Below are 72,089 nucleotides of genomic sequence, written 5' to 3'. Positions count from 1 at the left end.
AGGGATTGTCCTGAGAGGAAAGGATGAGTAAATTAGACCTGCACTCATTGGAATTCAGAAGAATGCGAGGTGATTTTCTTTAAACCTTGAAGATTCTACAGGGCTAGACAGTGCAGATGCTGAAAGGATGTTCCCCCTCATGGGGAAGCTAGAACTCAGGAGACCCTGCTTTAAAAATTAGATGATTGAGTATTTCCTCTGTCAAAGGGTGATGTGTATTTGGAATTATCTTCTCCAGAAAGCAATGGGGACTGGTCACTGAATATATTCAAGGCTGAGTTAAACAGCTTGGATAACAAATGGTATGTGGACAAGCAAAAAAGTGAAGTTAAGGCCACATCAGATTAGCAATGATCTTATTGAATGGCAGAATGTGCTCATTGGGCTAAATGGTCTACTTCTACTATTTATCCTCTCATTCTTGCTCTGCACCATGGCTGTGGTTTGGTGACTCTTGAATAGCCTGGAGAAGGAGGCAAGGGTGGAATTGTAAAGTCAAATGACAGTCAACCTTCTCAATGTAATAAATGGAGATTGTTATGCTTTCAAATTGCGAAATGTTGCGATTAAACTGAAATCATTTGTAGCTGCTTGTTCTTCAGGAAATAACTTTTATTTAAAGATTTTGACCATTTCGGAACCTGAAATGATAGGAATGCTGAGTTGTGAAGCTGCTTAGAAAACACTCCTGTCACAACAAAAAATCTCTAACTCTGTTTCAAAGTGTTTCATCCTCAGCATGTTCAGAAAGATCACGGGTCTGTTGATAAATGCTTCTGCCCTTACCTGCAGTGTTTAGTAAACGATGCCCATCAGTGAATTAAATTTTTTCCCACTGACATTGAATACCTTAATCCAAGACAATCTTCCTTTTGCTGTATCAGTTTCTCACTTGCTGGGAACGACAGAGCAATGCGTACTGAAATTTCATACAATTGTTGGCATTCTACAGTGCCAACCATGGTTCAGTGATAAGACTCTCGCATTGTTATTTAGAAAGTATTTAGAAAGTATTGGGTTCTGACGCCAATTCAAGGACTCGAGCTCAGAATCTAAGCTGGCAATACAGTGCAGTGCTGAAGGAGATCTGCATTGTCAGAGGTGGCATTTTTCAGGTGAGACATTACACTGAGGCCCCCACTTGTTTCTTAGATGGAGGTAATAGATCTCATGCACTATTTCAAAGAATAGAATGGGTGTAAAATACTTTGGGATGTCCTCAGGTTGAAATATGAAGACAATTCCTTAGATACGGGAGTGGTGCTCATGGACTGACGGACAACAGCAGCCCTGTTCAAAATGCAGAAAGGGACAACCTCAGTAACACGAGACCAGTCAGCCTAATGTCTGGTCAACTAACTTGGAAAAATAATAATCCAAAACAATGTTTTTTCATTCATTGAGTGTGAGAATCATTGGCAAGGCCAACATTTACTCCACATCTCTAATTGCCCTTGCTCGCCCATTATAGAGGGTAGTTAAGAGTTAACCACATTGCTGTGAATGCAGTCAGATGGGTAATGATGGCAAATTTATTTCCCTCATGGTCATTAGTGAACAAGATGGGTTAAACTTCCATTTGGAAAAATACAAGTTAATAAAGAACAGCCAGCATTGACTTGTCAAAAAATCGATGCTTGACTAACTTATTGAATTCTTTGATGATGTAATTAAAAAGGTAAAATGATTGTTGGAGGGGAAGTGGCAGTGTGGTCATCACATTGGCTAAGAGAGGGTGCACAGTACATATTAATGGCTCAGTACTTGGGCATATAAGACAGATATTAAAAGTTTGAAGATGATAAGAACCTTGAAAATGTATTAAACAATGAGGAGGGAAATAAATACCAGAGGAAGAGAAAGAGTTGAGATTTTTTGTGAATAAATTCTTAAAATTGACAGGACATCTTGTGGACAGCTTTATAAATAGAGATATAGGTCAGGGGTATTCGTCCCTGGGTGGGGAGTGCCGAGTCAGACGACGCGATTTAACCACCACTTTGTGCCTGGCACTAATCTGGGTGCACCAGTTAAATAGTCAAGATTTGCACTGGGAAACAGTTTGCAATCTAATTGGCCCAGTCCCGATGGCGAGTTCTGGATCACGCCTTAGTATTGCGAGTATATCATTGACTTCAATTTCCATCACATTAGCAAAACCTCCAGGACAAAGTCCTTTTCTTGTTTAAATGCTGAAGGTAACTTTCGCCCTTTGGCTGTGACCAGCCTCCAGCTGAAGACTATTGCGAAGAAGGAATTGGCATTGTTAGTTCTGGGAGCACGTCACACACAGCTGCAGGTTGTGTTTGCGACTTACTCATGCAAATGGCAGGAGGCTGCTGTTGCTGTTTCCTTCCTTTTCTGTAGCCGGAAAGATACCTGGGTCCAGGAACATTGGGCTCAGAGAGACATATGAGTCCAGAAGGCAATCCGGGTTGAAGCAAGAAGATGCTGCAAAACCTGGTGCTTTGAGAAAGTTAACATCGGTTAGCTCCTTAACATTTCCTTGACAGCTGGACAGTTCCTTGTGGTGATATACATCACTGTAAATACACACGAGGTTAATGTAGATACACTAGGACACTGTAAATACACAAGGGGTTAATGCAAATACGCGTAAACTAAATAAACATGAGAGGGAGCACCAGAGACATCATGACACACAGACATTCAACCAATAGGCCAGTAAGATAGGACACGACCAATGGGCATTCAAGGCACACCCAGAGGTGACACTACCACATGGGGCCTACCCATATAAAAGGACTGGGCACACATGCTCTTTCTCTTTCCATAGACAACACTCAGAGAGACAGGGGCAGGTCAGGGAAGCATCACACCCGCCGCATGGATTAGAGCAGACTGGTTAGTTAGATCGAGTTACTATAGTTAGATGAGCAAGAGAGTTGAACTCAAGTAGGAGAATTGTTAATGGTTCAATAAATGTGTTAAAGCTATCTCCAAGTCTGAACCTTCCTTTGTCAGAGTGTACATCAAGGAAGCAGCTTATGCTACATCAAGAAGCATAACACAACATTCCTGACAGTTGGATAGCTCCTGGACATCTGGGCACCTTTTTTACAGTTTCACAGTTCCAATGAGTTTGTGCACAAAAACTTTTAACTCTTCCAAATGGTGCTCCACCACTCCCTAAGGATGGCTTAACTCTCTCAAATGTGTCTCACCACCCTTTCTAAAGGGATACCTTCCCTTGCCTGGCTATCCCTAAGAATTCACAATGTCAGACATCCTCCTACTTGTTCTAATTTGCACTCTCCTAATTGCCAGGTTCAGGAGCAGGACTTAGAAACTATAGAAGTCCTGCTCCTGAACCTGGCATTTCCCAACTTCAAAGGGTGGGACTGGAATTAGACCTGGGTTTGCATGTGCACAATTCAGGGAGGTAGCTGGTCATTTAAATCTCTGGCTGTCTCCACTGAAGTGGGATTTTGGAAGAACAGGAGGGACATTCAAGGGCCTGTTCTGTGCTGTATTTCTCTATGAAAAATTTGCTCAGTTACTGTTAATAAACATCTACTGTTGTTAACCCTGGAGCTGTGAAGAAATTGTGGTATCCACAGTGCTACCGTGCTTCCCTTAAGAACAAATTAATCTACACTCCATCATTCTCCCCTAATCCATGTACCTACCCAATAGCCGCTTGAATGTCCCTAATGTTTCCGACTCAACTACTTTCACAAGCAGTGCATTCCATGCCCCCACTACTCTCTGGGTAAAGAACCTACCTCTGACATCCCCCCTATATCTTCCACCATTTCCCTTAAATTTATGTCCCCTTGTAATGGTTTGTTCTACCCGGGGAAAATTTTTCTGACTGTCTACTCTATCTATTCCCCTGATCATCTTATAAACCTCTATCAAATCGCCCCTCATCCATCTCCGCTCTAATGAGAAAAGGCCTAGCACCCTCAACCTTTCCTCATAAGGCCTACTCTCCATTCCAGACAACATCCTGGTAAATCTCCTTTGCACCTTTTCCAAAGCTTCCACCACACAGTACTCCAAATGTGGCCTGACCAAGGTTTTGTACAGCTGCATCATCACCTCACAGCTCTTAAATTCAATCCCTCTGCTAATGAACGCTAGCACACCATAGGCCTTCTTCACAGCTCTATCCAATCTTACATGCTGTGTCTCTGCCCACATTCTGGGAGAACTTCCCCACTCCCAACATGTGAACTGTTTTATGCCCTCATCATCCCAACATCAACGTGACCACCCAATCTACTGGCGCAATTCTCCGACCCGGCGGGGCGGGGGGTCCCGGCGTATCAGAGTGACGAGAACCACTCCGGCGTCGGGCTACCCCAAAGGTGCGGAATTCTCAGCACCTTTAGGGGCTAGGCCCACGTCGGGGTGGCTCCCACTCCGCCGGCCGGCTCCAACAGCCTTTGGCACCCCGCTGACCGGCGTCGGGGCTGGCCGAAAGACCTTCGCTGGTCGGAGTGTGTCCAGGCATGCGCCGGAGCGTCAGCGGCCACTTACGTCACCCTGGCGCATGCGCGGTTGAGGGGGTCTCTTCCGCCTCCGCCATGGTGGAGGCTGTGGCGATGGCGAAAAAGAGTGCCCCCTCGGCACAGGCACCAGAGGTGGTTTAAACCACGTCGGCGGGAGAGGCCTGACAACGGCGGGACTTCGGCCCATCGCGGGCCGGAGAATCACCGCGGGCGGCCCACCGACGGGCGCGGGGGCCCGCCAACCAGCGCGGCATGATTCCCGCCCCCACCGATTCCCGGGTGGTGGAGAATTCTGGCCACGGCAGGGGTGGGATTTACGAAGGCCCCGGGCGATTCCCCGACCCTGCGGGGGGTTGGAGAATTCCGCCCTACATCTTCCCCAATTAAGTTGGGACTGGTAGAACAATGTGTAGACTATTTACACATAAAAAATTAAACAGGGCTAACAATACAGCACGGTAGCATGGTGGTTAGCATAAATGCTTCACAGCTCCAGGGTCCCAGGTTCGATTCCCGGCTGAGTCACTGTCTGCGCGGAGTCTGCACGTCCTCCCCCTGTGTGCGTGGGTTTCCTCTGGGTGCTCTGGTTTCCTCCCACAGTCCAAAGATGTGCGGGTTAGGTGGATTGGCCATGATAAATTGCCCGTAGTGTCCTAAAAAAAGGAAGGGGGGGGGGGGGGTTGTTGGGTTATGGGCATAGGGTGGATACGTGGGTTTGAGTAGGGTGATCATTGCTCGGCACAACATGAAGGGCCTGTTCTGTGCTGTACTGTTCTATGTTCTAACTATTTACAAAGTGTAAAATACTGATTTGGCGACTACAGCATTGACCATCACATCTTCTTTCCATCTCCTTTTTAAAAACAAGGACCATCCGTAGATTAATTCATCACATAATCCTTGATGTTGGATTTGGTTGCTGATGCACCCTGAGCGTGTGAATATGTCAGCTGGCTGTGTTTGAAATGCCCTCAGGTTGGTGTTTTCAGTGTGGATGGCATCAGCTGTCCTTGCAGTATACCCAGTGTACCCAATGGCTGCTGGGTTTGCTCCATGGATTCTAGAGGAGCCTCTATTTCCAATGGTCTGAGAGCCTGGATTGCAGGCTGAATGCATGGGGTACAATGGTGGTTGAAGGTGGTTCAGATGCCTGCAGTAGGTGACGTCGGTTTTGTACATACTGACCACCATCCAAAACAGCCCATAGCTGTTTGGCTATGGGGCATGGTTATGTACTACTGCCAATTTGTCGTGGCCACCTGTGGTCTGGAACCTGACCATCTGACCAGGTTCTAGTGGACAAAGTCCGCAAGCATTTTGGTCATAATACCTCTTTCCATTTTGTTGCTGCTTGATGAGGGCACAACTCATTTTGTTTTCAATATTAAGCTGCAAGAGAGCCTTGGCAATGGCAATCATGGACCTGATGTGCCTGGAGAACATTTGCTGTGCTGAAGAGGGAAGACCCTGTCTGGGCACATTTCACAGGCTGAAGTGCAGCATAAAATGCTGTGTGATCCCGGGCAGATTTCTCAAATAGGTGCTTGGCTGAACGCACTGATCTTTCTGCCAGACCATTGGACTGTGGATGCAATGGACTACATGTGCTCAAAGTTCCATTTGTGTACAATGTCTTTGAACTCTCTGGAATCGAACTGATGAGCATTGTCTGTCATTACGCACTGAGGGATGCCGTGATTGGTGAAGTGTTTCCTGAGCTTGATTATGACTGTGTTGCTCTTCATGTCTGGCAAGTGGTCATTTTGAACAAACCAGAGTACGTCAATTGACGCGAGACACGATGAAGATCCAAACTGTGGCTTTAATCAGCCAGTTGTTAGCCCAGTGGTCGACGACAGAGAAAGGCCGACCGCCGGGAACTCTGGGTACTTACACCACGCCTCAGAGGCGGGGTCTACTTGCCTCTCGACCAATTGGTGAGCAGTCACATGACTAGTCCCAGCCAATCAGACGAGAGGCACATGGCCAGCAAGAGCCAATGGGAAACCAATGCTCTGCACCAATGGCAGTGCTCCCATTCATACCACCACATTCACCCCTTGTGGAGAAAGAAGGCGAGGGGGTGTAAGGGGAAGAGAGAGAGGGGGGGTCCAAGGACTGGTGGTATGAGCAGAGACAATCGAGAAGGTGTGGGCTCCCCACTGGCTCGTGGCAAAATAAACAATACATTTTTTAAAAATAATTTAGAGTACCCAATTAATATTTTCCAATTAGGGGGCAATATAGCATGGCCAATCCACCAAATATGCACATCTTTGGGTTGTGGGGGCGAAACCCACGCAAACACGGGGAGAATGTGCAAACTGCACACGGACAGTGACCCAGAGTCGGGATCAAACCTGGGATCTCAGCGCCATGAGGCAGCAGGGCTAACACTCCGTGCCACCGTGCTGCCCAAAATAAACAATACTACTACTACATTATGATGCAAATAAAGTCCCATGGTTGCATCAGATGGACACGATCAGCCTGTCAGGTGCCCGTGGTGTTCTGGTGGACCGTCGCAGTGGAGCCGGTGACGTCGGGCCGATGGTCGTCTTTGCATCCGGGAGTGTCGGTCATAGATGTGTCTCCGTACCCCGGGCCGGTGGTGGAGACGCTGTAATCGGGGGAGAGGGGGTATGTGCACTGGGTCGTGGGGGTGCGGGGGGCGCTGGGGGGAATTGGGGTTGGGGAGGGAGGTGTTGATATAAGAGGAGAAGGCTGCACGCCGGCGGGTACCAGATCCTGAAGTGAGACCGTATCCTGCCGACCGTTGGGATACTCCACGTACGCATACTGCGGGTTGGCGTGGAGTAACTGGACTCGCTCAACCAACGGGTCGGACTTGTGCACCCGCACATGCTTCCGGAGCAAGATGGGCCCGGGGGTGGCCAGCCAGGTCGGGAGAGGGGATCCTGAGGACGACTTCCTGGGGAAAACAAGAAGACGTTCATCAGGTGTTTGATTAGTGGTAATACAGAGGAGAGACCGGATTGAATGGAGGGCGTTGGGGATGACCTCTTGCCAACAGAGAATAGGGAGATCTCTGGACCTTAGGGCCAGCAGGATGGTCTTCCAAATGGTGCCATTCTCCCGCTTGACCTGACCGTTATCCCGGGGGTTATAACTGGTCGTCCTGCTAGAGGCTATGCCCCTGCTGAGCAGGAATTGACGCAGTTCATCACTCATAAAGGAGGACCCCCGGTCGCTGTGGATGTACGCGGGGTAACCGAACAGGGAGAAGATGGATAGGAGGGCCTTTATGACGGTTGTTGTGGTCATGTCGGGACAGGGAATGGCGAAAGGGAAGCGGGAGTACTCGTCAATAATACTCAAGAAATATGTGTTACGGTTGTTGGAGGTGAGGGGACCCTTTAAGTCTATACTGAGATGTTCAAAGGGGAAGGATGCCTTGATCAGATGCGCTTGTTCGGGGCGGTAGAAGTGCGGTTTGCACTCGGTGGAGACGTGGCAGTCCCTGGTGACGGTCATGACTTCCTCAACGGAGCAGGGCCAGTTGCGGGTCTTAATAAAGTGGTAAAAACGGGTGACCCCTGGATGGCAGAGGTCCGTGTGGAGGGAGCGGAGGCGGTTAATCTGCACGCTGGTGCAGGTATCGTGGGATAGGGCATCGGGAGGCTCGTTGAGCTTACCAGGACGATACAAGATATCATAGTTGTACGTGGACAACTCGATCCGCCACAGCAAGATCTTGTCGTTCTTGATCGTGCCCCTCTGTGCATTATCGAACATGAAAGCCACTAACCGTTGGTCTGTGAGGAGGGTCAACCTCCTGCCGGCCAGATAGTGCCTCCAGCTTCGACTATGGCCTGTGCTTCCTTTTCCACCGAGGAATGGCGGATTTCGGAAGCGTGGAGGGTTCGTGAGAAGAAGGCCACGGGTCTGCCCGCTTGGTTCAGGGTGGCCGCCAGAGCTACGTCAGACGCGTCACTCTCGACCTGGAATGGGAGGGACTCGTCGATAGCACGCATCGTGGCCTTTACGATGTCCGCTTTGATGCGGCTAAAGGCCTGGCGGACCTCCATCGACAGCGGAAAGGAGGTGGACTGGATGAGGGGGCGGGCTTTGTCGGCGTAGTTGGGGACCCACTGGGCGTAATAGGAGAAGAAGCCCAGGCAGCGTTTGAGGGATTTGGGGAGTTCCATCAGGGGGCGCATGCGTTCGGGGTCGCGGCCTATCACTCCGTTACGCACTACGTAGCCAAGGATGGCTAAATGGTCGGTGCTAAGCACACACTTACCTTATTGTAGGTTAAATTAAGGAGTCTCGCGGTTCGCAGGAATTTTTGTAGGTTGATGTCATGGTCCTGCTGGTCGGGGCCGCAGATGGTGACGTTATCGAGATACGGGAAGGTAGCCCGTAACCCGTGCTTGTCGACCATTCGGTCCATCTCCCGTTGGAAGACCGAGACCCCATTAGTGACACCGAATGGAACCCTGAGGAAGTAGTAGAAGCGCCCATCTGCCTCAAACGTGGTGTACTTGCGGTCACTCGTGCGGATGGGGAGCTGGTGGTAGGCAGACTTAAGATCCAGCATGGAAAAGACTTTGTATTTCGCGATCCTGTTAACCAGGTCGAAATTACGGGGGAGAGGATACGCGTCCAGCTGCGTAAACCTGTTGATGGTCTGACTGTAATCAATGACCATCCGGTTTTTCTCCCCATTCCGAACTACCAGCACTTGGGCTCGCCAGGGACTGTTGCTGGCCTCGATAACTCCTTCCTTAATGAGCCTTTGAACCTCGGACCCGATGAAGGTCCGGTCCTGGGCACTGTTTCGTCTGCTCCGAGTGGCGACAGGTTTACAATCTGAGGTGAGATTAGCAAACAAGGAAGGGGGGTCCACTTTGAGGGATGCGAGGCTGCAGACAGTAAGGGGGGGAATAGGGCCGCCGGATTGGAAGATCAAGCTCTGCAGGTTGCACTGGAAATCTAGGCCCAAGAGTGCCGGAGCGCATAGACGGGGGAGAATGAGGAGTTTGAATTTTTTGAAAACCCTCCCCTGGACCGTGAGGTCCGCTATGCAGCACCCGGTGATTTGGACAGAGTGCGAACCCAAGGCCAATTCGATCTTATGCTTAACTGGGTGGATGGGGAGCGCGCAGCATCTTACCGTGTAGGGGTGGACAAAACTTTCCGTGCTCCTGGAGTCCAGTAGGCATTTTGTTTTGTGTCCGTTGAGCTGGATCGTAGCCGTAGTCTTGGCGAGCGTGCGTGGTCGCGACTGGTCGAGTGTGATGGAAGCAAGTCATGGTGAGAGTTCCAGGTCATCCTCGGTGGTAGAGTAATCACTGGCAGGGCCTTCCGTATTGGCCCAAGATGGCGGCGCCCAGGACCTGCACGTGGAATCGGGGTCCCCAGATGGCAGCCCCGAGGACCCGCACGTGGAGCCGGGGCCCCAAAATGGCGGCACCCATGACCCACATGTGGCGTTTGGTGCCCAATATGGTGGCATCCATGGGAATCTCGTGGCGGCTGGGGGCAGTGTCAGTAGCATCTGCGGGCCGGTCATGGCAGCCGGGAGCGGGGGTCGGGAGGACCGTGGGCCCGTTGCGGGGCCCTAGGGGGCTCCTAGGGCGTAGTGGCCCTTCTTTCCCCAGCTCTTACACAGAGCGGAGCAGGCCAGGCAGCGCGGGCGGGGGTGTTTGGAGAGGCCACAAAAATAGCAGCGTGGCCCCGTTAGCTTGTCGGAGCATCCCGCTGCGCAGGCCTGGGGTGGGGGGTGGGGTCAACGAAGGATGGGGATGGCGCGTGCCATGAAGTCCAGGGGTTGCTGCTTGGCCCGGGGCGTATGCGCGGGCGTTCAGATCGGCGACCTCCAGGGAGATTGTGAGGGTCCGTGCCTCAGCTGGGCTGAGGGAATTCTTCTCCAGCAATCGTTGGCGGATAGAGGAGGATTGCATGCCGGCAACATAAGCGTCTCTAATTAAAAGTTCCATGTGCTCAGTCACCAAAACTTGGGGACAGGCGCACATTCTCCCTAGAGCTGTGAGGGCCTGGTAGAACTCGTCGAGTGACTCAGCAGGGAACTGTTGTCTAGTCGTCAGGAGATGCTGTGCGCATACTTCGTTGACCAGCCGGAGAAAATGTCCTTTGAGAATCTCCATAGCCGCGTCATACTCACTTTCGTACTCAATCATTGACTATACCGCCGTGTCCACGCACGAGTGGAGGATGTGAAGTTCTGCTCCTTAGTTGGCCTGCTGGCTGCAGTTGTCAGGTAACTGTTGAAACATGCCTGCCAATGTTTAAAGATTGCAGGTGCATTTGAAGCATGCGGGCTGGTGCGGAGGCAGTCAGACTTGATGCGTAGCTCCATTCCAAAATTCTAGCTGATTAAATTGATGTGCCATCAATTGGACGCGAGACACGATGAAGAATCAAACTGTGGCTTTAATCAGCTAGTTGTTAGCCCGGTGGTTGACTACAGAGAAAGGCCGACCGCCGGGAACTCTGGGTACTTATACCACGCCTTGGAGGTGGGGTCTACTTGCCTCTCGACCAATTGGTGAGCAGTCATATGACTAGTCCCAGCCAATCAGACGAGAGGCACTTGACCAGCCAGAGCCAATGGGAAACCTATGCTCTGCACCGATGGCAGTGCTCCCATTCATACCATCACATCAACTAGGACCAAGTGCTGTTTACTGTTCCAATTGAAGATATCAGTCGCTGTAAGTGACCATGGGAAATCTGAGACCTCATGTAGGTGCAGTGTGTCTTTGGTTTGAAGTGGCTTGAAGGCATTGCATGGTGCACATCTGGATACCTCCCTCTCCATGTCCACATACATTGAGGGGCAGCATAGGCATTCCTTTACCCTGTCTGTGGTTGCTTCCAATGCTGGGTATTCATGGTGGAGTTGCTGTGTACAGTATCTCTGCAGAGAGGTGGGAATGCTGAACAGCTGACCACACAGCATGATCCTGCCTTGTACAATTAGCTCCTCTCTCACAGAATCAAATGTGTACAGCTCATAGAGAAGTTCCTTTGAGGACTCAAGCCTGCCTTTCGCAATGACATTGTCAAGCTGCCAGCATGTGAGATTCGCCTGTAGGCTTCCTTCAATTCCTCGATTCAGTAAGAGGATAATACCTGTGTGGTCATGCTGTCAATGTCCTCCTCAGAATCTGACCGGTAGGGAGACTCTGGAAAGTTCATCAGCCAAGCACAGCTCCTTATCGCATTGGTAGATGACATTGAGAATGTAGCATTGCAACTTGAGCATCGTGTGCTGCAGTCATACAGACACAGTGTGAAGAAGTTTTTTCAGAGTAGTTACGAGTGGCTGATGATTGGTTTCAACACTCACAGGATGACCAGATAGAAATCATGGAATTTCTGACCAATAAAGATGAGGATAAGGAGTCCCTTCTCGATTTGGGCATAACAAGTCTCAGTATCAGTGAAGGCCCTTGATGTGAAGGTTAATGATCTGCAAACTGCACCAATTCCGTGCTGGGAGGCATCTGCTGATAGGAGTACAGGAGCTTGAATGTTGATCTATTGAATCACCAGAGGGGGCGAGAGTGCCTGTTTGAGCTGGTTAAATGCATCAGTATGATGTTCTCGCCAAGGCCATTCGACATCTTGGTGGGAGAGCTGATGAAGAGGTCTGGTGACTTCAGACTGCAGCAAGGAGTGAACTTGGAAAGAAACTTCATCATACCAACGAAAGGCTGAAAAGCGTACGTGTACTTGGGGATGGACATCTGTCGCATAACTGTTGTTTTGTCTCAATCGGCCCCAATCGGCCACGCGCCCGAAGGTCCGACCACCCCGATCTGTTAGGCACCCCAGCCACCTATTAGGCCCCCCCTTCCCGGTGTCCGAACCCCCCGCCCCCCACCAGGGCGACCGCGGACTTGAGAGCCAGGAAGCTGGTGAATAGTGGGTGGGGCCAAAAATGAGAACCACACTGGGCACCAAGCCATTTGCGATTCAACCAGGATCCTGCCATACTATGGTGAGGCATGCATAATTACCACTTGAGCCTGATTTCCGTACAATTAACGGCAGCCACTCCATATCCAATGGCCTCCCATGATTCAGCGGCTTCACCAGAAAGTAATTCCGCTGGAGCTGATTAGTGCTCCATTTTAAGATGTGAATCTGCCAGAAAGGCTGATGCGGGGAGCCGAGGAGGTGAGGACCCATCTTCGCCCACAGTCTGCAGGGGGTGAAATTCACGTAGGAGCTCCTTCGGTTGCCTCGGACCAGGATTGCACGACCTTCTTAACCGGATTCTTTACATTTCAGCTTGTATGCCGGTGTTGAAATTACTGCAAGATATGCACTGGAGTACTCTTTGATCAATCTTTATTGACTTGTGCACAAGGAGAACAACTCAGTGAGTCCAGCGAAGCAGAAACATCTATAGTTTTTTCAACCAACAGGTTTACAGTTGCAGTCTAATCCTTCATTTGCATGTCAACACACCAATAATATCACAGTTAAACTTTCATTTTATACCAATGGAAGGACAATAATTCTAGCCAATAGAAACTCCTCTATTTGCATACATATCTCCCCACCTGCACTTGGATGTTACTGTCGTTTACAGAAAACACATTCTTGATTTGGTTATCTCCATCATTCTGTCTCTGCAGACCCAAGTCATTCACTAAGAAACAGTTTACTATGGATTCCGCACCGGGAGAAGGAGCACCGCCTTATGGTCTGATTTTCCAAAGTGCGGTCGGGGGATGGATAGGTAAGCGCCTTTGATGTTTGATGTAGCAGTGATCAAAGATGTTGGGGTCACTGGTGGGGCAGGTGATGTGTTGGTGGAATTATTGCAGTACACTCTTGAGGTTGGCCTGGTTGAAGTCCCCGGCCGCGATAAACAAGGCCTCCGGGTGTTCTGTTTCACTGTTATTTATAACTATGTAAAATTCATTAAGCGCTTTCTTCACTTCTACCTGGGGTGGGATGTAGACCGCCGTGATGATGGCAGAAGTCAACCCTCGTATGGGTGGCACTTCACTGTCAGGTATTCCAGGTCTGGGTAGCAGTAGTTCGCCAGGGTCGCCAGGTCCAAGCACCAGGAGCAGTGATGAGGAGGCAAACCCCTCCATCCTTCGCTGTGCCCAATGATGCCATGCGGTCCATACGGTATATTGAGAATCCGTAATGTTGTATGGCACAATCCGTTGAGGCATGGGTGAGCCATGTCGCTGTGAAACAGAGTACACAGCAGTCACAGCAAGGGTGTCAATCAAGTGGGCTGCTTTTCCTGGATGGTGTCAAACTTCTTGAATGTTGTGGGAGCTGCACTCATCCAGGAAAGTGGAGAATATTCCATCACAATCCTGATTTGTGCCTTGAAGATGATGGACAGGTTTTGGGAGATGAGTTACTTGCCACTGGACTCCAAGACTCTGACCTACGTTTGGAACCACAGTAAATATATGACCAGTCCAGTTAAGTTTCTGATCAATAGTAACCCCCCAGAATGTTGATAGAGGGTGATTCAGTGATGGTAATTCCATTGAATTTCAAGGGGTGATGGTTCGATTCTCCATTATTGGAGATGGTCGTTGCTTGGCAGTTGTGTGGTGTAAATATAACTTTGACTTGTCAGCCCAAACATGAAGGGCAGTCACTCTCACCTCACCTCTGGAAATCAGGGGCGGAATTCTCCCTTACCCGGCGGGGTGGGGGGTCCCGGCGGGACAGAGTGGCGTGAACCACTCCGGCCTCGGCCCGCCCCAATGGTGCGGAATCCTCCGCACCTTTAGTGGCTAGGCCCGCCCCGGAGTGGTTAGCGCCCCGCCGGCTGGCGTAGAAGGCCTTTGGCGCCATGCCAGATGGGGCCAAAGGGACTCCAGCGGCTGGTGAGGGTCCGCACATGCATGGGAACGTCAGCGGCTGCTGACATCATCCCCCGCGTAGGGAGCGTCGGCCATGGCGGAGGCTGACATGGCCGGCGCATAGGAAAAGAGCGCCCCCATGGCACAGGCCCGCCCGCGGATCGGTGGGCCCCGATCGCGAACCAGGCCACTGTGGGGGCACCTCTTGAGGCCAGATCGCCCCTCCAGGACGCCAGAGCCTGCCTGCGCCGCCAGGTCATGCCGGTAAGGGACCTAGTCCAATTTACGCCAGCGGGACCAGCATAAAACCAGCGGGACTTTGGCCCGTCACGTGCTGGAGAGTCCCGGGGGGGTGGGGGCGGGGGGCACCGGCCGATTCCCGCCCCCGCCGGATCTCCGGTGTTGGAGATTCGGCAGGGGCGGGGGCGGGATTCACGCCGACCCCCGGTGATTCTCCGACCTGGCTGGGGGTCGGAGAATCCCGCCCCAGCCCTTTTGTCCATATTTGAACCAAGGTTGGGTGGTGCTGACAGAACCCAAACTGAATGTCAAGGAGGAGGTTATTGCTAAATAGCAGACTGATGTGGCAGTAATTGGCCAGCTTGCTTTTGTTCCGGTTTTTCAGTACAGACCATACATGGGCAATTTTCCACATTGCTGGGTAAATTCGGGTGTTGTAGCTGTTTTGGAATGGCTTAGCCCTTAAGGGCGAGGCACGTTTTTAAGCACAAGTCTTCAGTACTATTGCTGAAATATTGTCAGGTCCGCCTTTGAGTATCCAGGGCTTTCAGCAGTTTCTTGATATCATGTGGAGTTAGTCAAATTGGCTGCAGACTGCCAATTGTGGTGCTGGGGACTTCTGCAGGAGACCGAGATGGATCGTCCACTCGGAACTTCTAGCTTTAAGTTCCAACAAATGCTTCAACCTTGTCTTTTGCACTGACGTTTTGGTCTCCTCTATCATTGAGGATGGAGATATTTGTGGGGCCTCTTCCTCCAGTGAGTTATTTAACTGTTCACCACCATTCACAGCTGGATGTGGCAGGACTGCAGAGCTTAGATCTGACCCATTGGTTGTGGAATTTCTTAGCTTTTTAAGTTGCTGCTCATAATGTTTTGTGCACAAGTAGTCCTGTGTTGTAGCTTAACCAGGTTGACACTTCATTTTTCAGTATGTCTGGTGTTGCTGCTGGCAAGCCCTCCTGCACTCGTCATTGAACCAGGGTTTATATGTCTAGCCATGAGGTTACAGATTGTGGCTGACTACAATTTTGCTGCTGCCAGAGAGCATCATGATTGTCCAGACTTGAGTGGCTGGGTCTGTTCGAAGTCTATCCCATTTAGCACGGCGAAAGTGCAACACAACACGATGGAGGGTATCCTCAATGTGAAGATGGGACTTTGTCTCCAAAATACTGTGCCGTGGTCATTCCTACCAATACTGTCATGCACAGATGCATCTGTGACAGTAGACTAGTCAGGATGAAGTCACGTAGGTGACTTCACGTCAGGTATTCCAGGTCCGGGGAGTAGTCTTCCAATGGTTGTGTCGGTTCTCTCACCGCCTTCCACCGACTCAGTCCAGCAGCTATGTTCTTTCGGACTCAGTCAGCTCGGTCAGTAGTAGAACTATCAAGCCACTCACTGATGGACATTGGAGTTTCCCACCCAGAGTACCCTGCACCCTTGCCAGCCTCAGTCCTTCCTCAAGGCCATGGAGGATAACTGATTCATCAGTTGAGGGCGGGGGGGGTGCATATTTGGGAATCAGCAGGAGGTTTCCTTACCCATGATTGACCTGAAGCCCTGAGAGATCATTGGATCTGGAGTGGATGTTGAGGACTCTGAGGGCAACTCCCACCTGACTGTCACCACGTTTTGTGAGTTTGCCTTGCCGGTGAGACAGGATACTCTCAGGAATGATAATGGAAAATTGTCTGTGAGGTATGATTCAGTGAGTATAACTGCACCAGGCTGTTGTTTGATGAGTTTGTGAGTCAGCTCCCCCAGATGATAATGAAGAGAACTTTGCAGGGTTAAAATGGTTATGTGTGCTGTTATTGCTTTCCGTGCCTCAATCAATGCCAGTTCGCCTGTACGATTTCAATCCTTTTTGACATTTTCGTATTTTGATACAACTCGCTAGCCAAATTGCTAGGGGTCTGGTGTCAAATGTAGGCCAGACTAGGTGAGGTAAACAGTGAATAGGTTTAACACCAATTGATGAATGTTTAATTGTCACCATTACAGAGTCTCATTTTAAATTCAAAGTTAGTAATTTAATTTAAACTCCACCCTCTATCCAGGTGAGATTTGAAGCCATGTCCCCAGAGATTTGAAGCCATGTCCCCAGAGTTGAGCGTCTGGCTAATTAGTTCAGTGACACCACCACTCAATGCCATTGCCTCCCCTCAATGATTTCACTTTGGCACCAAGAGGAAATGGGCTGGATGTACCGTCCCGCTGCGCCATATTTCTGTTTTACTCGCTGGCGGGATGCTCCGTTACGCTGACTGGTCAATGGGATTTCCCATTGTGGGGCAGCCCCATGCCGTCGGGAAACCCTCGCGCTGCTGGCAAAATGGGGCATCCCGCCAGCGGAGAATCCAGCCCCTTGTTTATGGGGCAATGTAGTTGCAAGTCAGTTTTGAGGGGAATCTTCCAGGGGGTGGTGTTCGCATTAATCTTCTGCCCTTATCCTTCTAGATGCTAGAGGTTGTGGGTGGGAAAGTGCAATGGAAGGCTGTTCAACACTCATGTTTCCAAGATCTCTGTTTTGTTGCTATTGGTTCACAAGGGATGGGGTGGAGGGAGAAGCAGAAAATTCAACCCATGAACTGAAAATGACACAAATAATTGTGATGCTGAAGATATCTTTATTTCATCGATTCTCCCACTCAAAGATATTACATTTGTCAAAATAATAATTGAAAAGATAGCAATTCATATCAATTTTGAATGATAGACACAGAGCCTTAGTTCAATTCTATTTGGCTGCATAATATTGGATTATACTTCATATAATTTTATGCTGTAACATATGATACAATTAACAGATTTACAGAATTATAATGGTGCTAAAGGACACCATTCAGCCCATTGTGTTTTCACTGGCTCTCCAAACAAGCATCATGACTTAGTACCATTTCCATGCCTTTACCATATACCACGGCATATTGTTTCTCTTCAAATAATCATCTAATGCCCTCTTGAATGCTTCAACGGAACTTGCCTCCACCACTTCCAGGCAGTGCATTCCGCACCCCAACCACTCGCTTTGTGAAAAATAAATTCTCACATCATATTTGCTTCTTTTGCAAGTCACTTTAAATCTCTGCATTCTGGTTCTTGATCCTTATACGATGAGGAACAGTTTTTCCCGATCTACTCTTTCCAGCTCCCTTACGGTTTTGAACATTTCTATCAAATCTCCTCTCGGTCTTCTTCTCTCCAAAGACAGTCCCAACCTCCCCATTCCACCCTCATTATTCAACATTCTCATCCCTGGAACCACTCTTGTAAACCTCTTCTGCACTCTCCAATGCATTCACAACTTTCCTTATGAGGTTTATAAAATTGATATATTTTGAGAATGACTAATTTTATTTGGGATAGAATGAAAGGGGCAATTTGGCCTGATATCGAGTCTGCCTAACCAACAGGCCTGGTGTCACGTCTGTAAAAGTTTAAATGAGGATTGGGTTGATTGCTGCAGTTGACTCTATACTATTGGATTACACTGAAATTGACTCTGTACTATTTTCTTACACTGCAATTAACTATAATATTGGATTATACTGCAATTAACTATACTGTTGGATTATACTGCAATTGACTCTGTACTATTGGATTTCACTGCAAATAACTCTATCCTGTCAGATTACATTTCAATTAACTCTATGCCATTGGATTACACTGAAATTGACTCTATACGATTGGCTACACTGCAATTAACTCTATACGATTGAACTACACTGCAATTAACTCTATACTATTGGATTACACTGCAATTAACTCTGTAATATTGGATTACACTGCAATTAACTCTATCCTATTCAATTATACTGTAATTGATTCTATACTATTGAATTACCCTACAATTAACTCTGTAATATTAGATTACACTGCAATTGACTGTATAATATTCTATAACACTGCAACTAACTCTATACCATTGGATTACACTGCAATTAACTCTATACGATTGGATTACACTTCAATTAACTCTGTAATATTGGATTAAACTACAGTTAACTGTGTAATATTGGATTACACTGCAATTAACTCTAGACAATTGGACTACCCTGCAATTGACTCGGTACTATTGGATTACACTGCAATTGACTCTATACTATTGGATTACGCTGCAATTGACTATAATATTGGATTACACTGCAATTAACTCTATACTATTGAATTACACTGCAATTAACTCTATACTATTGGATTACACTGCAATTAACTCTGTAATATTGGATTACACTGCAATTAACTCTATACTATTCAATTATACTGTAATTGATTCTATACTATTGAATTACACAGCAATTAACCCTGTAATATTAGATTACACTGCAATTGACTGTATAATATTCGATAACACTGCAACTAACTCTATACCATTGGATTACACTGCAATTAACTCTATACGATTGGATTACACTTCAATTAACTCTGTAATATTGGATTGTACTGCAATTGACTCTATAATATTGGATTACACTGCAATTCACTCTATACTATTGGATTACACTGCAATTGACTCTATAATATTGGATTATACTGCAATTGACTCTATCCTATTGGATTATACTGTAATTGACTCTATAATATTGGATTATACTGCAATTATCTCTATTATATTGGATTAGACTGCAATTCACTATAATATTGGATTATACTGCAATTGATTCTATACTATTGGATTACACTGCAATTGACTCTATAGTATTGGATGACAGTGCAATTGACTATAATATTGGATTACACTGCAATTGACTCTATAATATTGGATTGCACTGCAATTAGCTCTATTATATTGGATTAGACTGCAATTCACTCTATAATGGATTATACTGCAATTGACGCTATACCATTGGATTACACTGCAATTGACTCTATAATATTGGATTACACTGCAATTCACTATATACTATCAGATTACACTGCAATTGACTATATACTATTCAATTACACTGCAATTGACTATAAAATTGGATTACACTGCAATTGACTCTATAATATTGGATTATACTGCAATTAGCTCTATTATATTGAATTACACTGCAATTGACTCTATAATATTTGATTGAACTGCAACTAACTATACTATTGGATTACACTGCAATTGACTCTATACTATTGGATTATACTGCAACTAACTGAATAATATTGGATTACACTGCAATTAACTCTATAATATCAGATTACACTACAATTGACTATATACTATTCCATTACACTGCAATTGACTATAAAATTGGATTACACTGCAATTGACTATAATATTTGATTGCACTGCAATTAACTCTATAATATTGGATTGGACTGCAATTGACTCTATAATATTGGATGAACGCAGAATTTGCAATGTGGTGAAATAGAACATAGAACATAGAACAGTACAGCACAGAACAGGCCCTTCAGCCCTCAATGTTGTGCCGAGCCATGATCACCCTACTCAAACCCACGTATCCACCCTATACCCGTAACCCAACAACCCCCCCCCCCCCCCCCATTAACTTTTTTTTTGGAGAGAAAAAATAAATTCTGTTTGATATGAAAATATTATAATTAGAACATAGAACAGTACAGCACAGAACAGGCCCTTCGGCCCTCAATGTTGTGCCGAGCCATGATCACCCTACTCAAACCCACGTATCCACCCTATACCCGTAACCCAACAACCCCCCCTTAACCTTACATTTATTAGGACACTACGGGCAATTTAGCATGGCCAATCCACCTAACCCGCACATCTTTGGACTGTGGGAGGAAACCGGAGCACCCGGAGGAAACCCACGCACACAGGGGGAGGACGTGCAGACTCTACACAGACAGTGACCCAGCCGGGAATCGAACCTGGGACCCTGGAGCTGTGAAGCATTTATGCTAACCACCATGCTACCCTGCTGCCCCCTTTATGGAATTATGGAACTAGCTTCCATTTAGTCCAGAAACATGAACACAATCCAAGTCATATTCCATTGAAATACTGACTGCTGTAATGGCGGAAATGTGTTTTTCTCAACTGTGACATTAAACCGAAGCCACGTCTGACTGTATCGATATAAAACATTTCTTGACTTAATTTGTAGAAGATCATGGGAGTTCCCCTGGTGTTCTGTGGAATATTATTCCTCAACAAACATTATTCAATGGAAATTAACTTGTCCTTAATTGCATTTATTGAATTATTTTGGAGCTTGCGATGCACAAACTGGCTGCAATATTTACCTACATTACAATAGTGATCAACACTTCAAAAATGCTTGATTATCTGCGGAACAGTTTGGGATGATCTGACGATATGGCAGATGCTATATAAACATCTGTGTTCTTTTCCTTTCCTGAATATTTAATGTATTACTGGAGTTCAATGTACTAATATTTTGGAGCAGTCCCAAAGGCAGCCTCCACTACCTTCTCTGCGTTCTGCGTAAGATCATCCAGTACATTATGTAACAGCTTGTAGGTCATGCCAAATGATGATGCTGCTCCAAAGAGCGAACCAATGATTGGTATGAAGTCAAGGACAACTTCAGCTATTGAAATTCCAACAACAGTAGTACCAGTTAACATTCTGATCACAAATTCCTTATTTATTTCACCCATAAGGGGAGTTTTCACCACGGCTTTCAGATCTCCCACAGGTTTCCCAGCCATATTAGCCAGTCTTTGAAGAGAGGCATCATCCAGACCCAGATACTGACGGAAATCTGTGATTGCTGTAACCAGTATTCCAATGTCACAAGCAAGGGACAGGCCAGGAATTGGCACCGCTCCCAATGCTCCGGACATTGTGGCCAACATCCAGATTTTGTTTTCCAATGTGTTTCTTTTCTGATCTATAATCTTCACTGTTGCGTTTGGAAGTGACAACATGAAAGCATGTTTCTTTATATCATTGAGGTTATTTGAGAGGGTTTCCTGCAATGCAGGAAAATCAAACTTATTAATTTTAAAGCTTGATATCAGGAAAACGCCGGATGATGAAATGCCAGCCTCTTTCAACTTGCTAACACAGTGATCCCTGATCTTTCCCAGTTCTTCTTTTTCATTAAATTTCATCCCACTCATTTTCATCGACTCAAGATCATACTCAATTTTAGATCGAACAAAGTAGAAATCCTTCCCCAGCCGTTTAATCTCTCCGGTGAGTTTTACCTCATTGTCTTTGAATCGAGCGTTGAAGATAATGATAAAAAAATCATATTGTTCGAATTTCATTTTCGTCAGGTATTTATCTGCTGTGACTTTTAGTGTTCCAACTCCTGGCAGATCCCAGAAACAAACCTGCGGTAGGGTGGGATGATAGTACGGGGTTGGTTCCATTGTGGTTTCTTTGTTTCCGGTTGGAGCGGCTCCCACATCACCATTCTGGAGTCCCCTCATTGCATTGATGAAGGTGGATTTCCCTGAGCCTGATTCTCCTGTCACTGCGATGTTCAGCTTTATAGCATCCAAATCTTTTATCTTTTCCTGTATCAGAGAAACAGCCTTTACCAGCCCATCCTCTTCATAAGCAGAACGGAGACCTTGAAGCTCTTCCTGATTGAAGAATGGAGACTTGGAAGGCTGTTGATCTCTGTGGAACAGAATGGAAATGTTACACTGTGAATAATCTCCCCAATCAAAGATAGAAGTGAAAGTACAATTGGAACTGATTGATTTTTTAATCAGAAATCACTGGAGCAGGAATAATTTATCTGCGACACTAAAAGATATATTGAGCTTGAGATCAAAGGGACTTGTCATCCTTCACTATTCTTTAGTCTTATTCTCAGTGTCATAAAGATAATCAAAGCAAGATTTGATTAACTTGTATTTATTTTGGAGGCCGTTGCAGTAAATAGGATGTGCTCTTGGATTTTTAACATATTCTTTCATGGAATGTGGCAAGGAACTGGAGAAGTCTTCAGTTGCCAGGAAGTTGTCAGCATCTGGAGTTCATAAGTTCAGAAGATATTGGAGCAGAATTAGGCCATTTGGCCCATCAAGTCTGCTCCACCATTCTATCATGACTGATATGTTCCTCATCTGCGACCTACAATGCTACAGACCAAGAGCTGGATTGTGAAATCAGCTGGAGAACTCCTCCCTAGAACATATTACATGGGAGTAGGAGGAGGCGATTTAGCCTCTCGAGCCTAAACACCTTCAATGTGATCATGGCTGATCTTATCCTGGCCTCAGTTCCACTGTCCTGACCATTCTCCATAACCCTTCAACCCATTACAAATTAAAAATCTGTCTAACTCCTCCTTAAATTTACTCACTGTCTCAGCATCCACCGTATTCCGGGGTAGCGAATTTCACAGATTCACAATCCTTCGGGAGAATTAGTTTTTCTTCAAATCTGTTTTAAATTTGCTATCTCTTATTCTAAGATAATGACCTCACATTTTAGAATGCCCCACCAGAGGAAACATCTACTTTAACCATTCCTTTTAGCATCTTATACACCTCAATTTGATCTCCCCTCATTCTTCTAAACTCTGAAGAGTATAGGCCTAAACTGTTCAATCTCTCCTCATATGACAAACCCCTTATCTCCAGAATCAACCTTTGTGAACATCCTCGGAACTGCCTCCAAAGCCACTACATCTTTCCTCAAATAAGGGGAAACACGTGCACAATACTCCAGGTGCGGTCTTACCAATGCCTTGTATAGTTGCAACAACATTTCCTTACCTTTATACTCAATTCCTTCAGCTATAAATGCCAACATTCCATTAGCTTTCTTTATTATCTGTTGTACCTGCATACTAGTGTTTTTATGAACCAGGATCCCCGTATCCCTCTATAATGGAGCACCCTGAAGTCTCTCCCCATTTATATAATAAGTTGCCTTCCTATTTTTCCGATCAAAATGCATGACCTCACACTTAATTTGTTCTGTACCAATCTTGCAAATTGTTCCACACCACCTCTTTCATAATCAGACTTCAGCTTTTTTCACTCTTCCTCATTGAAGAGTGAAGATTTCAAAGACTGATCTCTGAAAGAAAACATTTCACATTTTGTGTTATTTTACTAACATAACTTGTACTTATGCAGCACATTGTCACATTCTCAGAACATCCCCATGCATTTCACATCTAATTAATTACTGGTGAAGCATAATGACTGGTTTTGTAGCTGATTATGAAGATAATTTGTAGACAGTAAGGTTCCTCAACAGCAATGAGATGAATGACCAGTTACCAAGTCTCTGATTGAAGATAACTCACACTCCTTTAACTGATGGACAGCTTAGATCTGGGTACTGAGTTAACACAGTTGAGGAGGAACATCTCCTTTTCCAAAAGAGAATAGTCACTCCCTTATCTATCGCCCCAATTCCTCCTCATCACTTGCCCTTTGTGCATCATCATGAATTCTCTCCACAGTCTGTCTGAGCTCACACAAGTTTGTGTCTTTTGATTTGTATTTGTGAGGCTCAGTTGCGATGTTGGTTTTGGGTGAAGCCCAAATTGAGGACCTTGATTCTTGAGCTTACGCCTCCTCTGCTGAAGAGCTGAAGAAGGGGAGAGCTTAATGGAGGTACATGAGCTGTAGAAATATTCAGTACACTCGCATTACAAGTGGTGACATTAAACAATGAACAGAAGACTGGCTAACCAACAGAAGGGAGAGCATCGGGATAAATGAGTCTTTTTCTGGTTGGCAAGATGTAACTAGTGGAGTGCTGCAGGATTTGGTCCTTGGACCCCACTATTTAAATATATATTCATGACTTGGATGTAGGTACTATCGCCACATTTGTACTAAAACAGGTGGGACAGTAAGTTGCAATGACGAAATAAGAAATTTACAAATGGATATGGAGAGGTTAGTGTGCCAAAATTTGGTAGATAAAGTTTAATGTAGATTAATTGTGAGGTTATTCATTTTGGTCAGAAAAATGGAACGGCTACTTATTATCTAAATGGAGAGAAAATTCAGAGTGCTTCAGTGCAGAGGGATCTAGGTGTCCTCGTGAATAAGTTGCAGAAAATAGTATGTGGGTACAGCAGGTAAAAAGGAAGGCAAATGGAATTTTGGCCTTTATATGAAATGAAAAATGCTTATTGTCACGAGTAGGCTTCAATGAAGTTAATGTTAAAAGCCCCTAGTCGCCACATTCCGGCGCCTGTCCGGGGAGACTGGTATGGGAATCGAACCGTGCTGCTGGCCTGCTTGGACGGCTTTAAAAGCCAGCGATTTAGCCTTGTGAGCTAATGGGATAGAATAGCAAAGTAGGGAAGTGTTGCTGCAGCTGTACAAGGCATTGGTGAGACCACACTGTGGTGTTCTTTGTGTTGCTTATTTAGGATGGCTGATGTAGTGTTCCACAAAGACCAAGTATAGCTTTTACTCAAACAAAGCCATGATTTTATTTACATTAGTAAACTGGGTTTCGACACTTAGTTCTTTTGGAATACAGAATTGATCAATAACATCTAACCACACTCACCTACTGCTAATCTCACTCACTGGTATAAACTCTAATCTAACCTTCTCACACTAACTGCTCTTATGACCTTCACTAGCTATCTCCTACATACACTCCTCCCCCAAGATCGAGCACCATTGCTTTATATAGTAGTGACTGGAGCTCCCACTAGTGGCTATTAATGGTACTACATTAACCCTTGTAATACTGACAGTTATGATAATACCACAAACGCACCTGGAGTAAGTTGCACAGGTTTGGTCCCCTTATTTCAGAAGGGTTATAGTAGCTGGTATAATTGCAATGGTGGTCCCGGGATCAGGACTGTACAATTTCCTGTGACCTGCCTGGAATGTGAACTTCCCCTTTAAGACAGACAGTCCTTTCTAGGGCGGGGTTTCCCCTTTACAAGGACAGCCCCAGTTGAATAAAAACCCCTGTCGAGTGCAGGTTGGGGAAGGAGACGCTTAGAGGAGTATTGTAAATGTATTGAAATAAACCTTGTTCGGTAATTTCTACTTCCGTCTATGCGTTCTGCCCACCATGGATTCAGCAGTAGCATTATAGGCAGTTCAGAGGAGGTTCACTAGATTGATTCCAGAGATGAGGGGCTTGTCTTGTGAAGAGAGATTGAGCAGTTTAGGCCTATACTGTACTCTCTCAAGTTTGGAATAATGAGTGGGGAACTATTTGAGGTATATAAGATGATAAAGGGTATTGGCAAAGTTGATGTAGTGTCGATGCTTCCTCTTGTGGGGCAATTTGGAATGTGATGTCATAGTATTAGGATAAGGGGTAGCAGATTTAAAACAGAGATGAGGAGAAATTACTTCTCTCAAAGCCTCGTGAACCTATGGAATTCACTACCACAGAGTGTGGTGGAGGCTGGGACATTGAGTAAATTTAAGGAGGAGATAGACAGATGTTTAGTTAGTAATGGGTTAAAGGGTTATGGAGAACGGGCAGGAAAGTGGAGTTAGTGCTAGGAGGAGATCAACATGATTGTATTGAAATGGCAGAATGGGCTTGAGGGACTGAATTGCCTCGTCCTGCTCCTAGCTCTTGGGTGGAATTCTCTGTCCCACCAGCTGGCACAGCGCACCCCTGCCAGCAGCAGGATTGTCCGTTCCCATGGCCGGCCAATGGGATTTCCGATTGTGGGCCATCCCATGCTGTTGGGAAACATTCGGATGTGGGTGTGTTGCTGGTGGAGAATCCCACAGTTTATGTTCTTGTGTATTGCAATGACGGGTTGTGCTGTAACAGAGGAACTGAAGAGACACAATATGATGGGCAGCACGGTAGCATGGTGGTTAGCATAAATGCTTCACAGCTCCAGGGTCCCAGGTTTGATTCCCGGCTGGGTCACTGTCTGTGCGGAGTCTGCACGTCCTCCCCCTGTGTGCGTGGGTTTCCTCCGGGTGCTCCGGTTTCCTCCCACAGTCCAAAGATGTGCGGGTTAGATGGATTGGCCATGCTAAATTGCCCGTAGTGTCCTAAAAAGTAAGGTTAAGGGGGAGGTTGTTGGGTTACGGGTATAGGGTGGATACGTGGGTTTGAGTAGGGTGATCATTGTTCGGCACAACATCGAGGGCCGAAGGGCCTGTTCTGTGCTGTACTGTTCTATGTTCTATGTTCTATGAGTTTCTTGACCAACCTGGAGCTGGCTCCTCCCATCCTGCTTCTCTGTCTCTCACTGCTTTCCCAGTGTGACTGTCCAGCGATTCCAGAGCTTCCTCCTCAGAAAGGGGGAGAGGACAGCAACTTGTGGCTCCTCCCCCGATGTCACTTCTTTGTCTTTGGTACTGTAGTGTTTTCTCCTTTGAAAGGAAAGTAGAGAGTGTGAATGGCAGCAATTTATTCACCATCAGATAAAGTACAAGACTGGTGTGAGGAACCATCCTCAATCAGGCTGTGAACAGGAGTAAGAAGCTAGAAAATCCCTGACGGAACTTTTTCCATCTTCACTAAGTCAGACTGTGAGGGAAGGAATGGGATGTGAAGATTCTTGTTTTTCTCCCTCAATATTTGTGGGAAGTAGCACCACATGTGGATCAGAGTGCAGGCTGAGTGGAAATGGAAAATGTGCTTTTACATTTGATCTGGTTTAAGTCGCAGTTCAACTGTCACCACTGCAGGTGACTGTTGTGATCTGTGGTGCTACTGTTAACAAGGATACACACAGAACATATATGTGTTCAACTAACATTTTTAAAAAAAAATTTAGATTAGCCAATTAGTTTTTCCAATTAAGGGGCAATTTAGCGTGGCCAATCCACCTACTCTGCACATTTTTGGGTTGTGGGGGCGAAACCCGCGCAGACACGGGGAGAATGTGCAAACTCCACACGGACAGTGACCCAGAGCCGGGATCGAACCTGGGACCTCAGCGCCGTGAGGCGGTTGTGCTAACCACTAGGCCACCGTGCTGCCCAATGTTCAACTAATATGATGATTTATTGTCAAACCTGTGGAAGGATAACTAACCAGAATTACATACAGACAAAGTTACTTGAATTCCTTGGGAGCTACTCTAGGAGTGACTGTCCTGTTGTAAGTCCTATCACCAACTGGCAAGTGTCCCATGCCACTGACCAAGGTCTGACACCACCAGCTGGTTGGAGGTCAATTTGCTACGTATGTACAATACTATTCACAGACATATCATCATAGTGACCAAGACTGGGAACTGAATATCTCAGGGTATTTAATATTTAGGAAGGATAGACAAAAGGGGAAAGGAAGTGAAGTGGTATTAATTAAGGATAAAATCAGTACAATAGTGAGAGTGTATAGTGGCTCTGAAAATCTCAATGTAGATTTGGGCTGGCTGAAGCTAAGAAGCAACAAGCGGCAGAAAATATTAGTGGGAATTGTCTACAGGCTTCCAAATAGTGGTAATATAGGGGATAGTATTAAACAGGAAATTCAAAATGCATGTAACAAAGGTACTACAGTAATCGTGGGTGACTGAGCAAAACCAAATACGCAACAATACCTTGGCAGACGTGTAAGAGATGATTTTTTAGACCAGTAGGTTGAGGAACCAACTTGGGAACAGGCTGTCCTAGATTTGCGATTATGCATTAAGAAGGGGTTAATGAATAATTTTGTTGTGTTGACTCTTTTAGGAAATAGTGACCATAACATGGAGAGAATTCGTCATTTGTCTGGGCAGCACCTTGGCACAGTGGTTAGCACAGCTGCTTCCCAGTGCTAGGGACACAAGTTCAATTCTGGCCTAGGGTGACTGTCTATGTGAATTTTGCACATTCTCCCAATGTCTGTGTTGATTTCCTTCAGGTGCTCCGGTTTCCTCCCACAGTGTGTAGGTTAGTTGGATTGACCATGTTAAAATTGCCCCTTAGTGTCCGAACAGGTGCAGGTTAAGTGGGTTACGGGGATAGTGCGGGGAAGTGGGTCTGGCCGGGGTGCTCCCAGAGTCAGTGCAGATGTAATGGGAGAAATGGCCTTCTGCACTGTGGAGATTCTATGGAAAGTGAAGAAGTCTCATCTGAAACTAGAATCCTAAATCTAAACAAAGTAAATTAAGAAGGTATAAGGGGTGAGTTGGGTACAATGGATTGTGGAACCTCATGAAAAAACATGACAGTCGATAGGCAGTGGCTACTATTTAAGTAATGAATGTATGCATTGTAATAATTATACATTCCTTTCTGGTACAAAAGCACAACAAGAAAATCAGCACAACTAAGGCTGTCAAAAGATATTATGGATAGTATTAAATCCAAAGAGAAGTCAAATAATATTGCTGGAAGATGTACCAAGCCTGAGGAATGGGAGAAAGTCAGCATTCAGAAAAGGAGGACAAAGAGGACTTTAAGTCCATAAGGACCGGAGCGATATTCGGGGAATGCCGATGAAAATGATAAAGACACGAAAAGTGGACAAAATGTTAAAATTTGCCGAGTCCAACCGACACAGGCATAGAAAAATGATGGCAGTGGTTTGCAAACTTCAGAAGAGTACACAGTAAAGATGGTTACCAATCATATTGTGCTGTAATGTGGCATGCTGATAATCAATACCAATCATACTTCGGTGGGATCATGGCGGACATTGAGCGCAGGAATCCATGTTCTTGTGTGATCACGATTCCTGTCTAGGGGTTATGAATACGAATGACCAGATAAAAGACCAACACAGGCAATGTCCTGGACTAGTTGAAATGAAAATGGAGATGAGATTAAGGATATCTGAGAGTGCATTGGCCTCGGTTTTCCATTGTAGAGGCTAAGTGTGAATCATTATGAGGAGTGGAAGCCTGTGAAGCACTTTAATTGGTAAAAAGTATATACAGTTCTGACTGTGCTGTAACCATGTAAAGTATGTCAGTGGATTCAATCCTGAAAGCATTTCCAGAAATATTTCAAGGATTTGGAATCTTGCCATCCAGTTAAAAGAGTGCGTAACCAGTCATTCACTCACCAAGGCGAGTACCAGCTCCATGAAAGGAGCTAAAAAATGAATTGAGAGAATGACAAATCTGGGGGTGATAAAACGAATTGATGAACAAATGAATTGGGTGAACTCTATGGCCTGCGTGAAGAAACAAATGATGACCTCAGAATCTGTGTGGATCCCAAAGATCTCAATTAAACATAAAGAGAGAGCATTATCCAATTCCGTACAAATAAGAGATTACGTGTGAGATGACAGGAGAGACATGTTTTAGCAAACTAGATGCATCAGAGTTTTTGGCAACTCAAGTTGGATGAGGAGATGTGCACCTTTCATAATAATAATAATCTTTATTGTCATAAGTAGGCTTAAATTAACACTGCAAAATTAAGTTACTGTAAAAATCTCCGAGTCGCCACATTTCGGCGCCTGTTCTGGTACACAGAGGGAGAATTCAGAATGTCCAAATCACCTAACAGCACGTCTTTCGGGACTTTTGGGAGGAAATCAAAGCACCCGGAGGAAACCCACACAGACACGAGGAGAACGCGCAGACACTGCACAGACCAACATTCCATTCAGGCGATACTGTTTTCTCAGAATGCCATTTGATATTATTTAAGTATCTGAAATTTTCAATAGGGCAATGGAACATATCGTAGAAGGAATTCCAGGTGTCAGATTGTACGTAGACTACATTATTGTTTGGGGCTCAACAAGAGAAGAGCACGACAAAAGGCTTATCAAAGTGCTGAGAAGCATCAAAAAGCAAGGTTTGAAGTTGAATAAAACCAAATGCCAGTTTGATGTCGAAAATATCACATTCTTGGGAGACATACTTTCTGCTAGGGGTATACAACCTGACCAAGAGAAGATAAAGGCGAAATTAAACATGCCACGTCCAACAGACAAAAAAGCAGTACTCAGGATGGCAAATTTATTCCTAATCGATCACAAAAACAACATGCTTGTTGGATACTATTTTCCAATGGTTTGACAGACATGAGCAAGAGTGGCTAATGCTACAGGAAACATTGACTACAGCTCCTGTGCTCACCTGGTTTAAAAAAAAATTTATTGGCATTTTCACATTTATAAACAATTATATACATTTTTTACCACGTTAATTTATTTTATTGTACAGAAAGGTTTATCCTGTCCTTCCCTTAATTTAGTTTATGTACATTTCGCCGCCCTCTGGCTCTGCCTGTGGGTTACTGGGTTATGGGGATAGGGAGGTGTGGGTCGGGTGCTGTTTCCAAGAGCCGGTGCAGACTCGATGGGCCTAATGGCCTTCTTCTGCACTGTAAATTCTATGATTCTATGAAGATTCATGAGGGGCACTTAGGCATTGCAAAATGCAAATAAAGAGCCAGAGCAATGGTATGAAGACATTCAGATCATGATAGAAAACTGTGCAACTTAATGGAAATTGCAGTACAAACAATGAAAAGAACAAATGCAAATGGGCGAAATAGTTACAAGTCTATGGCGGAAAGTGGGAATGGATCTGGTTTAGCTCACCAGGCTAAATCGCTGGCTTTTAAAGCAGACCAAGCAGGCCAGCAGCACGGTTCGATTCCCGTACCAGCCTCCCCGGACAGGCGCCGGAATGTGGCGACTAGGGGCTTTTCACAGTAACTTCATTGAAGCCTACTCGTGACAACAAGCGATTTTCATTTCATTTCATTTTTCATTCATCTGTTCTATCTGGCAGGAAAAGAATACCTGTTGGTGATTGACTATTTCTCCAACTTTCCAGAAGTGGTACAACTAGCAAACTCATCAACCATGTGTGTCATCAAACATGCCAAATAAATTTTTGCTCGTCACGGAATATCTTAAATTGTCATGAGTGACAATGTAGTCATGAATAGACTGGTAAAGTCTATGATTTTCGGCTATTATTTTCGGCATATTACTTCTAGTCCTCTTTATCCGCAATGCAATGGGAAGGCTGAAAGATGCATGAAAGATGGGAATGATCCATATCTTGCGTCACTCAGCTACAGAGCAACACCATAAATAAATGGATTTTCACCGTCACGATTGTTGATGAATACACAGCTGAGAAAACCCCTACTATGCATTCCACAGGAACCAATGAATTGAAAACTTGTGAAGAAGCTCACATTTTGTAAAAAAGAGGCAGAAGAGGTATTATAATAAATGCATAAGAGGTCTGCAGCCGTTAGCAACACATGACACAGTCAGGGTAGAAATTCCTGATGAATGTGGATGGTTGAAGTGTGCAAAAGGTAATACAACCATCAGGTCAGCAGTCATACATCATCGTGACCGATGAAGGGCAAGTTCTAAGAAGAAACAGGAGAACCTTGCTGAAGGTTCAGCAACTCCTTGTTTCAGAACCACCGGATGATGTTAAAAGTAATCTCAGGACAACTACCTCAGCACACAGAAACAGAACAAGCTGAAAATGTGCAAAGCCCAGAAACACAGCAAGAACCATCTTCAACAACAGTTGAAAAATAAGCAAACTCACAAGTTCAACCAATGTTTAGAAGGTCGACAAGACACAAAAGAAAGCCAGACAGGTTGAATTTGTGATGGACTGTAAACATGTAAATAATGGAAGCAGTATGCATATGATCGTGTGTATTAAATTCAAATACTGTCTGTAAATATTATACATTTTCAAAGGAAAGGGGATGTGATAATGTACATAAGCAATCATATAAATAGTGATAGATATGATCTCCAACCATCAGGTGGCAGGAGAGAACAACCATGTGACACAGTTACCTCAGGGAGTCTGGAGTTAATTGTCCTAGTGGTTCGTCATATTTGAGGTAACTCTCAGATAATTTATAATAGTTAGTACATTTTGATAATTTTCTTATGGTTATCTAACCCAAGTTTCTGTTTAATAACAAACATTTGATGTTTGTACTAGGCATTCTCTAGTGCACTTATTCCAACCGACCAAGCACCAGAATATAACAGTACCTATCACTATATTTGAACTGCTTGACTGGAAGGACTAGTAATACCCATTCAACAAGGCTGGTACAGGCTTTCCTCGGTCTTTGAGGTTGGCTGATGCCTGAGGATCTGCAATCGTCGATTTGAGACTGCCCTCTCGCCAAGGATTGGTTCTGGTCCAGGTTGTCTTGCCAGGGTGGTCTTTCTGGAAACGCCGTTGAAGAAGGGACAAAGGAAGAGAGGGCTGATGCTCCAGCTTGCCTCTTTTTATACCCCTCTTCGGACCCTTCTCGAAGATTCTGTTGTCTGTGTCCAATATTAGCATTGGCCATGGGCAAGAAGGTCCAACGAGGTGATTTGGAGGTCACAAAACTGGTTATTGTACCTCTAACTGTCAAGAGTATGCCGGATCACACCATGCCTCTGGTCCCCTGTTAAGTTGAGTGCCACCAAGTCTGTGCAGGTCTCCACTAACAAAAGCAGATTCTCCAGAGATGGATACAATGTGGCTATTAGCAGCTGGTCAGGCAGTTCTAGGCCTGTCTGGAGGAATACAGTCTGTTCCAGCTCTGCAGTTTGAAAATTTAGGAGCCTTGCTACGTTTAAACTTGGATTCAACATTCCCAGCTTTAATCACATAACTCTTTCCGAGTAAATATCAGGGTAAAACTGGCAAAATTAAAAAGTTAAATCACTCTTGTCGGATGGTTCCCAGCCCAGCACAATTGTCCAAAAGGAAGTTAGCGCATCTGGGAAATTGCCAGGTAAACCCTGACGTGGGAACGTCCCAGAGAGATTCCCAGCACATCATTGGGAAACCCCCTAAATGTGACGCTGGGGAATCAGGAAGATATGGGCCTTATTTCCTGTTGGTGAAACACAACTTGGTGAGAATGTGAGTGGTGAGGAGAATGTTAAGGTGCTTCAGGGTGATTGAGAGTTGAGTGAATGGGCAAGTACAAGGCAGATGCAGTATAATGTGGATAAATATGAAGTTATTCACTTGTAAACTCACTAGTTTCTGAGGAGCTTCTGCTTTTACCTTCTGCAAGATGAGCATAAGATACAAAATAGGAGAAGGAATAGACCAAATGGCCCATCAAACCTACTCGGTCATTTAATACGATCATGGCTGATGTTGAGCTTCAGCTTCACTTCCTGCCCTGCTGACAGAGAAAATTACAGCCAGTACACTTTTTTCAGTTTGTCCAATCTCAGAGCCTTCACGCCACACCCGCTGAGCTCTGGGCTTCAGAATTGTGATAACACCAATTATTAAAAGCACACAGACATTCAACACACACAGACGTGTGATGTGTTGTGTAGGCTGGGTCTAGGTGGGCTGCACTTGATGCAGTGTAGCAAGAGACAGACTTCCAACACTCAATGAAATGCAACACGATTTTATTTAACAGCTAACTATTTACATTTCCGACTGTGGGTTGACACTATGCTGACTTGACTGGAGACCGAACGCTCGCCTGACCAGACTTACTATCTACCACATGGTGTTTGCAATGACTAGCTCACGAGCTCTGACTGTCTCAGAGTCTGGATCCTGAGAGAGCTGGACCCTGGTGACCTCTGGCTTTATAGTGGTAGTGTCCTGTCTGGTGATTGGCTGCTCTGTTCTGTGTGCTGACTGGTCATCCTGTGTGTCAATCATTGCTTGTCTGCACTCCATTATATACATAGATGTATATTATGACAGGACCCAGGGGTGTGAGGTTGTGACAGCCGGTTTCTAGCACCTGCAGACGCAGGTGGAGGAGTGCGTCCACATCCAGGAGCATGAAATGGTGCCGGTCATGATTGCCACACAGGCCAACACCGCACGGGTGGCATCCGCGATGGAGACAATGGTGGTGACGGTGTCGGGCATGGGACTGAGTTTCCAATGCCTGGGGCTATCAGTGTACGCGGCCTCCACGGCCCAGTACAGGGGTGGGGGAGGTGCCAAACTCTGCTGTCTGTGCCCATGCCCATCACTACTGACCCCCACCGTGGTCGCTGAAACGTGCAGCTACCAGCGACATCCGTGCCTGCTGGCCCAGCTGGTGGCGCTGGGCAGCCTCCTGTTGCCGTCCATCCCCCATGTCCCGTGCATCTGCTTCCCCCTCACACACCCCCTCACCTGGAGAAGAGTTCGCCTTATCCTGACCGTCCGCCTCCTCCTCAAGCACATCGCCCTCTGCTGGCCTATGTTGTGCAGGACGCAGCAGACCACAACGATGTGGCCGACCCTCTCTGACGGGTACTGGAGAGCCCCCCCCAGAGCGGCACAGGCACCTGATGCGCATCTTCAGCAGCCCAAAGCACCTCTCGACCACACTCCGGGTCGCTGCATGGGCATCATTGTAGTGGCACTCCGCGTCGGTCTGTGGCCTCCGTATAGGCGTCATCAGCCACGACCGCAACAGATAACCCCTCCCCTGTCACCCAGCAACCGGCCCACAGGTTGCGGGGCCGGGGCTGGGGGGGGGGGGGGGGGGGGGGGGGGGGGGTCCCTCGAACATGGCGGGGATGAACGATTGGGACAGTTTAAAGGAGTCATACACACTGCCAGGGTACCTGGCGCAGATGTGCAGGATCGTCATCCTGTGGTCACAGACCACCTGCACGTTAATTGAGTACGTACCCTTCCTGTTCAGGCACATGGCCCTTTCCTCCGAGGTGGACCGCATGGCAATGTGCACTCCATCGATCGCCCGCTGCACCATGGGTATCTGGGCAACAGCGGCGAAACCCGCTGTGCGGGCATCCGGATGGGCATGGTCCTTGGGGAACTGTATGCACCGGTCCGCGATGTTGTACAGGTCGTCAGTGACGGCCTGGATGCACCTGTGCACTGATGGCTGGGGATGCCGGACTCGTCCCCACTCAGCGGCTGGAACCACCCGTTGCGAAGAAGTTGAGGGCGTCTGTTACCTTGATGGCCACTGGGAGGGCATGTCCACCCCCCGGTCCCACGTGGTGCCAGGTGCGTCATCAGGTGGCAGATGTGAGCGACGGTCTCCCGGCTCATCCGGAGTCTCCTCCTGCACTCCCTGTCCGGGAGAGGCCCTCGAAGGTCATGCGGGGCCGGTACACACGTTGTCCCATCGGACACTTCCGTGGCCGTGGCACACCCTCCTCCTCCTCGTTATCCTCGTGCTGTGGCTCCCGCACGGCATGGTGCTCCTCCTGCGCTTCTCGGGCGTGTGGCCCTGCGGCCTGTGCGGCTTGCACGTGCCCCACTGCAGCCCGCTGCACTACAGCAGGCACCGCCGCCTCCCTGTCACACCCATGCTCCACCTCCCACAGGGCCTCATGCAGGGCAACAGCCCACCCACAGCGGCCACCAACGCTGGGAGATGGCTAAGCATTGTACGATCTGTAGGGGGTGGGAGTAGACAGGGTTTCAGCATTGGTATACCCCCCTCCATAACCAGGTGCCATGGGCTACATGGCTGGACCTGGTTGCCAGCATGCGCCCCACCCCTGCCCCCTCGGTGCCCTGACACCTGCCAGGCGTCCCCGCTGCCAGGGCTACTGTCTGGTGGCACTGCCCTCACCGGGGGGGCTGCCGTGTGTGCCTCCCTGGACCTACCCGCCGGTGGGTGCCGCCAGTTTGGTGGGGGGGTGGTGGGGTCTGGCATACATCAGGATGGCTGAGCCGCCTGCGCCTCGACAGCAAACGGGTTGAGTGGACAGCCCCGTGTCCGTCGTCATAGGGTCTGGCCGTTGGATCCGTCCTGCCATGGCAGGCCGTGGCCGCGGCTGCAACTTTTGTCGCCCCCACCGCTCCTTCACCACCCCCACCTCCAGCAGGCGATGTGTGGGACCACCCCGCCCTCACCCCGGCAACCTCTCCCACACCGCCCGTAGACACGGCCGTACCGCACCCCCTCCCAGGCTCCCCACCCCAAACACCGTCAACCTCCCTGGGGGCCACTCCACGCCGTCACCCACCTCCTCCCGCAGCGTCAGTCAGCACGACTGGCTGTTTTATAATATGTTCGAACGGCACTGGCATGACATCCCATCACGCCGGTGGGACTTCGGCCAATCCGGCCCGGAGAATACTTGCTCCATCGGAGAATTGCCACTACGGCCGATTTCGCCGATTCCCCTTTGCGGCATGGCGCCCGTTTTGGCACACATCGGAGAATGTCATCACGGCGCCGGAGCGCCGTTGCACGATTCTCCGACCCGGCGGGAGGTCGGAAAATCCCGCCCCTGCTTCCTTCAATCGAATCTCAGAGTGCGGTGCATTGGCTATGCAGCCAGAACACTCTCCGCAAATATATTTGTGCAAATAAATTTCCTCCAAATCGAACCTCGAGGAATTTGTCTTCATTATAATTTCCACGACACCTGCCCTTGCTCCTCATCCTCCTCCAGCACCGCCCCTCTGCTGGGCTATATTGTGGAGGATGAAGCAGACAACCACAATGCGGGCGACCCTCCTGGCCTCGTACTGGAAAGCCCCTCCAGAGCGGTCCAGGCACCTGAAACGCATCTGCAGGACCCTGAAGCACCTCTCAACCACACGCCTGATCACACAATGGACATCATTGTAGTGGGTCTCCATGTCGCTCTGTGGTCACCGAATAGGCATCATCAGCCACGAACGCAAAGGGTAACCCCGTCACCCAGCAGCCAGCCCCTCAGCCGGTGTGTCCCACAAACATGCCGGGGAGCACAGATTGTGTCATCACGAACGAGTCATGCTCACTGCCGGGGAATCGGGCACAGATGTGCAGGATCCTCATCGGGTGGGCACAGACCAACTGAACATTCATGGAGTCGTACCCTTTCAGTTTGTAAACAGCGGCCTGTTATCCACAAGTAGCTGTCGGGCGACGTGCACCCCATCGATGACCCCCTGGGCATGGGGCATCCTGGCGATGGCAGTGAAGCCCGCTGCCCGGGCATCCTGGTGGGCGCGGTCCACAGAGAACCAGATGTACCGGTCGCAAAGGCATACAGGCGTTAGTGACGGCACGGATGCACCTGTGTACTGATGCCTGGGAAATCCCGGGCAGGTTCCCACTCGGCGACTGGAACGACCATGTCGCACAAACATTGAGTGCCATCATTTGGCAGATGTGTTAGACAGTCTGCCTGCTCATCCGCAGTCTCCTCCTACATGGCTGGTCCGGGAGGTCCTCAAAGGACATGTGGACGCGGTGCATGCGTGGCCGCATCGTGCGCCTCCTTGGCACCACCACCACCACCACCTCCTCCTCCTTGTCTTGTTCCTCCTCGGCCTGTCGGGCGGGCAGCCCTCCAGCCTGAGCGGCTGCCACCTACCCTTCAGCAGACCGCCTCCTGTTGCAACCTCCACCTCCTCTCTGAGCTGCCTCTGAAAACTCTGCCACAGGGCTACATGTAGGGCAGCGGCCCCACTCCACGGCTATTAACATCACTAGTTGGTGACCAAACATGTTAATCTGCAGGGGCTGAGGAGAGAGAATGTTGTCGTGGCGCATACATACGTGCACAACCAGATTAAATAAAAAAATGAAAATCCCTTATTGTCACGAGTAAGCTTCAAATGAAGTTACTATGAAAAGCCCCTAGTTGCCACATTCCGGCGCCTGTTCGGGGAGGCTGGTACGGGAATAGAACAGTGTTGCTCGCCTGCCTTGGTCTGCTTTAAAAGCAAGCGACTTAGCCCTGTACTAACCCAGCCTCGGTTGTCACTGCGTGCACCAGCCACGCATGACCCCCAACCCCGCATCCCCGCCTCGTCAGTGCCCCCGTTCCTAGTGCCCGTCCCAGCTGCCAGGACCATCGTTTCATGGCACTGCCCTCACTGGGGACAGCCGTCGGTGTGGCCCTGGGTGATCTCCCCAGTGGGTGTGGCCGGTTGCGTGGGGTGGTAGGGGAGGGGGGGGAACAGTGGGAGGACATGGGGGGCACACACCCTGCGGCCGTTATCCTGGCGACCAACCAGGATGAGTGGCCAACAAGATGGCCACTGTGATGTGGCTTGGTGGGTGGGCACCGCCCCTGTCATGTTGGGGGCTCCCTGGCTGCTCGGCCTGTTCCCCCCCCCCTCCCTCTCCCGGCCCTGGTAGGGCCCCCCCCCCCCCCCCCCCCCCAACGCAGAAAGCATGGTCAGTGTCTGAAAGGAGAGCTCCCAATCCCCCCACACCAACTCCTATCACCTATAGCAGCCGCCTCAGCCAGCTCGCCGGCTTCACAAATGTTTATAGGTGGTTAGAAACACTCCGTCGGGAAATCGTCCCATCCGGGGCGAAGAATCGCTGAGGTCCCGGAGAATCGGGGCAGATAATGAGATGCATACTGTACATCCGGGCCATGCAGCGGGCACGCAATTTTGTCGAGTTGGGGGTCCGGAGTATCCAAAATCGGCGCGAAACCCACGTCAATCCCGATTTCGGCGTCAGAGCCGATTCTCCAGCCGATCGCATTTTGCGATTTTGGCACAATGTCTTGGAGAATCCAGCTCCTGATCTTTAGCCACTCAGTGTAGGGGGAGCAGACACATTGGCGGTCCTATACTTACAATATTTGAATCACAGCTGCATAGAAGTATTCACTTAAACACCTTAGTGGGCTCCATCCTATACTCAAATTCACATTTGAAATGGAGCAGCCCTTCCTTGATGTGTGAGTTAAGAAATCCCCCAGTGGGTTTTCCACTACTGTCTACAGAAAGCCCACCTACATTGATCAATGTGCACATTGGGATTCCTACAAGATAAGATTGGTCTTATCGGCAACCTTGTAAACAGGGCCTGAGCTGTTTGCTCACTGTGTGAGCTTGACATTGAAATTGAGCACATTAAAGCCATTCTGTGGGATAACAGCAACCCTGATCAGATCATCGATCGCTCTATATCACATTTAATTAAGAATGGACCAAAACCCACCACTTTCTGTCTGGAAAAACTCTCAGTCTACCTCAGACTCTCCTGGAAGGGAAGGTGTTTCAAACAATTTGAGCAACAGGTGAAGCTAGCTGGTTCACACTGCCATCATCCAACACGAGTGCTATTCTCCACAAACAGGGGGCAGGATTCTCCCATCCCGTGGCAGAATGTCCACGCCGTCGTAAACGCAGTTGTGCTTTACGATGGTGTGAATGGGCCGCTGCTTGGAGTAATTCTGGCCCCAACAGGGGGCCAGAATGGCACTGGAGCGGTTCATGCAGCACCAGCTGCCGATCCCGGCGTGAACTGGGCGCCACGGGATCCGTGCATGCGCTGTGGCGCCAGAATTGGCAGGCCGGCTTCGGGGCAGCGTTGCCCGGTCGTGGGAATTATCCGGCCTGGCCCTGGGCTGAGAGAATCCCGCCAGGATGTTGTTACACAAATAGCTAATGTGGAAAATGAATTTCAGTTTTGGTGTGATGGCAGGTACATTGATTGTAAGTCCCAAACACTGATGGATCGTATCAAAGAGCATGAGCAGAGCCGGGTGCTCTGTTTCACAGACATGGCTCACCCCTGCCTCACCGGACTGGGCCATACAACCTGAAGGCTTCTCAATTCAATGGACGGACTGCATGGCTTCATCAGGCAAAGCGAAGGGTTGAGGGGTCTGCCTCCTCATCAACTCCTCCTGGTGCTTGGATGTGGCGACCCTGGCAACCTTCTGCTTGCTGGACCTGGAAAACCTGACAGTGAAGTGCTGCCCAGACTATCTTCCATGTGAGGTCACTTCAGCCATTTTCACAGCGGTCGAAATCCCACCCCAGGCAGGTGAGGAAGCCGCTGGACGAACTGTACAGTTATAAACAACCACGAAACAGAACACCCAGAGGCCTTGTTCATCATGGACGGAGACTCCAACAAGGCCAACCTCAAGAGTGTACTGCCAAAACTCCACCAGCACATCTCCTGTCCCACCTGGGGCGACAACACTCTTGATCACTGCTACTCAAAAATCAAGGACCCTACTGTTCCATTCCCCCAACCGCACTTTGGGAAATCAGACCATAAGACGGTGCTCCTTCTCCCAATATACAAGCAGAAACTCAAGCGGGAGAATCCAGTTAAGAATGTCATGCAGTGCTGGTCCGAGGAAACAGAAGAGCTCCTACGTGACTGCTTAGAGACAGTGGACTGGTCCATATTTAAGAACTCAGCAACCAACTTAAATGAGTATGCCACCACCGTCATAGACTTCAATCAGCAAATGTGTGGACGACTGCGTGCCAAAGAAAGCAGTACGTACATTCCCCAACTGGAAACCATGGCTCAATCGCGACGTTGACTCCCTACTGAAGGACAGGTGTGAGGCGTTCAAGTCAGGTGACCCTGACCTATACAAGAAATCCAGACATGACCTCCGCAAAGCCATCGGAGATGCCAAGAGAGAATATCAGACAAAGCTAGAGTCACAGATTAGCGTTATATACTCTCGGCGGTTGTGGCAAGGCCGAAACAACATAACGGTCTACAAAGCGAAGCAGTCTCCAGCAGCAGCGCACCCCTCCCTGATGAACTCAATGCATTCTATGCTCGGATCGAGCAGGAAACCAACGATCCACTGTCGAGTGCCCCAGTAACCCATAACCCACCAGCACAGCTTCCGAAGTCAGATCGGCCTTCCTGAAAGTTAACCCTCAGATGTCAGACCTTTAGCTGCTGTTGTATAAAGAGTCAAAGGTTCTGCTCTTTTTCACAAACACCTTTAGTTCACTTTAACAGACTCTGCACAAAACTCTATCTTCACATCACCTGACACAAAGGCCACCTTTAAATATCAGTCTCAATTATTGGATACTTGTCTTAAATGATACAAGTCATTGGAATGTTTATCAATCCATTACTTAACATCAGAAGGCTACGGGTCCGGATGGAATCCCTTGTCGTGTACTCAGAGCCTGCGCAGACCAGCTGGCAGATGTGTTTGCGGACATCTTTAACCTGTCCCTACTCTGCTCCGAGGTCCCCACCTGCTTCGAGAAGACCACCATCATACCGGTGCCAAAGAAGAACAAGGCAATGTACCTTATTGACGACCGTCCTGTGGCCCTGACTTCAGTCGTAATGAAGTTCTTCGAGAGGTTGGTCGTGAAGCGCATTACCTCCATACTCCCAGAATGCCTTGATCCACTGCAATTCACATACCGCTGCAACCAGTCCACAGCAGACGCCACCTCCCTGGCCCTACACTCATCCCGAGAGCACCTCGACAACAAGGACTCCTACATCAGACTCCTATTTATTGACTACAGCTCCGCCTTCAACACCATAATCCCAGCCAAGCTCATATCAAAGCTCCAAAACATCTGACTTGGCTCCTCACTCTGCAACTGGATCCTCGACTTTCTGACCCACAGACCACAGTCAGTAAGAATAAACAACAACACCTGATCCACAACAGGACTCAATAGCGGGGCCCTGCAAGGCTGCGTACTTACCCCCCAACTATACTCCCTGTACACACACGACTGCGTGGCAAAACTTGGTTCCAACTCTATCTAGACGTTTGCTGACGATACGATTATAGTGGGCCGGATTTTGAATAACAACGAGTCAGAATACAGGAGGGAGATAAAGAACCTAGTGGAGTGGTGCAACGGCAACAATCTATCCCTCAATGCCAGCAAAACTAAAGAGCTGGTCATTGACTTCAGGAAGCAAAGTACTGTACGCACCCCTGTCAGCATCAATGGTGCCCAGGTGGAAATGGTTAGCAGTTTCAAATTGCTCGGGGTACAAATCTCCAAAAATCTGTCCTGGTCCACCCATGTCGACGCTACCAGCAAGAAAGCACAACAATGCCTTTACTTCCTCAGGAAACTAAGGAAATTCGGCATATCCACATTAACTCTTGCCAACTTTTACAGATGCACCATAGAAAGCATCCTATCTGGCTAGATCACAGCCTGGCATGGCAACTGCTCGTCCCAAGACCACAAGAAACCATGTGAAGACAGCCCAATCCATCACACAAACCTACCTCCCATCCATTGACTCCATGTACACCTCCCGCTGCCTGGGGAAAGCGGGCAGCATAATCAAAGATCCCTCCCACCCAGCTTACTCACTCTTCCAACTTCTTCCATCAGCCAGGAGGTATAAAAGTCTGAGAATACGCATGAACAGACTCAAAAATAGCTTCTTCCCCACTGTTACCAGGCTCCTAAACCACCCTCTTATGGACTGACCTCGTTAACACTACACCCTGTATGCTTCAGCCGATGCCGGTGTTTATGTCGTTACATTGTGTACCTTATGTTGCCCTATTATGTATTTTCTTTTATTTCCTTTTCACGTATTTAATGATCTGTTGCGCTACTTGAAGAAAAATACTTTTCACTGTACCTCGGTAAACGTGACAATAGACAAATCCAAAAAAATCCATTCAGATATTCGCAGCAGGCAAATTATCGCCCTTACCCAAACAGCCCTTCCTTCCTTGAAAAGCTGAAAAAATAGTATCCATCCTGAGATGTGATTAAATAATTGGACAGCACTTACTAAACAATCCTGATTGTGCCAAGAATGACACTGAAAACAAATTTAAGATTATCAACAGTGGACATATTGAGGATCACAACCACGTTAGATGCTGCATATGGTGACACTCAGGGTCCTGTCCTTCGCAGAGTAAAGGAGTATGCCCATATATTGTGCCTTTTTTTAATGACACAAGCCATTCCCTCATTAATTCCTCCTTGGCCTATCAGAGTGGACCTGCCTGGGTTGCATTAAAAATGGCTTGGCCGTACCAGCCTCCCCGGACAGGCGCCGGAATGTGGCGACTAGGGGCTTTTCACAGTAACTTCATTGAAGCCTACTTGTGACAATAAGCGATTTTCATTTCATTTCAACTGATCCCTGATGCATTTTTCATTGCAATGCCTCTATCAATAAGAGTTAACTTGCCAACCAATCAGTACTCTCTTACAATGCAGTACATATTTTGTTCCCTTTTCAATAATTTTGAATCATTCCTGATGAGTACAAGGTTTTGGCAGCATGTCTCTTTTTTCAACAACACAAGAGTATTATGAATTTGCTAAATATTTATGCAGCAATAGCAAACAGTGATTGCTCAATTAAAGGGGATGAATTGCTTTCAATAATTAGACCGACAGGGAAGGTGAGAGAAAACAAAATCAGAATTGTTCTTTTTGATGTTGAATTTATTTCGAGTTGCCTCTCACTGTATTAACGATAATGTCACCTCTACTGAGAGTCATCTACATATCCTACCTCCTGTTCAGCACCACACCCAGTTCCAATAAATGCACAAAACACATTTTATCAACAGACATTTCCCACAGTTTATTTCTCCTGTTCATTTTTTAATCGTCACTCAACTTCTAGTGGAACAAAATAAAATTCTTCATTAGAAATTCATATTTAGCACGGTGGCACAGTGGTTAGCACTGTGGCCCCACGGCGCTGACGTCCCAGGTTCGATCCCGTCTCTGGGTCACTGTCTGTTGGAGTTTGCACATTCCCTCCGTGTTTGCATGGGTTTCACCCCCACAACCTAAAAGATGTGCAGGGTAGGTGGTTTGGCCACGCTAAAAAAAAAGGATTTGGGTACTCTAAATGTATTTTTTTTTAAAGAAATTCATATTTTAAACAGATCCCAGATTAGAAGGGGAAAAGGACATTCAGAAAATCACTTTAAACATCATTAAAGCTGAGCTGTAATTTAATTTAAAGTTGTGAATATGGTTCTTTCTCATAATTTTGATAACCTTATCCAGTTTGTAGTTTGGTTTCTTGCCACTTACCTCACACTGACAACACCTTAATTCAGAGTGACTAGTTACTGCTGCTTCTCTCTCTCACACACACAAGCGGTGAGTGGGGTGGGTGGGTGGGGGGTGAGGGGTGAAGGAGGGTTGGGGTGGGGGGTGAGTGGGGGGGGTGGGGTGAGGTAGGTGGTGGTGTGAGGGGTGAGGTGGGTTTGGTGGGGTTGTGCCCACTCATGTGTCATGTCTCACTTGCTCATCCGCTGCCGCCGCCGCTGTCCCCCTCCTCGCTGACCTCCCTTTCCTCTGGGCCGCCGACCATGTCCAGTGCCCTCCGTTCTGGCATAGTGAGTGGCCGCAGGTCTTCTCCCACTCACGGCGGTTGTGCGCGGCTTTCTCCGGGGTGGGGAAACACACAATAAAATGTCACTGTTAGACGTTCTGATTCATGCAGTCCAGGGGTTGGGAAGATCATGGCATCAGTGCCCTGGGCACCCGGCCATTGCGGCTGGCATGGGTGCTGGCATGTGGGGCAGGGTGGGGGTTGGTGCCCCGGGGGTCGTGGGGGGGGGCGGGAGGGGCTGGGTTCCGGGTGCGTGGAGGTGGGGGAAGGGTCGGGTTACAGGTGGTGGGGGTGGGCGTGGTTGGTACCGGGGCACAGCACTGCCTACTCACCCTGGGCGCCATGAAGATGTTGTGCAGTTTCTCCCAGCACTGCATTCCAGTCCGGACGACGTTGCCGACAACGCTGACCGGCTCTCCCAGCTGCGCGCAGGCACGGCGAACGGTGGGGTCTGGCGGCCTTCCTCCCGGGCCAGGGTACAGGGTTATCCAACTCTTCTCCATGGCATCCAGGAGGGTCTCCAGCTCAGCGTCCCTGAACCAATCACGGACCCGGCGAGTCCGGTGCCATTTTGCATGTAACCGGTTACGTTCCACATGGCGATGGTGCTAGCCCATTCAGAGTTGCTGAATCGGTGCACCTGTTGCGCCGCTTTTCTTGTAGAAAAACATCACTGTTTCCACGCCGGTGTCAGCACTTAGTCTCAAAATTGGAAAATCCAGCCCCATATATATAAGCAGCATTCACCATCAACCTTACAACCTTTTGTCTACTCTCTCACAGCCAGCTTACTCTCCCAATCCTTTTTCTGCATCCCTCACAAGCTGCCAACTCAGATTATAAACCAACTACCCCCGCGACCTCTTGAGTAGAGTATAGAGAAATACAGCACAGAACAGGCCCTTCGGCCCACGATGTTGCGCCGAACTTTTGTCCTAGGTTAATCATAGAATTTTGGACAATTTGTCATGGCCAATCCACCCAACCTGCACATCTTTGGACTGTGGGAGGAAACCGGAGTACCCGGAGGAAACCCACGCAGTCACGGGGAGGATGTGCAGACTCCACACAGACAGTGACCCAAGTCGAAATCGAACTTGGGACCCTGGAGCTGTGAAGCAATTGTGCTATCCACAATGCTACCGTGCTGCCCTTAAGAAGTTAACCTACACTCCCTTATTCTACCCTAATCCAAGTACCTATCCAATAGCCGCTTGAAGGTCCATAAATTTTCCGACTCAACTACTACCACAGGCAGTGCATTCCATGCCCCCACTACTCTCTGGGTAAAGAACCTACCTCTGACATCCCCTCTATATCTTCCACCATTTATCTTAAATTTATGTCCCCTTGTAATGGTGTGTTCCACCCGGGGAAAAAGTCTCTGACTGTCTACTCTATCTATTCCCCTGATCATCTTATAAACCTCTATCAAGTCGCCCCTCATCCTTCTCCGTTCCAAAGAGAAAAGGCCCAGCACCCTCAATCTTTCCTCGTATGACCTACTCTCCATTCCAGGCAACATCCTGGTAAATCTCCTCTGCACCTTTTCCAAAGCTTCCACATCCTTCCTAAAATGAGGTGACCAGAACTGCACACAGTACTCCAAATGTGGCCTGACCAAGGTTTTGTACAGCTGCATCATCACCTCACGGCTCTTAAATTCAATCCCTCTGCTAATGAACGCTAGCACACCATAGGCCTTCTTCACAGCTCTATCCACTTGAGTGGCAACTTTCAAAGAACAATGAACATAGACCCCAAGATCTCTCTGCTCCTCCACATTGCCAAGAACCCTACCATTAACCCTGTATTCCGCATTCAGATTTGTCCTTCCAAATGGACAACCTCACACTTGTCAGGGTTAAACTCCATCTGCCACTTCTCAGCCCAGCTCTGCATTCTATCTATGTCTCTTTGAAGCCGACAACAGCCCTCCTCACTATCCACAACTCCACCAATCTTCGTATCATCTGCAAATTTACTGACCCACCCTTCAACTCCCTCATCCAAGTCGTTAATGAAAATCACAAACAGCAGAGGACCCAGAACTGATCCCTGCGGTACGCCACTGATAACTGGGCTCCAGGCTGAATATTTGCCATCCACCACAACTCTCTGTCTTCTATCGGTTAGCCAGTTTGTTATCCAACTGGCCAAATTTCCCACTATCCCATGCCTCCTTACTTTCTGCATAAGCCTACCATGGGGAACCTTATCAAATGCCTTACTAAAATCCATGTACACTACATCCACTGCTTTACCTTCATCCACATGCTTGGTCACCTCCTCAAAGAATTCAATAAGACTTGTAAGGCAAGACCTACCCCTCACAAATCCGTGCTGACTATCCGTGCTGACTACAATTCCCTCTCCAAACTCCTTGAACTAACACAAGAACACCCCAATGATACACATGCCCTGCCGACTACCCCCAACCCTGATTCTCCTCACTGACTACACACTCACAATCATCTGCCCAACTGACCATTCTTTCACTAACCACCTGACTCCTCCACCCCATTGAACAACATATGCTACTGATCTACCAACTCCGCAAACCCACCAAAACCACCCCAAATCCTATCGAATTATTGTGGTAGTGTGCTCCTTCAAGGGCACAAGTTCTCAGAGGGTCATGTGACTCATTCAGCCAAACCTTGAGGCTGCGCACTGCTAATTTCCTTTAATTAGGAATTTGGAGTCATGGAGTACGGTAGCCTTTATCTCACTCACAGTATATAGTTACTTACCTTAATAAACTGTTTATTTGTTAATCTAATTGATGGTCAGCAGTCTTTAAAGATATCACGGGCGGGATTCTCCGACCCCCCCCACCGGGTCGGAGAATCGCCGTCGGGCGACGTGAATCCCGCCTCGCCGCTGTCTGCCGAATTCTCTGGCGCCGGGGCTTTGCCGGGGACGGGAATCGCACCGCGCCAGTTGGCGGCTGCTGCTAGTGGCTCCACAGCGATTCTCCGCCCCACAATGGGCTGAGCGGCCACCCGTTTTCAGCCAGGTCTGTCGGCGTAAATTACGCAAGGTTCTTACCGGCGGGACCTGGCTCTGCGGGTGGCCTGCGGAGTCCTTGGGGGGTGCGGGGGGATCTGGCCCCGAGGGGGAGCCCCCAAGGTGGCTTGGCCCGTGATCAGGACCCACCAATCCGCGGGCAGGCCTGTGCTGTGGGGGCACGCTTTCCCTCCACGCCGGTACTGTGAACCCCCGCGATGGCCAGCGCGGAGAAGAAATCCCCTGCGCATGCGTTGGGATCACTTCAGCTGGCGCTCCCGTGCACGTGCCAACTCATGCCGGCTGGCGTAGGCCCTTCGGCGCCAGTTGGAGTGGCGCCAAACACTCCATCGCCAGCCTAGCCCCCGAAGGTGCGGAGGATTATGCACCTTCAGGGCGGCCCGACACCGGAGTGGTTCACGCTACTCCTTTGCGCCTGTACGGGCAGGCCTGCCGGTTAGCAGGGAATCCCGCCTGCACATTTGGCAATGTGGATCAATCAGTGTGGCAACCTACTGCTACAGAAATTGGGAGAGCAGACATCATTTGGAAGCATTTCCTTTGAAGAAAACTCATTCAGCCGTCAAAATGCCCGTTTTTGGGAAACTTGAGCTGTTTGACCCGAACACGGAACAGTGGGTGCGGTATGTCAGACGCCTCGCTATTTTGTCAATGCAATAAAAGCGGGGGGGGGGGGAGGGGGAAGGAAGAAAAGCAGCAGGTAATCCTGTTAACAGTTTATGGGGCTCTGACCTACAACCTGGTTAGGCGTCTGACTTCTCCAGATGCACCTGACTCCAAAATCTTTGAGGAGCCCATGGAATTAGTCAAGGGACATTATCACCTGAAACCCTGGCGATAATGCAACTTCCAAATATGACAAGAGCCCCAGGGGAGATGAAAGCCGCATTCATGGTGGGCCTCCGGCAAATGACTGAACAATGCAAGTTTGACTAAACTACATGTTGAGAGACATACTAGTCTGTGGTGTTTTAAGACACGGCCATACAAAATAAATTGTTGGCAGAGGCAGATTGCCTTAAGGAATACAGTAGCGGTCACCCAGGCTGCTTAAAGTGTCAAAAGAATGGCTATGGAACTGCAGAGCATGCAGGAAGGTGAGGTCCACCAGGTTTGGCGGGAAGCCATTCACAGTCATGGTGCCAGGGATAAAGGCAGAGAAAGAAAGTAATAAGCAAAGAGACTCGGAGAAAAATAGAATGCAGAGGTATAGGGAATTTGGTCCTCAAACCAGGTGTAATGAAGAATCATATCAGTGTGGTGAAGATCAAACCCCCCCAGGAGAGATGTAAATTCAGAGAAGCTACATGTTATGCCTGCAATAGGAGAGGACACAATAGGAGGAAGTTCATGACTAGTCAAGAGTCCATAGGGGGCCAAAATCAAATTCTCACTCCAGAGCACAGTGTTGCGAATAGCCCTGAAAATGGATCTGAAATGGTTGAACAAGATTAAGGTGGGCAAGATGGCCCCAATTATGATCGTGTTGATGGTAACCGTCAGCCACTTAAAATGGAGGTGGATACAGAGGCCTCCGCGACAGTTATAGGTGAACAAATGTAACACTATTTACAAGGTGAGGTCGAACACCTTAAGTTAAAAAATGACGATGCCAGGCTAGCCACGTATATGTGGGAAGCTGCGAACAACCACGGAACCCATAAGCTACCTGCACCAGTCAGCTCAATTGCCTCTGAAAGTAGTTGGGAGATCAAGGGTCACATCTGGTCGGCCGAGATTGGCTTTGCCAAATTAGATTAAATTGGCTACAAATCTTCCACCTTAACATAGGAGATTTCCATGACCTCTTTAAAAAAACAAAGGTGATTTGCAAAGACGGGTTAGGCAAGATACATGGTCTAAAAGCAAAAATCAATGTGGAACCTGAGGCCACGCCCAGTTTTATGGAGCCTCATCTGTCCCCTATGCCGAAAGATGTACAGTTTTTGGAATGGACAGCTCCAATCATAGATACATAGATACATAGAAGATAGGAGTAGGAGGAGGCCTTTTGGTCCTTCGAGCCTGCTCCGCCATTCATCACAATCATGGCTGATCAACTCAATAGCCTAATCCTGCTTTCTCCCCTTAGCCCTTGAATTCCATTCTCCCCAAGTGCTACACCTCGCCGCCTCTTGAATATATTCAATGATTTAGCATTGACTACTTCCTGTTGTAATGAATTCCACATGTTCACTCTTTGGGTGAAGAAATGTCTCCTCATCTCTGTCCGAAATGGTTTACCCTGAATCTAGACTGGGAACCCTGGCTCTGGACACACCCATCGTTGGTGACATCTTCCCTGCATCTGCCCTGTCTCGTCCTATTAGTATGTTTTAAGTCTCTATGAGATCCCACCCTCATTCTTCTGAACTCCAGCGAGAACAATCCCAACCTAGTCAATCTCTCCTCATATGACAGTCCCGCCATCCCTGGAATCAGTCGGGTAAACCTTCGTTGCACTCCCTCGAGAGCAAGAACATCCTTCCTCAGAGAAGGAGACCAAAACTGCAAGCAATACTCCAGGTGTGGCCTCACCAAGGCCCTGTGCAACTGCAACAACGCATCCCTGCTTCTATACTCGAAACCTCTCACAATGAAGGCCAACATACCATTAACCTTCTTTACTGCCTGCTGCACCTGCATGACATCAGAGCAACAGCACAGCCTGCTGGGATTCATTTTTTTTTAAATAAAGGGAAAGTCCTTATTAAAAGCCTAGGCCCCAGTAATTGTCTCGGTACAAAAATGATAAAAGCCAAAAAGAACAGAAATTACAAAGGAATACAAGAGTAACCTTACAATATGCAATCTGTGTTTCTGGAGGATCTTCCATCTTATTCACTAAAACCACTCCGATTCTGTTAGGAGACATGTTGCAGGTAAAGATGATCTATCTTGAGGGATCAAAATGAGCCAAGAGACTGGATGAGTGTAAATCTAGGTTATCCTGTTCAAAGGCTTCTTTCTGATGCTCTCTCCAGTACCACCCCTGGTTCTTCTTGAGTAGTGTGTGTATGGATGCCAACATTGCAGAAAGATTAGAATCTGCTTTAATAATTCACTATTCCTAAAAAAGATTTCAAGAAATAAACAATTTTCATGCTGGACTGAAATGGATCCATGGAACGGTTGTGGCCAGAACAGGTCGAACCAGATGGGTTTTTACAACAATCAAAAATGGTTTCATGCTCATCATTAGACTTTTAATTCCAGATTTTTTTATTTCATTCAAATTCTACCATCTGGCTTGGTGGTATTCGAACCCATGTCCCGAGAGCATTACCCTGGGTCTCTGGATTAGTAATACAGTGACAATACCACAAGGCCATTTCTTCCCACACGGACTGATCCCTGCCTGTCTGCTAAGTGCTCATTCACACCAATCACTTGCACGGGGGTCCATGCCTGGAGAGATGGGCCAAGGGCTGGGAGGTCAGAACTTATTGTGGAAGAAAGCGACAGAGGCATCATGCTGGTTGTGGTGAAGGGATTTTATTGTTTCACAAGCGTCCAACAATGCCCCACTCTCTCGATGGTGCCGCCCCACTCTCCCCACTGGCCCCTCACCCCACTGGCCCCTCACCCGTCCCTCACCCCCTATGTAACCCCCGCCCAGTGCCCTTTTAGTGATCCTCTACGTTCTTCGCCTTCCTTGGTCTACTGCTATGTCTAGGTGTGTCCCCAGGGTGCACATCAGTGGTCGAAGCAGCCAGCTGCTTACCCATCCCATGGCCTTCGATATGCCTGGCCCTTGATGGCCTTCAGGGGCTGGAGGACCCCCGTGCACTTGTTGACGGCACATGCACAGTCTGCTGACTGCCAGGCAAAGCTTCGTCAGAGGGGTGGAACTCGGGGGAACTCGTGGCCACCATCCCCATTCCATTGGACCGGTGGTAGCTGGCACCCAATGTGCCCAACTCCTCATTGGCCCTGCGATTCATCTCTGTAAGTTGGAGCAAACTCATCAAAGGACCAAAATGAACTGGACATGTTGGACCAGGATATTCCATTTTAAATGGGCAGATCAGGCAGACAACTGAATCAAGACAAACAGGCCATGAGTCATGAAACAGCCCAATCTCATTCAAAGAGAGGCAGTTGAAATGCAAATCACTTGCGGCCCTGGCCAGGAAGACTCACAATGCCTTAGTTGGATAACAATTAAAGTTATCTCCAGTGACCATTGTCAAGAGACCAGGGGCAGTTGAAATGCAAATCACTTGTTGCCCTGGCCAGAAGGAAGCACAATACCTCAATGAGATAACGATTAATGGTGTCTCCAGCGACCATTGTCAAAAATCCAGCAGAAACCAGAGACATTGCAAGCTTTTGTAAGGGCACTGATTAAAATCAAATTACATTATGACACCTTTAGATTGGGGAACTTGATCACTTCCATCCTGTCAACAATCAGAAAGGCTTCCTTTGTCCTGGAACTCACCTGTGGGAGGGTCAGTGTTTGACCCATTCAGGGTTTTGCCCTTAAAAAAAGTCAAGTCTGAGGAACTGTAAAAGAACTCTACTCTCCTGGGGAGAACTCTACTCTCTTGCCTGACACACGCTTCGCCTTGCTGAGAACAGACCACGAGAACCGGAGGAACAACAGCCGCAAGAACAGGCCAGCTTGGAAGAAGAGCTAAAGAAATCTGTGTCAACTTCTTTTTAACTATTCTGTCCCTGAATGGTGAGAATTTCCTCTAGCTCACAGAAAACTCCCAATTAGTATAGCTTGTTGCGGTTTGGGGTGGGTGAGTGAATGTATCTGTGTTTGCGGGCGCTAAAGTAAATCTGTGTAAGCTGTAAGACTTTTTGATGTGCCATTTAGTCTCTTGTTTTACACATAGTATTTTGTAATCAGTGTTTGTGTGTGTGGGTTAATCTGAGTTGAAGAAGACTTAATTTCTCTTGAATAAATCAATTATTTAAAAACTACCATTATTGTGGTTTCACTTTCCTTTCGCTGTCCGCTCTGGTCAAGTCACAATAATTGTCAGGACATAATCCCGTAGTCAAGGACCAGAAAAGGGAATCTGAGCGCTTCGAACACGCTCACTCAAGAGAGGCTGCTGGTCAGGAATAAACAGTGGTCCCTCTTTCTCTCTCTCTTGTGAAGTTGCACTAGTGGAGCACTTCTGGGTGACATTTCACCATCACAGGAGAGAGACTAACACAGGTGTAGGTGGCAGTCAAGGTCACAGGTGTGGCATAAGGACAACCTCACTGGTTAGGTATAAACAGTGAGACATGTCCCCTCTCTCTTGCGAAGCTGTCCCAGTGCGACACTTCCGGGTCATGATTTTAACACCTGCAGGAGAGAGACACCCACAGTTATCTGTGACACCCAATACCAGCCTGTTGCGGAGTAAAGGAAACCCTTTTCGTGACACTCGGGACAGAGGGGCAGCTGGATCGAGTTCCAGCTGTCCTTGCTTCATCTGGGTCTGCCAGCCCTGGCAGCTTCCCAATGTCTGCACCATCGTGTCGATGCCCTCAGCAATGCTCCTCAGTGATTGGGCCATGCTCTGCAGCGCCTCATCCATTCCCATCTGAGACCAGGACATGTCCCACAGCACCTCATCAAGGTTGGCCAGGTACTGGGTCACGTCCACCAGCAAGTCAGACATTCTGTCGGGGCCCTCAGCCATGGTCATCACCAACTGTGTGACGCCTTGGACACTTCCACTAATGCACACACCTCGATGGGCAACATAAGTGGTCAGGCAAGAGAGCACGCAGAGGTCTGCTGGACCCAGGATCCACTGGGTTCACAGTGGCTGGGGCGGGGTGCGTGGTCGTGAAGGAAGGCTTTGGGGGAGCTGAATGGGGTGAAGGGAGGGTATGGGGGGCACAAGAAGGTTGGAGGGGCTGCTCGCCTGGGGACGGGATGGTCTCGGGCAGGGAGGGGGTCCACTCACTTTCTTGCGGCACTGGAGGCCAGTCCTCCTGGTCATGCTTCCCAAGCTGACGACCACTGGCACTTCATCCCAGGAAGCACTGGCTGCCCTGTGGCTAACCCGCCCAAGCTGACGGCCGCTGTCACTTCATCCCAGGAAGCCCTGGCTGCACTATTGCTCACCCTCTAGGACCCTTGGAAACAGGACATCCCTCGAGGTCTGGATTGCATCTAGGAGCCCCCCCCCCCCCCCCCCCCCCCCCCCCCCGCAGATCCACATCCGGAGGTCTCGGCGCCATGGCTGCAAGCTGAAGAGGATTGGCTGTGCAAGTGCTGTTTAGGTGCTGCTCGACCTTGTTAGCGGGGCGGCTGGCGAGCGCGGTCCCGGCTGGAGAGCCTTCATTTATGGCTGAAGCCTGTGGGGCTTCGTTAAGTGGACCAATTAAATTTGTATTGCGTTGCCGGCATCGCCAGGCTGAGGGCCAGGAAGCTCACGGCAGTTACCGTTCACTACCCCACTGAGAAATCTTTCCAGAGAATTGCGCCCGTACTGTTTCCCCATCTCTCAATGAAATGGCAGCTTCTGCATCGCCTTGATCCACAGTGATGCTGTTTCAGTGTTGAAACTGCACTGTGGGAAACAGTCAAACTCTTTACATGTCTGACAACACAATTAATTGATGAATGCAGCTCCAACAGTACTCAAGAAGATTGACACCACTGACAGTCCAAAGATGTGCAGGCTAGGTGGATTGGCCATGATAAATTGCCCTTAGTGTCCAAAATTGCCCTTAGTGTTGGGTGGGGTTACTGGGCTATGGGGATAGGGTGGAGTTCTTGACCTTGAGTAAGGTGCTCGATGGGCTGAATGGCCTCCTTCTGCACTGTAAATTCTATGATAAAAAAGAACAGTACTCAAGAAGGTTGACACCATACAGGACAAAGCAACCCACTTGATAAGCATCCCATCCATAAACATTCTCCAACACCAAGACGCAGTAGCAGCAGTCCCAAAAGACTCACTACCCTCTGAGAAAATATCTTCACCTCTGTCCTAAGTCGGCAATGAGCTCACTAAGGCACCTTAAACAGCATTTTCCAAGTAAGAAGTCTGACAACACCAGGTTAAAGTCCAACATGTTTGTTTCAAACACTAGCTTTCGGAACACTGCTCCTTCCTCAGGTGAACATCGGCATCTCCACATCATAGCATTTTCCAAAGCCGAGACCATACCATCCAGGAGGGTAAAGACAGCAGTCACATGGGAACATCACCACTTGCAAATTACCACAGCCACCCACCATTCTTCTCTGGAAATATATCACCGTTCCTTCACTATTGCTAAGTTTGAATCTTAGAATATCCTCCCTGATATCATTATGGGTGTACCTACACTACGTGGACTGCAGTGGTTCAGGAAGGCAGCACATTACCACTTTCTCAAGAGCAATTTGAGATAGGAAATGGCCTCACCAATGACACCCACGTCTAATGAATTAATAAAAAACAAAATTAGGCCGATTTCCTTTTGACCACACAATGAGAATCAAGGATAAGTTGGTCACTGTCTAATACACTGATGTCCCCTTTAATCAGAATGTACCTTATTAAACAGCTCTCTCCATTTGGATCAGACTTACACGCTGTGAGATTCTGGAGACATTGCCACAGCTTCTATGTGAGAGTTCCCATGGTGAAAGTTTCACCTACACTCAATTCTGTCACACTTTATGAACTGTTCGACTTTGTCTCTTTTCACATCTTAGCTAACAGTCTGAAATAATTTTGACTTGGAAATCTGGAATAAATCCAAGACATTAAGGCTCGATGTGCACTTTATTCCATAAAGAAAATCAAATCTTACCGTACCTGTTTGAAAGTGACCAGCAGTTGTAATCTGAACCTCGTTGTCAGCTTGTCTCTTCCTGGAGAGGGGATCACAGAGAGATTGCCAATCTTCATATTTAAGCTTTAAAACCATGAATATACGTGACCATTGGTTTCCTGTTATCCGTGAACGATACATTTTCCCATCACATTGTTATAGTGAGATGAGGAAGAAGCTCCATGCAAAATGAAGATGTGCAATAAACCAGGAAGCCACTTGAAACCACAGCTCTCATTGCTGACAGCAGAAGATACACGTTCCAATAATGCTGGGTGTTTGCTGAGGTTTCCATGGGTCAATAAAAGGTCACAAAGTGTTGATTTTTTAAAAATCTGAATTTTTGTAACGCATAACTGTGGACACATCATATTAACCCTTGAATTTCTGCATAGACACTCAGCAAGTTTCGTATTTTGTGCAATTTGTGCTTTAAAAGCATTAGAATCTGATGAGTAAATGAGAATGGGACAGTGAAGTGACAACACTTTACTCTCTGTAACTCCATAATGACTTCTGTCTCGGACAATTAATAATCATTCAGGTTAAGTCCACAAACTGTGCTTCACCCTCAGAATTGGGATAAAAGTGGAATGTGTTTTTGCTGCGTGGTCAGCAAGTGGCCTCTCGGTCTGCCTTGTCTGTTCTGAGTTTGCTGAAGCAGAAATTATCCCTGTGCCACTCCCCAGCCTTCTCCCTATAACCGTGTACATTCTTCCTTTTCAGTTAATGATCCAATTCCCGCTGAATGCCTCGATTGAACCTGCTTCCGCCAACTCTCATGCAGCGCAATCCAGATCCTAACCTCTCGCTGCAGAGAAATGGTTTTCCCCATGTCACCATTGCTTCTTTTTACAATTCCCTTCAATTTGTGCTCTCTGCTTCTCGTTCCTTCCATCAATTGGAAGAGTTTTGTCCTGTTTCCTCTGTACATACCTCTCATAATTTTGAATCTATCAAGTTTCCTTTCAATCTTCTCTATGCAGCTGAAATTAATGCTTTGACACCCTTCTGAAAGGGTAGTTTTCAGAATTGGGTGCAAAACTGCAGTTGAGGCCAGATCCGTGTATTACACAGGTATGACATAACTCCCTTTGTTTTGGACTTAATGCTTCAATTAATAAAGAATAGGATACTGCCTGTTTTATTAACTAAACTCTCAGCGTGCCAACTCCTTCAATGACTGATGCATAGATACACCAAGGTGTGCCTGCCTCCTTCATTTTATATCAATGGCCTGGAACTTCCTCATCAACAGAAACAGAAAATACTGGACAATCTCAGCAGGTCGGACAGCTTCTGGGGAGAGAAAAGGGAGCTAACGTTTCGAGTCTGGATGGCTCTTTCCAATATGGATCAGCAAGGTAGCATAGTGGTTAGCACAGTTGATTCACAGCTCCAGAGTCCCAGGTTCTATTCCTGGCTTGGGTCACTGTCTGTGTGGAGTCTGCACGTTCTCCCTCTGCCTGCGTGCGTATACTCCGGGTGCTCCGGTTTTCTCCCACAGTCCAATGAAGTGCAGGTTAGGTGGATTGGCCATTCTAAATTGCCCTTAGTTTCCAAAAAGGTTAGGTGGGGTTACTGGGTTACGGGGACAGAGGGAGGAGGTGTGGGGCTTAAGTAGGGTGCTCGTTCCAAGGGCCGGTGCAGACATCGATGGGCTGAATGGCCTCCTCCTGCACAGTTAATTCTCTAATTCTATGAGTGCCCGTCTGGCAGGATTCGTACTTAAGTTGCTGGTGTGCCGCAAATGCGCGGCGTTAAGACCCGGAAGTGTGGGCGTCAGGCATGTGCTGTTTAAAAGCGTGTGTCATTTAAACTTCCAGCTGTTTGTTTTTTGTCAGCTTGAAATCCTGTGCTGCTGAATGAAAAATCTAAATGCAGCACTCACTTGGGCCACTTCCCCGGATATTTGGTGAGTTTTTACACCTTTTGATTGACACAAAAACCTTTCAGTCTAACAGAGGCAGGAGACATCGGGAGACATTATAACAAAGTGCCGGATCACCAAAATCAGTCCTCCAGCTGGGCTATTAGGGCACATCAAAATGTTTTGCAATGGTATATGCACAATGTATTCCTGGCAAACTGTACTTTGTTTATGACTTGGAGGTTTGTTCGCCTAACTTGAATTGCACATCACACATGGTTATCGGCATCGGCACCACATCATTTTGCAGGGGGCTGGCATAGGCAAAAGCTCTGTCTACTAGACCAATGTTAGACTGGCTTTTCATGGGCTGCAGTGTTAGGGCTGCCATGGAGAAGCGGCAGGGAGGAGGTTAATTTATCTCATATTGGATAAAGAGGTGCAGGACTAAGGTTGTGCGTGGGGAATCGAGTGTGGAAGGTTGCAGTCAGACACATGACTTGGGAGAGTGTGCAGTGGAGGAGCAAAGTTGGACACTAGAGATGGCCTCAAGATCGCGATGGTTGAGGTCCATGTGGGCTATTGGCACATCCGTTTTAGGGGCTAATGAGCAGACATGAAACAGAATCATGAAGGGGAAGGATTGAGAGGTCTGTGAGGGACCTATTGAAGTGTCGTTATTAATGTGATGTAAGCAACACAGCTGCCAATCACCGAAGGGCATAAAACCCCTCCGGATTGATGGGAGGGGTGGTGAATGTATAATATGTATAATTCACACTGTGTATCACTGTGTCCCTGTGGGCTCCATCTGCGAGCCGTTGCGCAGCTCCGCTCACAGGGGGAGATGAGGAGCATGTACGGGGCTCCACCCTTGGCTCCGCCCATGGCTCCTCCCACTACCGGAAGTATAAAGTGCTGCGTTGTGAGCCTGCCCTCAGTTCTTCTGGTCACAGGCAGGCTCAGTTGTAAGTCGATTAAAGCCACAGTTTACTTCTACTCGTGTCTTGAGTGAATTGATGGTCGCATCAATTTAATCGACTTAAAAAACCACCATGGAAACAGCCCTCAAACTTGATCGACTAGAACTCGACCCGCAGGCCGCAGAAGCGAAGGAAATCTTTCTACATTGGCTTTGGTGCTACCTTGCTGCGTCGACTAACTCCACTGTTACTGAAGAGCAGAAACTCAGTCTCCGACATGCACGGGTGAGCTATCGCATCTCTACGCAACTCGATAGCGCCGACTCGTACACTGAAGCCCTCGATATACTCAACCGCCTGTACGTGCAGCCTGTAAATGAAGTTTACGTGCGGCATATTTTTACTACCCATCGCCAGCGCCCCGCAGAGTCGCTAGAGGACTACCTGCGCGACCTAAAAGCTCTTGCACGGGAATGTAACTTTCAGGCTGTAACTGCCTCCCAGCATATGGAGCCCGCTGTCCGTGATGTGTATGTTGCAGGGGTCCAGTCCAACTACGCGCGCCAGCGTCTCCTCGAAAAAGGGGCCCAGAACCTGGAGGATACAGTAACGCTACCAACCTCGCTGGAGGTCGCTTTCCAAAGTTTGAACTCGTTCCCAGCCGACCACGCAACCCCATCGTGGACCTCCGACCAGAGACTGCCCCAGACATGCGCCGCGCGGCCGCCCGCCCACCACGGACTGCCATCGTGCCATTTATGCGGTCAGCCCCAATACCCACGGCAGCACTGTCCAGCCCGCAACGTGACCTGCAGCAGCTGCGGTCGGAAATGACACTTTGCAAAGGAATGCCTGTCTAAAACTAAACCCTCAAACTCTACCGCTATCCAGAACAAGGGCCTCTCCAACTCGCAGGCCTGCAGACCCCGCAATGTTGCAGCGTGTCTGCCGACTCTGCCTCCGCATAACATGTGCAACTCATGGGGGCCGCCATCTTGGCAAACGTCCCCCACGCGGCCGGCCATGTGCGAGTCATGGGGCCGCCATCTTGGGAGCCATCTTCCTCGCCGCACGCCACGTGCGATCCACGGGGGCGGCTATTTGGATGACATCTTCCTCACCGCCCGCCACGTGCGATCAACGGGGGCCGCCATCTTGGCCATCACCCGATATGCGTATCGACGACTACGAAGTCCGCGGATAATCATCACAGGGCCGATCCGCAGCTCAACGCAGTCACTTTGGACCAGTCGCGGCCAAAGCACCTCAAAAGCTCAATGATGTCTGTTCAGGTCAACGGATACAAGACACTTTGCCTCTTCGACTCCGGGAGAACCGAGAGCTTCGTTCATCCAGACCTGGTAAGGCGCTGTTCGCTCCCTGTCTTTCCAGCACGGCAAACTATCTCCCTCGCCTCGGGGTCGCACTCGGTCCAGATACAAGGGCGCACCATTGTGACACTAACGATACAGGGCGCCAACTAATCCAACTTCCAATTGTATGTACTCTCAGACCCCTGCCCCCCTCACTATATGCAGCTTAGCGATTCTAAAAATTGAACCCCCTCCACTCTTCGCCAACCTCACCGCTAACTGCAAACCCGTGGCCACTCGCAGCATGCGATATAGCCTGCAGGACAGGGTATTTATCAGAGCCGAGGTCCAGCAGCTCTGACCTGAGGGAGTCATAGAGGCCAGTAATAGCACCTGGAGAGCTCAGGTGATGGTCGTCAAGACCGGGGAAAAACTCCGGATGGTGGTTGATTAAAGCCAGACCATTAACCTGTTCACGCACCTCGATGCGTACCCCCTCCCTCGGATTGCAGACATGGTCAATCAGATCGCCCAGTACCACATCTTCTCAACGGTGGACCTGAGACGGTACCACCAGCTCCCAATCCGCCCGGAAGACCACCACTACACGGCATTTGAGGCAGATGGCCGCCTCTTCCATTTCCTCCGGGTCTCCTTTGGCGTCATGAATGGGGTCTCGGTTTTCCAACGAGCAATGGACCGAATGGTGGACCAGTACGGGCTGTGGGCCACGTTTCCGTACTTGGATAACGTCACCATCTGCGGCCATGACCAGCAGGACCACGACGCCAATCCCCACCGATTTCTCCAAACCGGCCAAAAACTCAACCTTACACACAATAAGGAGAAATTAGTTTTCCGCACAAGCAGACTAGCCATCCTCGGCTACGTCATGGAAAATGGGGTCCTGACGCCTGACAACTCCCTCTCCCTCACTGTTCCAGGACCCTCAAGAGGTGCCTTGGATTCTTCTCTTATTACGCCCAGTAGGTCCCCCAGTATGCGGACAAAGCCCACCCACTATTTAAGGCCACACTCTTCCCACTGTCAGCCGTGGCCCGCCAGGCCTTTAACTGCATCAAGGACATCGCCAAAGCCGCCATGCGGGCGATGGATGAATCCGTCTCCTTTCAAGTGGCGAGCGACGCCTCAGAAGTCGCTCTCACCGCCACTCTGAACCATGCAGGGAGGCCAGTAGCTTTCTTCTCCCGAACCCTCTCCACTTCAGAACACTCCTCAGTCGAAAAAGAAGCTCAAGCCATTGTGGAAGCCGTACAGCACTGGAGGTACTACCTCGCAGGTAGGAGGTTTACCTTCATCACCGACCAGAGATCGGTTGCCTTCATGTTCGACAACTCGCAACGAGGCAAAATTAAAAACGATAAAATCTTGAGGTGGAGGATCGAAGTCTCCACCTATAATTATGATATCATATACCGTCCGGGGAAGCTCAACGAGCCCCCAGATGCCCTGTCCCGCGGCACATGATCCAGCCCGCAAGACGACCGATTACAGGCTATCCACAATGACCTCTGCCACCCGGGGGTCACCCGGCTCGCCCACTACATCAAGGCCCGAAATCTGCCTTTCTCCACCGAGGAGGTAAAAGCTATCACCAGGGATTGCCCGATCTGCGGAGTGCAAACCGCACTTCTATAGACCAGACAAGGTCCATCTAGTAAAGTCTTCCCGGCACTTTGAACGACTGAGCATCGATTTCAAAGGGCCCCTCCCCTCAACCAACCGTAATGTGTACTTCCTCAACATCATAGACGAATTCTCCCGCTTCCCGTTTGCTATCCCGTGTCCCGATATGACCTCCCATACAGTCATCAGAGTCTTCACTCTGTTCGGTTTCCCTAACTATGTCCACAGCGACAGGGGTTTGTCATTCATGAGTGACCAGCTGCGTCAGTACCTGCTCGACAAGGGCATCGCCTCGAGCAGGACTACCAGATATAACCACAAGGGAAACGGGCATGTGGAGAGGGAGAATGCAACGGTCTAGGAGACCGTCCTACTGACCCTACGGTCCAGGAATCTCCCGACCTCCCGCTGGCAGAAGGTCCTCCCCGACGCGCTCCATGCAATTAGGTCCCTCCTGTGTACGGCCATTAATCAGACTGCTCAGGAGCGATTTTTTTTTCCCTAGGGTCACTACCACGGGGGCCTCGCTTCCGTCTTGGTTGAGGACCCCGTGCCCGGTTTTCCTCTGGAAGCACATAATACGGACCTGCTGGTAGAGAGGGTACTACTACTACACTCAAACCCCCAATACGCCTTTATCGAACACCCCGACGGCCGGCAGGACAGCGTTTCTCTCCGGGACCTGCTGCCTGCAGGATCCACCACCACCACCACCACCGCCGAGGTACCCCTCACACCACACCCCACTCGACCCCCCACACCCTGCGCCCCTACACCGACTGGGTTCCTGCGCCCCCTTTCGCCCATCGCACAGGTCAGGAACGAAGCTCCGAACGAACCACCCCCAGAGTCCACCCTCAGATTCACACCGGACATCAGCGCACAGCTATCTGAAGCGGCTGCAACCCCGGTGCTTCGCCAATCCCATCGGAAGATTCAGACACCGGACCGACTCAATCTGTAGACCCGTCACCCCCGCCGAACTTGATTATTTTACAGGGGGTGAATGTGGTGAATGTATAATATGTATAATTCACACTGGGTATCACTGTGTCCCTGTAGGCTCCATCTGTGAGCCGTTGCACAGCTCTGCCCACAGGGGGAGATGAGGAGCATGTACAGGGCTCCACCCTTGGGTCTGCCCATGGCTCCTCCCACTACCGGAAGTATAAATTGCTGCGGTCTTGTGAGCCTGCCCTCAGTTCTTCTGGTCGCGGGCAGGCTCAGTTGTAAGTCGATTAAAGCCACAGTTTACTTCTACTCGTGTCTTGAGTGATTTGATGGTTGCATCAAGGGGTTGGCACTCACAGGAAGGGTCCAAGCTTGTCTGGCAGTGAGCGTTCAGTGCCACCATCTTCCAACCTGGAACAATGGCCCAGTAAAAAAATTAAATGAGGCAAAGTTGGTGATGCACCATCAATGGACGCGAGACCCGATGAAGGTCCAAACTCATGCTTTAATCAGCTAGATGTTAGCCCGGTGGTCGACCGCCGGGAGCTCTGGGTACTTATACCCCGCCTCGGAGGCGGGGTCTACTTGCCTCTCGACCAATTGGTGAGTAGTCACATGACTAGTCCCAGCCAATAAGCCGAGAGGCACATGACCAGCCAGAGCCAATGGGAAACCAGTGCTCTGCACCAATGGCAGAGCTCCTATTCATACCACCACCTTGTGGAGAAAGAAGCCGGGCAGGTGCATTTTAAGGGGAAAAAGAGAGGGGGGGGGGGGCAGAGGACTGGTGGTATGAGTAGAGACAATCGAAAAAAAACAGGCTGCCCACTGGCTCGTGGCAAAAGTGAACAAAACGGAATACAGTTGGGTGCAAAAAACAATGACAATAGAGTCCAATAAAGTCCCATGGTCCCGAAGCGAGACCTTATCCTGCCGACCGTCGGGATACTCCACGTACGCATACTATGGGTTGACGTGGAGTAACTGGACTCGCTCAACCAACGGGTCGGACTTGTGCACCCGCACATGCTTCCGAAGCAAGATGGGCCCAGGGGTGGCCAGCCAGGTCGGGAGAGGGGATCCTGAGGACAACTTCCTAGGGAAAACAAGAAGACGTTCATGAGGCGTTTGATTAGTGGTAATACAGAGGAGAGACCGGATTGAATGGAGGGCGTCGGGGATGACCTCTTGCCAACAGGGAATAGGGAGATCTCTGAATGTAGGGACAGCAGAATGGTCTTCCAAATGGTGCCATTCTCCCGCTCGACCTGACCGTTACCCCGAGGGTTATAACTGGTCGTCCTGCTAGAGGCAATGCCCCTGCTGAGCAGGAATTGAAGCAGTTCGTCACTCATAAAGGAGGACCCCCGGTCGCTGTGGATGTACGCAGGGTAACCGAACAGGGAGAAGATGGATGGGAGGGCCTTTATGACGGTTGTTGTGGTCATGTCGGGACAGGGAATGGCGAAAGGGAAGCGGGAGTACTCGTCAATCACACTGAAAAAATATGTGTTGCGGTTGTTGGAGGGGAGGGGACCCTTGAAGTCTATACTGAGACGTTCGAAGGGGCGGGACGCCTTGATCAAATGCGCTTGCTCGGGGCGGTAGAAGTGCGGTTTGCACTCTGCGCAGATGTGGCAGTCCTTGGTGACGGCCCTGACTTCCGCAATGGAGTAGGGTAGGTTCCAGGTCTTGATAAAGTGGTAAATGCGGGTGACCCCTGGATGGCAGAGGTCCGCGTGGAGGGAGCGGAGGGGGTCGATCTGCGCGCTGGTGCAGGTACCGCGGGACAGGGCATCAGAAGGCTCGTTGAGTTTCCCAGGACGATACAAGATATCGTAGTTGTACGTGGACAACTCGATCCGCCACCGCAAGATCTTGTCATTCTTGATCTTGCCCCTCTGTGCGTTATCGAACATGAAGGCCACTGACCGTTGGTCTGTGAGGAGGGTAAACGTCCTGCCGGCCAGATAGTGCCTCCAATATCGGATAGCTTCGACTATGGCCTGTGCCTCCTTTTCCACCGAGGAATGGCGGAGTTCGGAAGCGTGGAGGGTCCGGGAGAAGGATGCCACTGGTCTGCCCGCTTGGTTCAGGGTGGCCGCCAGAGCAACTTTGGACGCGTCGCTCTCGACCTGGAAGGGGAGGGACTCGTCGATAGCGTGCATCATGGCCTTTGCAATATCCGCTTTGATGCGGCTAAAGGCCTGGCGGGCCTCCATCGACAGGGGAAAGGATGTGGACTGGATGAGGGGGCGGGCCTTGTCGAGGTAGTTGGGGACCCACTGGGCGTAATAGGAGAAGAAGCCCAGGCAGCGTTTGAGGGATTTGAGGGTGTTGGGGAGAGGGAGTTCCATTAGGGGGCGCATGCATTCGGGATCGGGGCCTATTACTCCGTTACGCACTACGTAGCCAAGGATGGCTAGATGGTCTGTGCTAAACACGCACTTATCCTTATTGTAGGTTAAATTAAGGAGCTTTGCGGTTCGGAGGACTTTTTGGAGGTTGATGTCATGGCCCTGCTGGTCGGGGCCGCAGATGGTGACGTTATCGAGATAAGTGAAGGTAGCCCATAAACCGTACTTGTCGACCATTCGGTCCATCTCCCGTTGGAAGACCGAGACCCCATTTGTGACACCGAATGGAACCCTGAGGAAGTGGTAGAGGCGCCCATCTGCCTCAAATGCGGTGTACTTGCGCTCACTCGTGCGGATGGGGAGCTGGTGGTAAGCAGACTTAAGGTACACCGTGGAAAAGACTTTGCATTTCGCTATCCTGTTAACCAGGTCGGAAACACTGGGGAGAGGGTACGCATCCAGCTGCGTAAACATGTTGATGGTCTGACTATGTCAATGACCATTCGGTTTTTCTCCCCAGTCCGAACTACCAGCACTTGGGCTCGCCAAGGACTGTTGCTGGCCTAGATGACTCCTTCCTTCATGAGCCTCTGGACCTCAGACCTGATGAAGGTCCGGTCCTGGGCACTGTATCGTCTGCTCCTAGTGGTGACGGGTTTACAATCTGGGGTGAGATTAGCAAACAAGGAAGGTCCTCTTTGAGGGACGCGAGGCTGCAGACAGTAAGGGGGGGAATAGGGCCGCCGGATTGGAAGATCAAGCTCTGCAGGTTGCACAGGAAATCCAAGCCCAAGAGTGCCGGACCGCATAGACGGGGGAGGATGAGGAGTTTGTAGGTTTTGAAAACCCTCCCCTGGACCGTGGGGTCCGCTCTGCAGCACCCGGTGATCTGGACGGTGTGTTAACCCGAGGCTAACTCGATTTTATGTTTGACAGGATGGATGGGGAGCGCGCAGCGTCTTACCGTGTCGGGGTGGACGATCCTTTCCGTGCTCCCGGAGTCCAGTAGGCATCTCGTCTCATGCCCATTGAGCTGGATTGACGTCGTTGTCTTGGCGTTTGTGCGTGGTCGCGACTGGTCGAGCATGATGGAAGCAAGTCGTGGCGAGAGTTCCAGATCATCCTCGGTGGCAGAGTAATCGCTGGCAGGGCCTTCTGTGTTGGCCCAAGATGGCGGCGCCCAGGACCCGCACGTGGAGTCGGGGCCCCAAGACGGCGGTGCCCAGGACCCGCACGTGGAGTCGGCACCCCAAAATGGCGGTGTCCGGGGCCCAAGATGGTGGCACCCGTGGGACCCTCGTGGTGGCTGGGGGCTGGGTCTGCGGCGCCTGCGGGGCAGTCAGGGCAGCCGGGAGGGGGGTAGGGAGGACCGTGTGCCTGTTGCGGAGGCCGGGAGTCGGGCCGGAATAATAGGTGTGCGGCGCTGGGTCCCAGGAGGGCCCGTGGGGGGGCAATCCACGGTCGCTGCGCGGCACAGCAGCGACCAAATTGGTCTGACAGACCACAGCTTAATGGCTCTTCTTCCCGCAGTTCTTAAACAGATCGGAGCGGGCTGGGCAGCGCGGGCGGGGGTATTTGGAGAGGCCGCAAAAATAGCAGCGGGGCACCACTAGCTTGTCGGAGCATTCCGCAGCGCAGGCCTGGGGGGGATCAGGGTCTGTGGAGGACGAAGATGGGCCATGGGGCCCAGGGGGTTGCCGCGCGGCCTGGGGCGTAAGTGCGGGCGTTCAGGTCAGCGACCTCCAGGGAGGTTGAAAGGGTTTGTGCCTCAGCCAGGCTGAGGTCATCCTTCTCCAGCAATCGCTGGCGGATCGAGGAGGATTGCATACCGGCAACGTAAGCGTATCTGACTAAAAGTTCCATGTGCTCTGTCGCAGAAACTTGTGGACAGGCGCAACTTCTTCCCAGAGTTGCGAGGGCCCGGTAAAACTCGTCGAGGGACTCGCCGGGGAACTGTTGTCTCGTAGCTAGGAGATGCCTAAACTTGGTTGACCGGCCGGAGAAAGTGTCCTTTTAGAAGATCCAAAGCCGCGTCATAGTACCGTTCGTCCTCGATCATCGAGTACACCGCCGTGCCCACGCACGAGTGGAGGATGTGGAGTATCTGCTCCTTGGTGGCTGGCTGGCTGCAGTCGTCAGGTAACTGCTGAAACACGCCAGCCAATGTTTAAAGGTCGCTGGCGCATTTGAAGCGTTTGGGCTGATGCGGAGGCAGTCTGGCTTGATGTGCAGTTCCATCTCAAAAATCTAGCTGATTAAATTGATGCACCATCAATGGACGCGAGACTGGATGAAGGGCCAAACTCAGGCTTTAATCAGCTAGATGTTAGCCCGGTGGTCGACTACAGTGAAAGGCCGACCACCGGGAACTCTGGGTACTCATGCCCCGCCTCAGAGGCGGGATCTACTTGCCTCTCGACCAATTGGTGAGCAGTCACATGACTAGTCCCAGCCAATCAGCCGAGAGGCACATGACCAGCCAGAGCCAATGGGAAACCAGTGCTCTGCACCAATGGCAGAGCTCCTATTCATACCACCACAGTTGGCGAGGGCTCTGAGGGCTGATTGGCGGGAAACTTCATGCACTGGTTGGGAGGAACTGATGACATAAGCACCCAACTGAACTTTGCATTCCCAACCGCGGAGAGACGCAGTTACTAACAGCCTTTCATGCCAGTGCAGGGAATCAGGAAAGTGAAGGTCATTCCTGTGAGACTAATACCGCATAGTGGTATTAATGGTATTGACCAATAAAGGGGTGGGTACCCTGAAGGCTGGGCCTATCTCAGGTGGCCGTTGGCCTTGTTTTGTTTGTGTCTTTTCGGTTGGGGTACTGGCGCCGGGATGTCAGCAATAGTATCAGTTACTTGCGTGTCATTCCTTTGTTCCCGGAGATGGGCCATCATTATGCTAATCGACCCATAGTTTCAATTCCGTCTGGGAGCTGTTGCCCAAATATACATTCAGGCTCTGTGCCTGCTTGTTTTCTGGTATTGTCCACAGTTCCCTACATTCTTTGCGAGCATCCATATTGTATTCTGGAAGTGGCCATCACAGATGGCTACACTCCTTCCTTGTGATCCTCAACATGAAATGAAATGAAAATGAAAAATGAAAATCGCTTATTGTCACGAGTAGGCTTCAAATGAAGTTACTGTGAAAAGCCCCTAGTCGCCACATTCCGACGCCTGTCCGGGGAGGCTGGTACGAGAATTGAACCGGGCTATTGGCCTGCTTGATCTGCTTTCAAAGCCAGTGATTTAGCGATTTATATTACTGCATCTTCTTTGTTCTCTGCCAAAGTCGAGCACCCGTAAGCAAGGACAGGCTCTACTCTATTCTGTCCTATGAATTTGAACTTTACCTAAATTGTTTTATGTACATCTTTTTATTAGAACAAACAAACAAAAAATCGATGCACTTTAATTCACTTAAAGAGAGTGGGGGGTTTGCTGAAGTCTGAAAATAGGGGGTCTGAAGGTATATACCGGAGTGCGGGAGGCTTTCCTCCGCCATTTCCCAAGTCTCAGTGTCTGAATGACACTGTAGAGTATTGCTATGATTAACAGTGCTTCTGCAACGTAGGACTGGGAATACCAGATGATGAACTTGTCACACCAGGTTGGTGTATCAGTTGCTGTCTCTGGGTGTGGTGTGTGGCAGGGATGGGAAACATTCACGGCCTGTGGGGTAGGGGTCAGGAGGGTCACGTCCACGTGCAACTGGAGGGATCCCGCGAAGATCCAAATGTGGACCATGATGTTTGTTTTCATGTTCTCTTCTTCCTTCCATGGTCTTCCTGTGGCTTCTGTGGTTCTGTATTTCTGTGGACACAAGCATAATATCTGTTATTATCTTGCTTAAGATCTCGTATGTGTAACTGTCTATCCTTTTATTACCAATTACCCATTATAATGGGTCACCATCTGTGACACACTCATTTTTTTTTAAACCAAATATTTTGAGAAAAAAAATACTGTCACAGCGCGAGCAGTCTCGCAGCCTGTGCGACCAATGCGGTGAGTGTACCATCCCAGTGTTTGAGGATATAAATTGCATATGGAGAGCAACCTGAGGGTTGCCGTAAAACAAACAAAAGAGTTTTGAACTAAAAGTTCCAAATGGGGTTAGTATGGGCCGCGGCAGGTAAGAATGGGTGGAATCCCCGGGTAGGACAGTGACCAGTGCCGTATGTGCACTACCCGAGCATAGCCGACCAGATGGGGGTCCTCAGGCAGGACGGGGACCAGTGCCGTTACTCCACTGCCTGAGTGACCGGACAAGAATGGTAAGAATTTCTGTTCGCTGTGGATGTTGCCTCTTGTGATTACCTTTAGAACACAGAACATAGAACAGTACAGTACAGAATAGGCCCTTCGGCCCTCAATGTTGTGCCGAGCCATGATCACCCTACTCAAACCCACATATCCACCCTATACCCGTAACCCAACAACCCCCCCCCTTAACCTTACATTTATTAGGACACTACGGGCAATTTAGCCTGGCCAATCCACCTAACCCGCACATCTTTGGACTGTGGGAGGAAACCGGAGCACCCGGAGGAAACCCACGCACACAGGGGGAGGACGTGCAGACTCCACACAGACAGTGACCCAGCCGGGAATCGAACCTGGGACCCTGGAGCTGTGAAGCATTTATGCTAACCACCATGCTACCCTGTTGCCCCTTTGAATCAGAAGAGTAATTATGATTGGTTGTCTGCCGACAAACGTGTTCTTTTAACTGTCAGTGGGCGTTAAAAGAGTGGTGGCGTGGGGCCATGAAAAACTTTAGGTGAACAAACAACGTTCGACATTCACAGTAACAAACATTTAATGTAACACTCAAATATAACAGTAATCGTGCAGGTTCCATCAGAAAGGACGCCATAAATCTTCATCGGTTCCTTTTTACCATCATCTGGACACCTCATTGCTCAATAGCGAAAAGAGTCGCAAAGGGGTTTTGTCTGTTTGAGTCAGACTCTAAGGCATCATCTTCTCCCGGTTGCCATACTCGTGACTGGAGTAGCTGTGCCAAAGCTGCTTGGGGCGAATTGGGGTCCATCTCATCATTCCGGAGGAGTCTGAAAGAATTGTCTCGGTGCCAGTGTTTCGTGTCGAGGTTGGAGCTGCTAGGGGGCAATCCATAATCGTCAGGCAGTGGGTCTGGATCAGGGTTTTTACTATACGTGGTCTCAAAGGGGTCGCTGGAATCTTGTTCGGAGTCATTGGGAGTGGGGCTTGGTGCAGGCTTGTAATCATGTCGCGGTGCTATGGGGCTGTCGCTGTCGCTATCGCTGTCGCTGGCGCTGTCGCTGGCGCTGTCGCTGCTGGTCAGAGGAAGGGAGAGGCGGAATCGTGCCTCTGGGGGTGGAGTCAAAGTAGTGACTGAGGATGGGCTGGTCTGGTTGGGGGAGGGTAGGAATAGGTCGTTCGTGGGCGGGGCGTGTTCATCTGCTGATGCTGAGATGTGGTGTGAATGGTTGTTCTGTGTGCCATAAGCCTTAAACTGGTTTCTGTGGAACCATGCAGACTTGCCATTGGGATAGGTGATTTTATACACGGAGGGGCTGACTTCATCAGAAATAGAGTAGCGTCCTGCAAGTTTTGGGGAGAGGAATGAACTGGGGTTGTATAGGGTGAGCATGACCTGCTGCCCTACTACAAATTCTGTGGCATGTACTGTCTTGTCAAAGCAAACTTTGTTTTGCTTCTTGCGTGTCCCAAGTCTAACAGCTACAACGAGCTGGGCCACTTTTACATTCTCTATAATCTGTTGTACTGCTTTCTCATGGGTGAGGGTGGTGACTGCGGGGCTGGCCAAATCTAGTCCTAACAAATATTCTGTCCCTTTCATGGGGTGTCCGGTCTTCAGGGTGTGGGGGCTGTATCCTGTCGACGTGGATGCCGTGTTCCTTATGAACATTAGTGCAAAGGGGAGAACTGTGTCCCAGGTTCTATTGTGATTTTGGACCATTTTCCTGAGGGTTGCTTTTAAAATCATATTCATTCTTTCTACTCTGCCGCTTGATTGGGGGTGGTATGCAATGTGGAATTTTTGTTTGATTCAAAAAATTGTAAGGACATTTTTCATCATTTGTTCTGTAAAATGTGAGCCTTGGTTGGATTCTATACAGTGTGGAAGTCCCCACCTTGTAAAGATGTGCTGAGTTAGGATCTTGGTTGTCACTTTAGCTGTGTTAGTTCTGGATGGAAAGGCATACACCAACACATACTTAAAACCATTCCTGCAGTGGGGCAGGGGTCCTATATAATCAATCTGCAAGTTCGTCCAGGGGCCATTAACGAGGCGGGTGTGACTAAGTTGATCTTTCCTTGCATATCTGTCCGGATTGTTCTGGGCGCAGATTAAACAGTTTTCAATGTAGTGCGTTACATTGGATTTCAAATTAGGCCACTAGCAGAGAGGTCTGAGGTGGGCGAGTGTTGCTTCTATGCCTTGATATCCATGGTTGTCCTGAATTGGCAAATAATCTGGTTTCTGTCCTGACTGGAGACTACATAAATGCCTTCTTTTAAAACTCCACCATCATGTGTGGTTAATGCGTTTTTGTATTTATCATAGGGAGCTGGGAAGTTGCCGTTTAAAACTTCCCGGAGCTGTGCGTCTTCTATTTGGGCCTGCGCTAAATCCTGAATGTTTGTCTGTGAGACCTGAACCGCGTGTACTGGGGCGATCTCGGGGTGAGTTCCAAAAGTGACTGGAACCTGAATTTGCTGGGGCATCAGCTTTAACATTACCAGGGGAGGAAGAACGATGGTGGTTCAAAACTTTAATAATCCCATATTTCTGATCTTTTGCTGTCTTTAGGATATGCTGGAGAAATGGGGCTGAGGGTAGGGGTTTTCCGTCTGTGAAAACAAAACCTCTGGATTCCCACAGGGGTAGGAATTCTGTCAAACTATGACAGACATATACTGTTGGAATATATGTCGGCTGGGGTCGGGAACGAGTTGGGCTGCTAGTTCTGCTTCCTGTGAGCCTAAATGTCTGGGAAATTTCAAAGAAATTTCTTCTAACGCGTGTCCCTGCGCGACCTCTGCATGTATACCGCAACCGGTAATCCTTTTTCCATTCAAAACTGTGGAGGAGCCATCCAGATAAATCCTAAGGGATGCGCCTATGTCTGTGGGCTGGGGTCTCTGGGTGTAGTACTTGGTTTCGGGGAGCTGACTTTGGTACAAAGGGTCCTGAATTGTGCCTAGTGGTTATTATTTCACATTCATGTGGGGTGCCAGCATAGTGGAAAGTGTGTGTTTTTTTCCTCTTCACTGTAATGTCCTGTCCCTGTAAGAGAAGGGTCCATCAGGCTGAAGGGTCAAGAGAAGGGTCCATTCCCACGGTGCTTGCTACTTCAGGAGTTCGGACAGGGGCGCTGCCTTTGTGGCAAAACCGTCGATGCGATTCCTACAGTAGCTAACCAGTCCTAGAAATGACCGGAGGACTGTAACGTTATGGGGCAAGGGTAATTTGACGATCGAGTCGATTTGTTTCTGCTCGATCTCGCGTTTGCCATGTGTGATCACTGTTCCTAAGTAAACCACTGTTTCCTGTAGAATCTGGGCCTTTTTGGGGTTCACTTTACAGCCAATTTGTTGAAGGAGTCCTAATAGTTCGGCGAGAAGCAAAATGTGCTCTCGCTTAGTGTCCGTCTGCAGAAGCAAGTCATCTACGTATTGGACCAGGCAATCGGGTCGGGAAAATTTGGCTAAACCATTCGCCAGCTGTCGGTGGAAAATGGAGGGGGAATTGTGGAAGCCTTGTGAAAGGCATGTCCACGTATATTGCTGTCCCTCGAAGGTGAAAGCAAATTTATATTAGCACGCTTTATCCAAT

General features: G+C 48.8%; 1 protein-coding gene across 1 annotated transcript; it reads right to left on the bottom strand.

The window, feature by feature from the left end:
* Positions 1-20,870: 20,870 nt before the first annotated feature.
* Positions 20,871-55,245, bottom strand: LOC119951922 (interferon-inducible GTPase 5-like). The gene is made up of 3 exons (XM_038775316.1): positions 55,153-55,245; positions 26,629-26,791; positions 20,871-22,121 (listed from the first exon to the last, which is right to left on the bottom strand). Exons 2-3 carry the CDS (start codon positions 26,646-26,648, stop codon positions 20,918-20,920), a joined length of 1,224 nt encoding a protein of 407 aa, XP_038631244.1. The 5' UTR covers positions 26,649-26,791; positions 55,153-55,245; the 3' UTR covers positions 20,871-20,917.
* Positions 55,246-72,089: the final 16,844 nt, after the last annotated feature.

The sequence above is a fragment of the Scyliorhinus canicula genome, chromosome 17 (genome assembly GCF_902713615.1).
Source record: "Scyliorhinus canicula chromosome 17, sScyCan1.1, whole genome shotgun sequence".
Classification (NCBI taxonomy): domain Eukaryota; kingdom Metazoa; phylum Chordata; class Chondrichthyes; order Carcharhiniformes; family Scyliorhinidae; genus Scyliorhinus; species Scyliorhinus canicula.
This window is presented reverse-complemented; position numbering and strand designations above follow the sequence as displayed.

Bases quoted from the DNA above. Each gene is read 5' to 3' on its own strand.
- LOC119951922 (XM_038775316.1), bottom strand. From the start codon at position 26,648: ATGGGAGGAGCCAGCTCCAG. The intron at 22,122-26,628 runs GTTGGTCAAGAA...TCTGTTCCACAG, and splicing joins ATGGGAGGAGCCAGCTCCAG to AGATCAACAGCCTTCCAAGT.